At 43.6% G+C, this 72,089-nt stretch overlaps 1 protein-coding gene across 1 annotated transcript; it reads right to left on the bottom strand.

The window, feature by feature from the left end:
* Positions 1-20,824: 20,824 nt before the first annotated feature.
* Positions 20,825-54,372, bottom strand: marchf4 (membrane associated ring-CH-type finger 4). The gene is made up of 4 exons (XM_041868997.2): positions 53,171-54,372; positions 48,470-48,625; positions 45,511-45,703; positions 20,825-21,615 (listed from the first exon to the last, which is right to left on the bottom strand). Exons 1-4 carry the CDS (start codon positions 53,585-53,587, stop codon positions 21,137-21,139), a joined length of 1,245 nt encoding a protein of 414 aa, XP_041724931.1. The 5' UTR covers positions 53,588-54,372; the 3' UTR covers positions 20,825-21,136.
* Positions 54,373-72,089: the final 17,717 nt, after the last annotated feature.

Genomic DNA, 72,089 nt, shown 5'->3' with positions numbered 1-72,089 from the left:
AAAGGCCCAGTGTTACAGACTGCTATATAGGTCCACTAATACAGGACTAGTAAAGGCCCAGTGTTACAGACTGCTATATAGGTCCACTAATACAGGACTAGTAAAGGACCAGTGTTACAGACTGCTATATAGGTCCACTAATACAGGACTAGTAAAGGCCCAGTGTTACAGACTGCTATATAGGTCCACTAATACAGGACTAGTAAAGGCCCAGTGTTACAGACTGCTATATAGGTCCACTAATACAGGACTAGTAAAGGCCCAGTGTTACAGACTGCTATATAGGTCTGTTAATACAGGACTAGTAAAGGACCAGTGTTACAGACTGCTATATAGGTCCACTAATACAGGACTAGTAAAGGCCCAGTGTTACAGACTGCTATATAGGTCCACTAATACAGGACTAGTAAAGGACCAGTGTTACAGACTGCTATATAGGTCTGTTAATACAGGACTAGTAAAGGCCCAGTGTTACAGACTGCTATATAGGTCTGTTAATACAGGACTAGTAAAGGCCCAGTGTTACAGACTGCTATATAGGTCCACTAATACAGGACTAGTAAAGGACCAGTGTTACAGACTGCTATATAGGTCTGTTAATACAGGACTAGTAAAGGCCCAGTGTTACAGACTGCTATATAGGTCCACTAATACAGGACTAGTAAAGGCCCAGTGTTACAGACTGCTATATAGGTCCACTAATACAGGACTAGTAAAGGCCCAGTGTTACAGACTGCTATATAGGTCCACTAATACAGGACTAGTAAAGGCCCAGTGTTACAGACTGCTATATAGGTCTGTTAATACAGGACTAGTAAAGGCCCAGTGTTACAGACTGCTATATAGGTCCACTAATACAGGACTAGTAAAGGACCAGTGTTACAGACTGCTATATAGGTCCACTAATACAGGACTAGTAAAGGACCAGTGTTACAGACTGCTATATAGGTCTGTTAATACAGGACTAGTAAAGGACCAGTGTTACAGACTGCTATTTTTTATTTTTTTATTTATTTCACCTTTATTTAACCAGGTAAGCCAGTTGAGAACAGGTTCTCATTTACAACTGCGACCTGGCCAAGATAAAGCAAAGTAGTGCAATAAAAACAACACAGAGTTACATATGGGGTAAAGAAAAAAAACATAAAGTCAGAAAATACAACAGAAAATATATATACAGTGTGTGCAAATGTAGCAAGTTATGGAGGTAAGGCAATAAATGGGCTATAGTGCAGAATAATTACAATAGTATTAACACTGGAATGCTAGATGTGCAAGAGATTATGTGCAAATAGAGATACTGGGGTGCAAAAGAGCAAATTAAATAACAATATAGGGATGAGGTAGTTGGGTGGGCTAATTTCAGATGGGCTGTGTACAGGTGCAGTGATCGGTAAGGTGCTCTGACAACTGATGCTTAAAGTTATTGGGGGAGATAAGAGTCTCCAGCTTCAGAGATTTTTGCAATTGCGTTCCAGTCATTGGCAGCAGAGAACTGGAAGGAATGGCGGCCAAAGGAGGTGTTGGCTTTGGGAATGACCAGTGAGATATACCTGCTGGAGCGCAGACTACGGGTGGGTGCTGCTATGGTGACCAATGAGCTAAGATAGGGCGGGGATTTGCCTAGCAGTGATTTATAGATGGCCTGGAGCCAGTGGGTTTGACGACGAACATGTAGTGAGGACCAGCCAACAAGAGCGTACAGGTCACAGTGGTGGGTAGTGTATGGGGCTTTGGAGACAAAACGGATGGCACTGTGATAGACTACATCCAATTTGCTGAGTAGAGTGTTGGAGGCTATTTTGTAAATGACATCGCCGAAGTCAAGGATCGGTAGGATAGTCAGTTTTACGAGGGCATGTTTGGCAGCATGAGTGAAGGAGGCTTTGTTGCGAAATAGGAAGCCGATTCTAGATTTAACTTTGGATTGGAGATTCTTTATGTGAGTCTGGAAGTTGAGTTTACAGTCTAACCAGACACCTAGATATTTGTAGTTGTCCACATACTCTAGGTCAGACCCGTCGAGAGTGGTGATTCTAGTCGGGTGGGCGGGTGCTAGCAGCGTTCGATTGAAAAGCATGCATTTAGTTTTACTAGTGTTTAAGAGCAGTTGAAGGCTACTGAAGGATTGTTGTATGGCATTGAAGCTCGTTTGGAGGTTTGTTAACACAGTGTCCAATGAAGGGCCAGATGTATACAAAATGGTGTCGTCTGCGTAGAGGTGGATCTGAGAGTCACCAGCAGCAAGAGCGACATCATTGATATACACGGAGAAAAGTGTCGGCCCAAGAATTGAACCCTGTGGCACCCCCATAGAGACTGCCATAGGTCCAGACAACCTATATAGGTCCACTAATACAGGACTAGTAAAGGCCCAGTGTTACAGACTGCTATATAGGTCCACTAATACAGGACTAGTAAAGGACCAGTGTTACAGACTGCTATATAGGTCTGTTAATACAGGACTAGTAAAGGACCAGTGTTACAGACTGCTATATGGGTCCACTAATACAGGACTAGTAAAGGCCCAGTGTTACAGACTGCTATATAGGTCTGTTAATACAGGACTAGTAAAGGCCCAGTGTTACAGACTGCTATATAGGTCTGTTAATACAGGACTAGTAAAGGACCAGTGTTACAGACTGCTATATAGGTCCACTAATACAGGACTAGTAAAGGACCAGTGTTACAGACTGCTATATAGGTCTGTTAATACAGGACTAGTAAAGGACCAGTGTTACAGACTGCTATATAGGTCCACTAATACAGGACTAGTAAAGGACCAGTGTTACAGACTGCTATATAGGTCTGTTAATACAGGACTAGTAAAGGACCAGTGTTACAGACTGCTATATAGGTCCACTAATACAGGACTAGTAAAGGACCAGTGTTACAGACTGCTATATAGGTCTGTTAATACAGGACTAGTAAAGGCCCAGTGTTACAGACTGCTATATAGGTCCACTAATACAGGACTAGTAAAGGCCCAGTGTTACAGACTGCTATATAGGTCCACTAATACAGGACTAGTAAAGGACCAGTGTTACAGACTGCTATATAGGTCCACTAATACAGGACTAGTAAAGGCCCAGTGTTACAGACTGCTATATAGGTCTGTTAATACAGGACTAGTAAAGGCCCAGTGTTACAGACTGCTATATAGGTCTGTTAATACAGGACTAGTAAAGGCCCAGTGTTACAGACTGCTATATAGGTCCACTAATACAGGACTAGTAAAGGCCCAGTGTTACAGACTGCTATATAGGTCTGTTAATACAGGACTAGTAAAGGACCAGTGTTACAGACTGCTATATAGGTCTGTTAATACAGGACTAGTAAAGGACCAGTGTTACAGACTGCTATATGGTCCACTAATACAGGACTAGTAAAGGACCAGTGTTACAGACTGCTATATAGGTCTGTTAATACAGGACTAGTAAAGGCCCAGTGTTACAGACTGCTATATAGGTCTGTTAATACAGGACTAGTAAAGGCCCAGTGTTACAGACTGCTATATAGGTCTGTTAATACAGGACTAGTAAAGGACCAGTGTTACAGACTGCTATATAGGTCTGTTAATACAGGACTAGTAAAGGCCCAGTGTTACAGACTGCTATATAGGTCCACTAATACAGGACTAGTAAAGGACCAGTGTTACAGACTGCTATATAGGTCCACTAATACAGGACTAGTAAAGGCCCAGTGTTACAGACTGCTATATAGGTCTGTTAATACAGGACTAGTAAAGGACCAGTGTTACAGACTGCTATATAGGTCTGTTAATACAGGACTAGTAAAGGACCAGTGTTACAGACTGCTATATAGGTCCACTAATACAGGACTAGTAAAGGCCCAGTGTTACAGACTGCTATATAGGTCCACTAATACAGGACTAGTAAAGGACCAGTGTTACAGACTGCTATATAGGTCCACTAATACAGGACTAGTAAAGGACCAGTGTTACAGACTGCTATATAGGTCTGTTAATACAGGACTAGTAAAGGCCCAGTGTTACAGACTGCTATATAGGTCTGTTAATACAGGACTAGTAAAGGACCAGTGTTACAGACTGCTATATAGGTCCACTAATACAGGACTAGTAAACGACCAGTGTTACAGACTGCTATATAGGTCCACTAATACAGGACTAGTAAAGGACCAGTGTTACAGACTGCTATATAGGTCCACTAATACAGGACTAGTAAAGGCCCAGTGTTACAGACTGCTATATAGGTCTGTTAATACAGGACTAGTAAAGGCCCAGTGTTACAGACTGCTATATAGGTCTGTTAATACAGGACTAGTAAAGGACCAGTGTTACAGACTGCTATATAGGTCCACTAATACAGGACTAGTAAAGGCCCAGTGTTACAGACTGCTATATAGGTCTGTTAATACAGGACTAGTAAAGGACCAGTGTTACAGACTGCTATATAGGTCCACTAATACAGGACTAGTAAAGGCCCAGTGTTACAGACTGCTATATAGGTCCACTAATACAGGACTAGTAAAGGACCAGTGTTACAGACTGCTATATAGGTCCACTAATACAGGACTAGTAAAGGACCAGTGTTACAGACTGCTATATAGGTCTGTTAATACAGGACTAGTAAAGGCCCAGTGTTACAGACTGCTATATAGGTCTGTTAATACAGGACTAGTAAAGGCCCAGTGTTACAGACTGCTATATAGGTCTGTTAATACAGGACTAGTAAAGGCCCAGTGTTACAGACTGCTATATAGGTCCACTAATACAGGGCTAGTAAAGGCCCAGTGTTACAGACTGCTATATAGGTCCACTAATACAGGACTAGTAAAGGCCCAGTGTTACAGACTGCTATATAGGTCTGTTAATACAGGACTAGTAAAGGACCAGTGTTACAGACTGCTATATAGGTCTGTTAATACAGGACTAGTAAAGGACCAGTGTTACAGACTGCTATATAGGTCCACTAATACAGGACTAGTAAAGGCCCAGTGTTACAGACTGCTATATAGGTCCACTAATACAGGACTAGTAAAGGACCAGTGTTACAGACTGCTATATAGGTCCACTAATACAGGACTAGTAAAGGACCAGTGTTACAGACTGCTATATAGGTCTGTTAATACAGGACTAGTAAAGGACCAGTGTTACAGACTGCTATATAGGTCCACTAATACAGGACTAGTAAAGGCCCAGTGTTACAGACTGCTATATAGGTCCACTAATACAGGACTAGTAAAGGCCCAGTGTTACAGACTGCTATATAGGTCTGTTAATACAGGACTAGTAAAGGACCAGTGTTACAGACTGCTATATAGGTCTGTTAATACAGGACTAGTAAAGGACCAGTGTTACAGACTGCTATATAGGTCTGTTTATACAGGACTAGTAAAGGCCCAGTGTTACAGACTGCTATATAGGTCCACTAATACAGGACTAGTAAAGGACCAGTGTTACAGACGGCTATATAGGTCCACTAATACAGGACTAGTAAAGGACCAGTGTTACAGACTGCTATATAGGTCTGTTAATACAGGACTAGTAAAGGCCCAGTGTTACAGACTGCTATATAGGTCCACTAATACAGGACTAGTAAAGGACCAGTGTTACAGACTGCTATATAGGTCTGTTAATACAGGACTAGTAAAGGCCCAGTGTTACAGACTGCTATATAGGTCCACTAATACAGGACTAGTAAAGGACCAGTGTTACAGACTGCTATATAGGTCTGTTAATACAGGACTAGTAAAGGCCCAGTGTTACAGACTGCTATATAGGTCTGTTAATACAGGACTAGTAAAGGCCCAGTGTTACAGACTGCTATATAGGTCCACTAATACAGGACTAGTAAAGGCCCAGTGTTACAGACTGCTATATAGGTCCACTAATACAGGACTAGTAAAGGACCAGTGTTACAGACTGCTATATAGGTCCACTAATACAGGACTAGTAAAGGCCCAGTGTTACAGACTGCTATAAGGTCTGTTAATACAGGACTAGTAAAGGCCCAGTGTTACAGACTGCTATATAGGTCCACTAATACAGGACTAGTAAAGGACCAGTGTTACAGACTGCTATATAGGTCTGTTAATACAGGACTAGTAAAGGACCAGTGTTACAGACTGCTATATAGGTCTGTTAATACAGGACTAGTAAAGGCCCAGTGTTACAGACTGCTATATAGGTCTGTTAATACAGGACTAGTAAAGGCCCAGTGTTACAGACTGCTATATAGGTCCACTAATACAGGACTCGTAAAGGACCAGTGTTACAGACTGCTATATAGGTCTGTTAATACAGGACTAGTAAAGGACCAGTGTTACAGACTGCTATATAGGTCTGTTAATACAGGACTAGTAAAGGACCAGTGTTACAGACTGCTATATAGGTCTGTTAATACAGGACTAGTAAAGGACCAGTGTTACAGACTGCTATATAGGTCTGTTAATACAGGACTAGTAAAGGCCCAGTGTTACAGACTGCTATATAGGTCTGTTAATACAGGACTAGTAAAGGACCAGTGTTACAGACTGCTATATAGGTCTGTTAATACAGGACTAGTAAAGGACCAGTGTTACAGACTGCTATATAGGTCTGTTAATACAGGACTAGTAAAGGCCCAGTGTTACAGACTGCTATATAGGTCCACTAATACAGGACTAGTAAAGGACCAGTGTTACAGACTGCTATATAGGTCTGTTAATACAGGACTAGTAAAGGACCAGTGTTACAGACTGCTATATAGGTCTGTTAATACAGGACTAGTAAAGGACCAGTGTTACAGACTGCTATATAGGTCCACTAATACAGGACTAGTAAAGGCCCAGTGTTACAGACTGCTATATAGGTCCACTAATACAGGACTAGTAAAGGACCAGTGTTACAGACTGCTATATAGGTCCACTAATACAGGACTAGTAAAGGACCAGTGTTACAGACTGCTATATAGGTCTGTTAATACAGGACTAGTAAAGGACCAGTGTTACAGACTGCTATATAGGTCCACTAATACAGGACTAGTAAAGGCCCAGTGTTACAGACTGCTATATAGGTCCACTAATACAGGACTAGTAAAGGCCCAGTGTTACAGACTGCTATATAGGTCTGTTAATACAGGACTAGTAAAGGACCAATCAATCAATCAATTTTATTTTATATAGCCCTTCTTACATCAGCTAATATCTCGAAGTGCTGTACAGAAACCCAGCCTAAAACCCCAAACAGCTAGTAATGCAGGTGTAGAAGCACGGTGGCTAGGAAAAACTCCCTAGAAAGGCAAAACCTAGGAAGAAACCTAGAGAGGAACCAGGCTATGAGGGTGGCCAGTCCTCTTCTGGCTGTGCCGGGTGGAGATTATAACAGAACCATGCCAAGATGTTCAAAAATGTTCATAAGTGACAAGCATGGTCAAATAATAATCAGGAATAAATCTCAGTTGGCTTTTTCATAGCCGATCATTAGAGTTTAAAACAGCAGGTCTGGGACAGGTAGGGGTTCCATAACCGCAGGCAGAACAGTTTAAACTGGAATAGCAGCAAGGCCAGGCGGACTGGGGACAGCAAGGAGTCACCACGGCCGGTAGTCCCGACGTATGGTCCTAGGGCTCAGGTCTCTCAGTTGGCTTTTCATAGCCGATCATTTAGAGTTGAAAACAGCAGGTCTGGGACAGGTAGGGGTTTCGTAGCCGCAGGCAGAACAGTTGAAACTGGAATAGCAGCAAGGCCAGGCGGACTGGGGACAGCAAGGTGTCATCATGCCCGGTAGTCCTGACGTATGGTCCTAGGGCTCAGGTTCTCAGAGAGAAAGAGAACGAGAGAATTAGAGAGAGCATACTTAAATTCACACAGGACACTGGATAAGACAGGAGAAGTACTCCAGGTATAACCAACTAACCCCAGCCCCCGACACATAAACTACTGCAGCATAAATACTGGAGGCTGAGACAGGAGCGGTCCGGGAGACACTGTGGCCCCATCCGAAGAAACCCCGGACAGGGCCAAACAGGAAGGATATAACCCCACCCACTCCGCCAAAGCACAGCCCCCGCACCACTAGAGGGATATCCCCAACCACCAACTTACAATCCTGAGACAAGGCCGAGTATAGCCCACAGAGGTCTCCACCACAGCACAAACCAAGGGGGGGCGCCAACCCAGACAGGAAGATCACGTCAGTAACTCAACCCACTCAAGTGACGCACCCCTCCCAGGGACGGCATGAAAGAGCACCAGCAAGCCAGTGACTCAGCCCCTGCAACAGGGTTAGAGGCAGAGAACCCCAGTGGAGAGGGGAACCGGCCTGGCAGAGACAGCAAGGGCTGTTCGTTGCTCCAGCCTTTCCGTTCACCTTCACACTCCTGGGCCAGACTACACTCAATCATATGACCTACTGAAGAGATAAGTCTTCAGTAAAGACTTAAAGGTTGAGACCGAGTCTGCGTCTCTCACATGGGTAGGCAGACTGTTCCATAAAAATGGAGATCTATAGGAGAAAGCCCTGCCTCCCGCTGTTTGCTTAGAAATTCTAGGGACAATTAGGAGGCCTGCGTCTTGTGACCGTAGCGTACGTATTGGTATGTACGGCAGGACCAACTCGGAAAGATAGGTAGGAGCAAGCCCATGTAACGCTTTATAGGTTAACAGTAAAACCTTGAAATCAGCCCTTGCCTTAACAGGGAAGCCAGTGTAGGGAAGCTAGCACTGGAGTAATATGATCAAATTTCTTGGTTCTAGTCAGGATTCTAGCAGCCGTATTTAGCACTAACTGAAGTTTATTTAGTGCTTTATCCGGGTAGCCGGAAAATAGAGCATTGCAGTAGTCCAATCTAGAAGTAACAAATGCATGGATCAATTTTTCTGCATCATTTTGGACAGAAAATTTCTGATTTTTGCAATGTTACGTAGATGGAAAAAAGCTGTCCTTGAAACAGTCTTGATATGTTCGTCAAAAGAGAGAACAGGGTCAAGAGTAACGCCTAGGTCCTTCACAGTTTTATTTGAGACGACCAGTGTTACAGACTGCTATATAGGTCTGTTAATACAGGACTAGTAAAGGACCAGTGTTACAGACTGCTATATAGGTCTGTTTATACAGGACTAGTAAAGGCCCAGTGTTACAGACTGCTATATAGGTCCACTAATACAGGACTAGTAAAGGACCAGTGTTACAGACGGCTATATAGGTCCACTAATACAGGACTAGTAAAGGACCAGTGTTACAGACTGCTATATAGGTCTGTTAATACAGGACTAGTAAAGGCCCAGTGTTACAGACTGCTATATAGGTCCACTAATACAGGACTAGTAAAGGACCAGTGTTACAGACTGCTATATAGGTCTGTTAATACAGGACTAGTAAAGGCCCAGTGTTACAGACTGCTATATAGGTCCACTAATACAGGACTAGTAAAGGACCAGTGTTACAGACTGCTATATAGGTCTGTTAATACAGGACTAGTAAAGGCCCAGTGTTACAGACTGCTATATAGGTCTGTTAATACAGGACTAGTAAAGGCCCAGTGTTACAGACTGCTATATAGGTCCACTAATACAGGACTAGTAAAGGCCCAGTGTTACAGACTGCTATATAGGTCCACTAATACAGGACTAGTAAAGGACCAGTGTTACAGACTGCTATATAGGTCCACTAATACAGGACTAGTAAAGGCCCAGTGTTACAGACTGCTATATAGGTCTGTTAATACAGGACTAGTAAAGGCCCAGTGTTACAGACTGCTATATAGGTCCACTAATACAGGACTAGTAAAGGACCAGTGTTACAGACTGCTATATAGGTCTGTTAATACAGGACTAGTAAAGGACCAGTGTTACAGACTGCTATATAGGTCTGTTAATACAGGACTAGTAAAGGCCCAGTGTTACAGACTGCTATATAGGTCTGTTAATACAGGACTAGTAAAGGCCCAGTGTTACAGACTGCTATATAGGTCCACTAATACAGGACTCGTAAAGGACCAGTGTTACAGACTGCTATATAGGTCTGTTAATACAGGACTAGTAAAGGACCAGTGTTACAGACTGCTATATAGGTCTGTTAATACAGGACTAGTAAAGGACCAGTGTTACAGACTGCTATATAGGTCTGTTAATACAGGACTAGTAAAGGACCAGTGTTACAGACTGCTATATAGGTCTGTTAATACAGGACTAGTAAAGGCCCAGTGTTACAGACTGCTATATAGGTCTGTTAATACAGGACTAGTAAAGGACCAGTGTTACAGACTGCTATATAGGTCTGTTAATACAGGACTAGTAAAGGACCAGTGTTACAGACTGCTATATAGGTCTGTTAATACAGGACTAGTAAAGGCCCAGTGTTACAGACTGCTATATAGGTCCACTAATACAGGACTAGTAAAGGACCAGTGTTACAGACTGCTATATAGGTCCACTAATACAGGACTAGTAAAGGCCCAGTGTTACAGACTGCTATATAGGTCTGTTAATACAGGACTAGTAAAGGCCCAGTGTTACAGACTGCTATATAGGTCCACTAATACAGGACTAGTAAAGGCCCAGTGTTACAGACTGCTATATAGGTCTGTTAATACAGGACTAGTAAAGGACCAGTGTTACAGACTGCTATATAGGTCTGTTAATACAGGACTAGTAAAGGCCCAGTGTTACAGACTGCTATATAGGTCCACTAATACAGGACTAGTAAAGGCCCAGTGTTACAGACTGCTATATAGGTCTGTTAATACAGGACTAGTAAAGGCCCAGTGTTACAGACTGCTATATAGGTCTGTTAATACAGGACTAGTAAAGGACCAGTGTTACAGACTGCTATATAGGTATGTTAATACAGGACTAGTAAAGGCCCAGTGTTACAGACTGCTATATAGGTCCACTAATACAGGACTAGTAAAGGCCCAGTGTTACAGACTGCTATATAGGTCCACTAATACAGGACTAGTAAAGGACCAGTGTTACAGACTGCTATATAGGTCCATTAATACAGGACTAGTAAAGGCCCAGTGTTACAGACTGCTATATAGGTCCACTAATACAGGACTAGTAAAGGCCCAGTGTTACAGACTGCTATATAGGTCCACTAATACAGGACTAGTAAAGGCCCAGTGTTACAGACTGCTATATAGGTCTGTTAATACAGGACTAGTAAAGGCCCAGTGTTACAGACTGCTATATAGGTCCACTAATACAGGACTAGTAAAGGCCCAGTGTTACAGACTGCTATATAGGTCTGTTAATACAGGACTAGTAAAGGCCCAGTGTTACAGACTGCTATATAGGTCCACTAATACAGGACTAGTAAAGGCCCAGTGTTACAGACTGCTATATAGGTCTGTTAATACAGGACTAGTAAAGGCCCAGTGTTACAGACTGCTATATAGGTCTGTTAATACAGGACTAGTAAAGGCCCAGTGTTACAGACTGCTATATAGGTCCACTAATACAGGACAAGTAAAGGACCAGTGTTACAGACTGCTATATAGGTCTGTTAATACAGGACTAGTAAAGGCCCAGTGTTACAGACTGCTATATAGGTCCACTAATACAGGACTAGTAAAGGCCCAGTGTTACAGACTGCTATATAGGTCTGTTAATACAGGACTAGTAAAGGCCCAGTGATACAGACGTCTATATAGGTCCACTAATACAGGACTAGTAAAGGCCCAGTGTTACAGACTGCTATATAGGTCCACTAATACAGGACTAGTAAAGGCCCAGTGTTACAGACTGCTATATAGGTCTGTTAATACAGGACTAGTAAAGGCCCAGTGTTACAGACTGCTATATAGGTCTGTTAATACAGGACTAGTAAAGGCCCAGTGTTACAGACTGCTATATAGGTCTGTTAATACAGGACTAGTAAAGGACCAGTGTTACAGACTGCTATATAGGTCTGTTAATACAGGACTAGTAAAGGCCCAGTGTTACAGACTGCTATATAGGTCTGTTAATACAGGACTAGTAAAGGCCCAGTGTTACAGACTGCTATATAGGTCTGTTAATACAGGACTAGTAAAGGACCAGTGTTACAGACTGCTATATAGGTCTGTTAATACAGGACTAGTAAAGGCCCAGTGTTACAGACTGCTATATAGGTCCACTAATACAGGACTAGTAAAGGCCCAGTGTTACAGACTGCTATATAGGTCCACTAATACAGGACTAGTAAAGGCCCAGTGTTACAGACTGCTATATAGGTCCACTAATACAGGACTAGTAAAGGCCCAGTGTTACAGACTGCTATATAGGTCCACTAATACAGGACTAGTAAAGGACCAGTGTTACAGACTGCTATATAGGTCTGTTAATACAGGACTAGTAAATGACCAGTGTTACAGACTGCTATATAGGTCCACTAATACAGGACTAGTAAAGGACCAGTGTTACAGACTGCTATATAGGTCCACTAATACAGGACTAGTAAAGGACCAGTGTTACAGACTGCTATATAGGTCCACTAATACAGGACTAGTAAAGGACCAGTGTTACAGACTGCTATATAGGTCTGTTAATACAGGACTAGTAAAGGACCAGTGTTACAGACTGCTATATAGGTCCACTAATACAGGACTAGTAAAGGACCAGTGTTACAGACTGCTATATAGGTCCACTAATACAGGACTAGTAAAGGCCCAGTGTTACAGACTGCTATATAGGTCTGTTAATATAGGACTAGTAAAGGACCAGTGTTACAGACTGCTATATAGGTCCACTAATACAGGACTAGTAAAGGACCAGTGTTACAGACTGCTATATAGGTCTGTTAATACAGGACTAGTAAAGGCCCAGTGTTACAGACTGCTATATAGGTCCACTAATACAGGACTAGTAAAGGCCCAGTGTTACAGACTGCTATATAGGTCCACTAATACAGGACTAGTAAAGGACCAGTGTTACAGACTGCTATATAGGTCCACTAATACAGGACTAGTAAAGGACCAGTGTTACAGACTGCTATATAGGTCCACTAATACAGGACTAGTAAAGGACCAGTGTTACAGACTGCTATATAGGTCCACTAATACAGGACTAGTAAAGGACCAGTGTTACAGACTGCTATATAGGTCTGTTAATACAGGACTAGTAAAGGCCCAGTGTTACAGACTGCTATATAGGTCCACTAATACAGGACTAGTAAAGGACCAGTGTTACAGACTGCTATATAGGTCTGTTTATACAGGACTAGTAAAGGACCAGTGTTACAGACTGCTATATAGGTCCACTAATACAGGACTAGTAAAGGCCCAGTGTTACAGACTGCTATATAGGTCCACTAATACAGGCCTAGTAAAGGACCAGTGTTACAGACTGCTATATAGGTCCACTAATACAGGACTAGTAAAGGCCCAGTGTTACAGACTGCTATATAGGTCCACTAATACAGGACTAGTAAAGGACCAGTGTTACAGACTGCTATATAGGTCTGTTAATACAGGACTAGTAAAGGACCAGTGTTACAGACTGCTATATAGGTCCACTAATACAGGACTAGTAAAGGCCCAGTGTTACAGACTGCTATATAGGTCCACTAATACAGGACTAGTAAAGGACCAGTGTTACAGACTGCTATATAGGTCCACTAATACAGGACTAGTAAAGGCCCAGTGTTACAGACTGCTATATAGGTCCACTAATACAGGACTAGTAAAGGACCAGTGTTACAGACTGCTATATAGGTCCACTAATACAGGACTAGTAAAGGCCCAGTGTTACAGACTGCTATATAGGTCTGTTAATACAGGACTAGTAAAGGACCAGTGTTACAGACTGCTATATAGGTCTGTTAATACAGGACTAGTAAAGGACCAGTGTTACAGACTGCTATATAGGTCTGTTAATACAGGACTAGTAAAGGACCAGTGTTACAGACTGCTATATAGGTCCACTAATACAGGACTAGTAAATGCCCAGTGTTACAGACTGCTATATAGGTCCACTAATACAGGACTAGTAAAGGACCAGTGTTACAGACTGCTATATAGGTCTGTTAATACAGGACTAGTAAAGGACCAGTGTTACAGACTGCTATATAGGTCCACTAATACAGGACTAGTAAAGGCCCAGTGTTACAGACTGCTATATAGGTCCACTAATACAGGACTAGTAAAGGACCAGTGTTACAGACTGCTATATAGGTCTGTTAATACAGGACTAGTAAAGGACCAGTGTTACAGACTGCTATATAGGTCTGTTAATACAGGACTAGTAAAGGACCAGTGTTACAGACTGCTATATAGGTCTGTTAATACAGGACTAGTAAAGGACCAGTGTTACAGACTGCTATATAGGTCTGTTAATACAGGACTAGTAAAGGCCCAGTGTTACAGACTGCTATATAGGTCCACTAATACAGGACTAGTAAAGGACCAGTGTTACAGACTGCTATATAGGTCCACTAATACAGGACTAGTAAAGGCCCAGTGTTACAGACTGCTATATAGGTCTGTTAATACAGGACTAGTAAAGGACCAGTGTTACAGACTGCTATATAGGTCCACTAATACAGGACTAGTAAAGGACCAGTGTTACAGACTGCTATATAGGTCCACTAATACAGGACTAGTAAAGGACCAGTGTTACAGACTGCTATATAGGTCCACTAATACAGGACTAGTAAAGGACCAGTGTTACAGACTGCTATATATGTCTGTTAATACAGGACTAGTAAAGGCCCAGTGTTACAGACTGCTATATAGGTCTGTTAATACAGGACTAGTAAAGGACCAGTGTTACAGACTGCTATATAGGTCTGTTAATACAGGACTAGTAAAGGACCAGTGTTACAGACTGCTATATAGGTCCACTAATACAGGACTAGTAAAGGCCCAGTGTTACAGACTGCTATATAGGTCCACTAATACAGGACTAGTAAAGGACCAGTGTTACAGACTGCTATATAGGTCTGTTAATACAGGACTAGTAAAGGACCAGTGTTACAGACTGCTATATAGGTCCACTAATACAGGACTAGTAAAGGCCCAGTGTTACAGACTGCTATATAGGTCTGTTAATACAGGACTAGTAAAGGCCCAGTGTTACAGACTGCTATATAGGTCCACTAATACAGGACTAGTAAAGGACCAGTGTTACAGACTGCTATATAGGTCCACTAATACAGGACTAGTAAAGGCCCAGTGTTACAGACTGCTATATAGGTCTGTTAATACAGGACTAGTAAAGGACCAGTGTTACAGACTGCTATATAGGTCCACTAATACAGGACTAGTAAAGGACCAGTGTTACAGACTGCTATATAGGTCCACTAATACAGGACTAGTAAAGGACCAGTGTTACAGACTGCTATATAGGTCCACTAATACAGGACTAGTAAAGGACCAGTGTTACAGACTGCTATATAGGTCTGTTAATACAGGACTAGTAAAGGCCCAGTGTTACAGACTGCTATATAGGTCTGTTAATACAGGACTAGTAAAGGACCAGTGTTACAGACTGCTATATAGGTCTGTTAATACAGGACTAGTAAAGGCCCAGTGTTACAGACTGCTATATAGGTCTGTTAATACAGGACTAGTAAAGGCCCAGTGTTACAGACTGCTATATAGGTCTGTTAATACAGGACTAGTAAAGGCCCAGTGTTACAGACTGCTATATAGGTCCACTAATACAGGACTAGTAAAGGACCAGTGTTACAGACTGCTATATAGGTCTGTTAATACAGGACTAGTAAAGGCCCAGTGTTACAGACTGCTATATAGGTCCACTAATACAGGACTAGTAAAGGCCCAGTGTTACAGACTGCTATATAGGTCCACTAATACAGGACTAGTAAAGGACCAGTGTTACAGACTGCTATATAGGTCCACTAATACAGGACTAGTAAAGGACCAGTGTTACAGACTGCTATATAGGTCCACTAATACAGGACTAGTAAAGGACCAGTGTTACAGACTGCTATATAGGTCCACTAATACAGGACTAGTAAAGGACCAGTGTTACAGACTGCTATATAGGTCCACTAATACAGGACTAGTAAAGGACCAGTGTTACAGACTGCTATATAGGTCCACTAATACAGGACTAGTAAAGGACCAGTGTTACAGACTGCTATATAGGTCCACTAATACAGGACTAGTAAAGGACCAGTGTTACAGACTGCTATATAGGTCTGTTAATACAGGACTAGTAAAGGACCAGTGTTACAGACTGCTATATAGGTCTGTTAATACAGGACTAGTAAAGGCCCAGTGTTACAGACTGCTATATAGGTCCACTAATACAGGACTAGTAAAGGACCAGTGTTACAGACTGCTATATAGGTCTGTTAATACAGGACTAGTAAAGGACCAGTGTTACAGACTGCTATATAGGTCTGTTAATACAGGACTAGTAAAGGACCAGTGTTACAGACTGCTATATACAGTTGGGGAAAATAAGTATTTAGTCAGCCACCAATTGTGCAAGTTCTCCCACTTAAAAAGATGAGAGAGGCCTGTAATTTTCATCATAGGGACACGTCAACTATGACAGACAAAATGAGGAAAAAAAATCCAGAAAATTACATTGTAAGGTTTTTTAATGAATTTATTTGCAAATTATGGTGGAAAATAAGTATTTGGTCAATAACAAAAGTTTCTCAATACTTTGTTATATACCCTTTGTTGGCAATGACACAGGTCAAACGTTTTCTGTAAGTCTTCACAAGGTTTTCACACACTGTTGCTGGTATTTTGGCCCATTCCTCCATGCAGATCTCCTCTAGAGCAGTGATGTTTTGGTGCTGTCGCTGGGCAACACAGACTTTCAACTCCCTCCAAAGATTTTCTATGTGGTTGAGATCTATAGACTGGCTAGGCCACTCCAGGACCTTGAAATGCTTCTTACGAAGCCACTCCTTCGTTGCCCGGGCGGTGTGTTTGGGATCATTGTCATGCTGAAAGACCCAGCCACGTTTCATCTTCAATGCCCATGATCTCACGATACATGGCCCCATTCATTCTTTTCAGTCGTCCTGGTCCCTTTGCAGAAAAACAGCCCCAAAGCATGATGTTTCCACCCCCATGCTTCACAGTAGGTATGGTGTTCTTTGGATGCAACTCAGCATTCTTTGTCCTCCAAACACGACGAGTTGAGTTTTTACCAAAAAATTCTATTTTGGTTTCATCTGAACATATGACATTCTCCCAATCCTCTTCTGGATCATCCAAATGCACTCTAGCAAACTTCAGACGGGCCTGGACATGCACTGGCTTAAGCAGGGGGACACGTCTGCACTGCAGGATTTGAGTCCATGGCGGCGTAGTGTGTTACTGATGGTAGGCTTTGTTACTTTGGTCCCAGCTCTCTGCAGGTCATTCACTAGGTCCCCCCTTGTGGTTCTGATTTTTGCTCACCGTTCTTAAAATCATTTTGACCCCACGGGGTGAGATCTTGCGTGGAGCCCCAGATCGAGTGAGATTATCATTCGTCTTGTATGTCTTCCATTTCCTAATAATTGCTCCCACAGTTGATTTCTTCAAACCAAGCTGCTTACCTATTGCAGATTCAGTCTTCCCAGCCTGGTGCAGGTCTACAATTTTGTTTCTGGTGTCCTTTGACAGCTCTTTGGTCTTGGCCATAGTGGAGTTTGGAGTGTGACTGTTTGAGGTTGTGGAAAGGTGTCTTTTATACTGATAACAAGTTCAAACAGGTGCCATTAATACAGGTAACGAGTGGAGGACAGAGGAGCCTCTTAAAGAAGAAGTTACAGGTCTGTGAGAGCCAGAAATCTTGCTTGTTTGTATGTGACCAAATACTTATTTTCCACCATAATTTGCAAGTAAATTCATTAAAAATCCTACAATGTGATTTTCTGGATTTTTTTTCCTCAATTTGTCTGTCATAGTTGACGTGTACCTATGATGAAAATTACAGGCCTCTCTCATCTTTTTAAGTGTGAGAACTTGCACAATCGGTGGCTGACTAAATACTTTTTTCCCCACTGTGTATATCTCAAAATATTCTGTAATGTCAAAGTGGAAGCAAAATTATAAAACACTAATATATCTTGATTAGAGAAGTATTCAACCCCCTGAGTCAATACATGTTAGAATCACCTTTCTGGTTAAGTCTCTAAGAGCTTTGCACACCTGAATTGTACAATAGTTGCACATTATTTTATTTTTTTAATTCTTCAAGCTCTGTCTTGTTGGTTGTTGATCATTGCTAGACAGCCATTTTCGAGTCTTGCCATAGATTGTCAAGCCGATTTAAGTCAAAACTGTAACTATGCCACTCAGGAACATTAAATGTCATCTTGGTAAGCAACTCCAGTGTAGATTTGGCCTTGTGTTTTAGGTTATTGTCCTGCTGAAAGGTGTATTTGTCTCCAAGTGTCTGTTGGAAAGCAGACTGAACCAGATTTTTCTCGGATTTTGCCTGTGCTTGGCTCTATTCCATTTCTTTTTATCCTAAAAAAACTCCCTGGTCCTTGCCGATGACAAGCATCCCCATAACATGATGCAGCCACCACCATGCTTGAAAATATGAAGAGTGGTACTCAGTGATGTGTTGTGTTGGATTTGCCGCCAAATGTAACGCTTTGTATTCAGGACATACAGTTTATTTCTTTGCCACATTTCTTGGAGGCAAATCCAACATGTTTTGGAATATTTGTATTCTGTACAGGCTTCCTTCTTTTCACTCTGTCCTTTAGGCTAGTATTGTGGAGTAACTACAATGTTGCTGATCCATCCTCAGTTTTCTCCTATCACAGCCATTAAACTCTGTAAGGTTTTAAAGTCACCATTGGCCTCATGGTGAAATTGCTGAGCGGTTTCTTTCCTCTCCGGCAACTGAGTTAGGAAGGACGCCTGTATCTTTGTAGTGACTGGGTGTATTGATACACCATCCAAAACGTAATTAATAACTTCACCATACTTAAAGGGATATTCAATGTCTGCTTTAAAAAAAAAAAAAATCTACCAATAGGTGCCCTTCTTTGCGAGCCATTGGAAAACCTCCCTAGTCTTTGTGGTTGAAACTGTGTTTGAAATCCACTTTTTGACTGAGGGACCTTATAGATAACTGTACGTGTGGTGTACAGAGATGAGGTAGTCATTCAGAAATCATGTTAAACACTATTATTGCACACAGAGTGAGTCCATGCAACTTATTATGTGACTTGTTAAGCAAAAAAACTTTTTTGCGTCATCACGCAATAGAAAAAAATGAGTAGGCCTAACATTTTATAAAGTAATTATCAGTGCTTTATTAAAACATGTAATCGACTACTGAGATATTATTGAAGAAATAAGTTGTTTCATCTTGTCATGTTGTGATTCAGCCTAATGATTGTCATGCTGCTGTTATCAGTTACAATAGGGCTCCCGAATGTTCAGCTTTACTCTTGGTCAACAGAGATGAATTTACCTTTATGTGCTCCAATATCATAGTCTGATTCACCACCTGAGCGGAAACTCAAAACACATCACTAACTCTAAACTCCCCCAGGAAAGGAGAGACAGAGAGTGGCTCACAGTGGAACAGGGGCACAGGGGAACCGGGGAACAGGGGATCAGGGGATCAGGGGATCAGGGGAACAGGGGAACAGGGGATCAGGGGAACAGGAGAACAGGGGCACAGGGGACCAGGGGAACAGGGGAACAGGGGAACAGGGGAACAGGGGAACAGGGGAACAGGGGATCAGGGGAACAGGGGAACAGGGGAACAGGGGAACAGGAGAACAGGGGCACAGGGGAACAGGAGAACAGGGGATCAGGGGAACAGGGGATCAGGGGAACAGGGGATCAGGGGAACAGGGGAACAGGAGTACAGGGGATCAGGGGAACAGGGGAACAGGAGTACAGGGGATCAGGGGAACAGGGGAACAGGGGAACAGGGGAACAAGGGATCAGGGGAACAGGGGAACAGGAGAACAGGGGATCAGGGGAACAGGGGAACAGGGGCACAGGGGAACAGGGGATCAGGGGAACAGGAGAACAGGGGATCAGGGGAACAGGGGAACAGGGCACAGGGGAACAGGGGCAGGCAAACACTTTCATTACATGAGGATAATGTGCTTTACTGTTTGACCAAATCATGGTTTTAGACCAATAGGCCCCCAATTTAATTTCCGCACAGCCAAGTCAACTGGTCGCAAAATGCAACTAAATGGTCACAGGATTTTCAATATAGTCCTACTCTCAAACTTTAGTTTTACTTCAATTAAAAAAGCCTCCATCTTCACAATCAACAGTAGCCTTTGCCCTGGCTCGCCTCAGCAGCCCCGGACAATTTGGCCAGACTACAATTTTATTTATCAGCTTTTTAAATAATTTTATTGGCCAAAAGCTGGCAATTACCGGCTGACCGAAACGCTGCTCCCTAGACTAGCCTCAGTCAGAGTCTCAGACTGTCGTGACTCTCATGACCTCCCTAGACTAGCCTACACCACATTGCAATGCATTCTGTTTCAATGCATTCTGTTTCAATGCATTCTGTTTCAATGCATTTTGTTTCAATGCATTTTGTTTCAATGCATTCTGTTTCAATGCATTTTGTTTCAATGCATTTTGTTTCAATGCATTTAGTTTCAATGCATTTTGTTTCAATGCATTCTGTTTTCAAGTGAGTTCAATCCTACTCTAGACTGTAAACTGCAGTGAAAATGTCATTTGAATAACACTTCAATATAGCCTAAATATTTGTCATTTCACTTTTTAAATGTTTTACCATTTATATGTGGCATGAACACAAAACATGCAACAATTTCAAAGATTTTACTGAGTTACAGTTCATATAAGGAAATCAGTCAATTTAAATAAATGTATTAGGCCCTAATCTATGGATTTCACATGACTGGGCAGGGGCACAGCCATGGGTGGGCCTGGGAGGGAATAGGCCCACCCACTTGGGAGCCACGCCCAGCCAATCAGAATGAGTTTTTCCCCACAAAAGGGCTTTATTACAGACAGAGACCCCCCACCTCCCACAGACGTTCCCGCAGGGGGGGTCATGAGAAGAAAAAAATATGTTGGAGAGAGGGGGGCATTTTTATGACACCTTGAGTTGGACCAGCCCCTACCCCCAGTACATTTCAAACTGTCTTTAAGGTCATCAAAGGTGCATTTGAAACAAACAAGAGCATTGTTGGTCCTTTTAGACCAAGGCCTTCCATGTCAATGTCAAGTCTCTCCCTGACAAGGCCTCAGTCGGAGCCTCAGACTGTAGTGACTCTCATGACCAGCTCCCGGGTGCTGTGGCTGGGGTGGCCGTGGGCCTCTGGCTGCCTCAGGTGGCTGAGGAGCTGGAGGATATTGTAGGCAGCGCAGTGTTGGTCTGGTCCAGCTGTCTCACTGGCCTGCTCAGTGGAACCGTGTGGAACCAGCCCTATCCCTGGGGCTGGTGATGCTGTATATAGGTCCGGTGCTGTGGTGGCGGCAGCCAGAGGGGAGGTGGAAGAGGACCGTCCCAGTTCCCTCCCAGGCTGGTTCCTCTGGCCAGACCGAGGCTGAGATTCTGTCCCAGGCTGGTTCCTCTGGCCAGACCGAGGCTGAGAGAGGGTCCGCACTGTGGCTGCTCTCTTCAGGTCCTCCCTGTCAGTGGTCTTGTCGTAGTTGAGAACCTTCCACTGCTGGTTGACAGCCTGCCACCGGTTAAAGATACGGAACACTGAAGGTCCTTCATGGATGATTAGAGCTGCAGGGGAAGATAAGAGATATGATCATTAGTCCGATAATCCTGCATTAAACAATCAGAAGCACAGAGTGGCGTCTTACTACATAAAGAAATCTAGACACACATAAATACATCTTTATTTTAACAGGGAAAAAACAGACTGAGACCTGGATCTCTTTTACGGCTGTGCCCTGTGTAAACATGTTGACATGTACTGTTTTAGACATACAGACAAGAACATTTCAAACATACAAAACAAAAAACACAATTCAACAGAAACAGTCACAGACAACATCATATTGATCCTCCATAACATTTTCAAAATGGGCAAGGGACACCAGAGTGTCTAACTTAAGTTGGATCTGCAGTTTGTTCCATGAATAAGGTGCAAAGGAACTGAAGGCAGTCCTACCCAACTATGTGGAGACCACAGGAGTCTCTAATGTCATCCACATCTGTGATCTGGTTTTAAAATTAGTATATCTAGTGGAAATTAATGATGATATATATGGAGGTAGTTTTAAAAGAAGTGCTTTATAAATAAACAGGAGGGCATGTTGCTCTCGCCTCACAGATAGAGAGGCCCAACCCACATGTTGATATAGGAAACAGTGATGAGTTTTGTAACTATCACCCCGTGATAAACCTGAGTGCACAACGGTAAATAGCATCCAGTGGTTTTAATGTGTTTGCCGATGCATGCATATAGATAATATCATATGAAGGAAATGGCTCTGATATGATCCATACACATTCCCATAAGAACTTATAAATATGATACTATACGCTGTTTGTGACACGCAAACATGTATGTTCTGGGATTTCCACAGGTGAAATATTTCGTACAGAGGGTTTCCCAATAATATCTCATCACAGTTTTTTAAAAATTGCTTATTGATCCACCCTCAGAATGTTGGAGCATTGGTTGTTGATGGGGCGGCAGGTAGCTTAGTGGTTAAGAGTGATTGTGCCAGTTACCGAAAGGTCGCTGGTTCTAATCCCCGAGCCGACTAGGTGAAAAATCTGTCGATGTGCCCTTGAGCAAGGCACTTAACCCTAATTGCTCCTGTAAGTCGCTCTGGATAAGAGCGTCTGCTAAATGACTAAAATGTAATGTAAATGATGCATGGGGAGTAGCTCTGTCTGTACCAACGAAACTGTGGATGTATGTAGAAACCAGACAAAGTTGAAATCAAGCCTCAACTTGATAAATCAACATATCCTCACGCAACTGGGAGAGTGTGTGATTAGTTTTGTACAACAGCGACCCAATCAGTTTGTAAAACAGCGCAGAGAAAATAATCCAACAAGCCATGGGCTTCCCCAAAGAAAAAGACAAGGAGCAACTTGGAGTGGAGTAATGAACAATTATAATGCTATCCAGGAAACACAGCTAATACCCTCAACGCTCACCACAACAAACTACTACAATCTGTTGTTAAAAAAGTAGATTCGCTCTAAAATAAAGGAGAGTCTATCGCCTAAGTCACGCACAACAAGGTGAATGAACAAGACAACAAAATGAGCATTTAGGAAACAAAGTTGCAAACTTTAGAAGATTAATTGGACCAGCAAGAAAACAGAATGAGACGAAACATGAGAATAGTCCTTACCGGAAGACGCAACTTGGTCTCAGAGCATTTCGTGTTATTCTGTACGTAAATCGTCGCACACATCATTTAGTATGATATGTTACGTTTCGTATGGTATGTATTAATTTGTTGATGTCCATCATCCATTTCATATATGTTACAAATTACAATTCGTATGATATTACAATTTTTACTATATGTTATGGATCAGCAAAATGTACAATATGTTACAAATTCCAATTTGTTGTTGCTAACGTTAGTTAGATGGCTAGGTGGCTAACGCTAACGTTAGCTAGCTCTAGGGGTTAGGGGTTAAGGTTAAAGGGTTAAGGTGTGATGCGTGATTTGAAGGAGTCAGGCGCAGGAGCGTAAATCACAGAATACAGAGTTTATTCCGTAATACAGCGTTACCCAGAATAGCGTCAACCAGTCCAGTGTGCAAAACAGGCGCACTGGAACAAAACAGGCACACGGGGAAAATATACCCCGGCAATACAAAATACACTGAGCTCAACTACTCAGCTACTCTCTCCTCACATTAAACAATCACCCACAAGGACAAGGGGGGCAGAGGGAACACTTATACAGGTACTGATGAGGGGATATGAACCAGGTGTGTGTAATAAACAAGACAAAACAAATGGAATGATGAGATGAGGAGCGGCAGTGGCTAGAAGGCCGGTGATGACGAACGCCGAAGCCTGAACCAGGAGAGGAGGCAGCTTCGGAGGAAGTCATGACATAAGGTTAAGAAGGGTTAGCTAACAGGGTTAATGTTGGGGTTAGGGGAAGGGTTAGCTAACAGGGTTAAGGTTGGGGTTAGGGGAAGGGTTAGCTAACATGCTAAGGTATAGGGTATATGTATAGGGGAAGGGCTAGCTAACAGGGTTAAGGTTGAGGTAAGGGGAAGGGTTCGCTAACAGGGTTAAGGTTGGGGTTAGGGGAAGGGTTAGCTAACAGGGTTAAGGTTGGGGTTAGGGGAAGGGTTAGCTAACATGCTAAGGTATAGGGTATATGTATAGGGGAAGGGCTAGCTAACAGGGTTCAGGTTGGGGTTAGGGGAAGGGTTAGCTAACAGGGTTAAGGTTGGGGTTAGGGGAAGGGTTAGCTAACATGCTAAGGTATAGGGTATATGTATAGGGGAAGGGTTAGCTAACAGGGTTCAGGTTGGGGTTAGGGGAAGGGTTAGCTAACAGGGTTCAGGTTGGGGTTAGGGGAAGGGTTAGCTAACAGGGTTAAGGTTGGGGTTAGGGGAAGGGTTAGCTAACAGGGTTAAGGTTGGGGTTAGGGGAAGGGTTAGCTAACATGCTAAGGTATAGGGTATATGTATAGGGGAAGGGCTAGCTAACAGGGTTAAGGTTGGGGTTAGGGGAAGGGTTAGCTAACAGGGTTAAGGTTGGGGTTAGGGGAAGGGTTAGCTAACAGGGTTAAGGTTGGGGTTAGGGGAAGGGTTAGCTAACAGGGTTAAGGTTGGGGTTAGGGGAAGGGTTAGCTAACATGCTAAGGTATAGGGTATATGTATAGGGGAAGGGCTAGCTAACAGGGTTAAGGTTGGGGTTAGGGGAAGGGTTAGCTAACAGGGTTCAGGTTGGGGTTAGGGGAAGGGTTAGCTAACAGGGTTAAGGTTGTGGTTAGGGGAAGGTTTAGCTAACAGGGTTCAGGTTGGGGTTAGGGGAAGGGTTAGCTAACAGGGTTAAGGTTGGGGTTAGGGGAAGGGTTAGCTAACATGGTTAAGGTATAGGGTATATGTATAGGGGAAGGGTTAGCTAACATGCTAAGGTATAGGGTATATGTATAGGGGAAGGGTTAGCTAACATGCTAAGTAGTTGTAAAGTAGCTAAAAAGTAGTTACAAAGTTGCTAATTATCTAAAATGCTAAAGTTGTCCGTGAGGCGATTCAAACATGCAACCTTTACGTTGCTAGACGTTTGCGTTATACGCTCTCCCATCCACCTCAACCAACCACCCGTTATACGCTCTCCCATCCACCTCAACCAACCACCCGTTATACGCTCTCCCATCCACCTCAACCAACCACCCGTTATACGCTCTCCCATCCACCTCAACCAACCACCCGTTATACGCTCTCCCATCCACCTCAACCAACCACCCGTTATACGCTCTCCCATCCACCTCAACCAACCACCCATTATACGCTCTCCCATCCACCCCGACCAACCACCCGTTATACGCTCTCCCATCCACCCCGACCAACCACCCGACTTTCGCTTTTGCCTTAAGTAACCTTCAGTCTTATGTAACCATACCAAACGTAACATATCACACTAATTTGAGTGTCCCAGATATACAGTTGGAGTCGGAAGTTTCCATACACCTTAGCCAAATACATTTAAACTCAGTTTTTCACAATTCCTGACATTTAATCCTTGTAAAAATTCCCTGTCTTAGGTCAGTTAGGATCACCACTTTATTTTAAGAATGTGAAATGTCAGAATAATAGTAGAGAGAATGATTTCTTTCAGCTTTTATTTCTTTCATCACATTCCCAGTGGGTCAGAAGTTTACATACACTCTATTAGTATTTGGTAGCATTGCCTTTAAATTGTTTAACTTGGGTCAAACGTTTCGGGTAGCCTTCCACAAGCTTCCCACAATAAGTTGGGTGAATTTTGTCCCATTCCTCCTGACAGAGCTGGTGTAACTGAGTCAGGTTTGTAGGCCTCCTTGCCTGCACACGTTTTTTCAGTTCTGCCCACACATTTCCTATAGGATTGAGGTCAGGGCTTTGTGATGGCCACTCCAATACCTTGACTTTGTTGTCCTTAAGCCATTTTGCCACAACTTTGGAAGTATGTTTGGGGTCATTGTCCATTTGGAAGACATTTACATTTACTTCCAGAGCGACTTACAGTTAGTTAGTGCATACATTATTTATTTTTTCATACCCCCTGTGGGAATCGAACCGACAACCCTGGCGTTGCAAACGCCATGCTCTATCAACTGAGCTACATCCTTGCCGGCCATTCCCTCCCCTACCCTGGACAACGCTGGGCCAATTGCGCGCCGCCCCAAGACCCCATTTGCGACCAAGTTTTAACTTCCTGACTGATGTCTTGAGATATTGCTTCAATATATCCACATAATTTTCCTTCCTCAAAAAAAAAAAGTCCCTCCTGCAGCAAAGTACCCCCACAGCATGATGCTGCTACCCCCGTGCTTCACGGTTGGGATGGTGTTCTTCGGCTTGCAAGCAATCCCCTTTTTCCTCCAAACATAATGGCCAAACAGTTCTATTTTTATGCCAGTTTTGGAGTAGTGGCTTCTTCCTTGCTGAGCGGCCTTTCAGGTTATGTCGATATAGGATTTGTTTTACTGTGGATATAGATACTTTTGTACCTGTTTCCTCCAGCATCTTCACAAGGTCCTTTGCTGTTGTTCTGGGATTGATTTTCACTTTTCGCACCAAAGTATGTTCATCTCTAGGAGACAGAACACGTCTCCTTCCTGAGCGGTATGACTGCTGCGTGGTCCCATGGTGTTTATACTTGCGTACTATTGTTTGTACAGATGAACGTGGTACCTTCAGGCGTTTGGAAATTGCTCCCAAGGATGAACCAGACTTGTGGAGGTCTACGATTTTTTTTCTGAGGTCTTGGCTGATTTCTTTTGATTTTCCAATGATGTCAAGCAAAGAGGCACTGAGTTTGAAGGTAGGCCTTGAAATACATCCACACGTACACCTCCAATTGACTCAAATGATGTCAATTAGCCTATCAGAAGCCAATGTAACCTGACCCACTGGAATTGTGATACAGTGAAGTATAAGTGAAATAATCTGTCTTTAAACAATTGTTGGAAAAATTACTTGTGTCATGCACAAAGTAGATGTCCTAACCGACTTGCCAAAACTATAGTTTGTTAACAAGACATTTGTGGAGTGGTTAAAAAACGAGTTTTAATGACTCCAACCTAAGTGTACGTAAACTTCTGACTTCAACTGTACATTTACTTTGTTTCGTCTAGTCTATGAGGATGGAAAAAGGAGACCTTTTCAACTACTTGGTCGAAGTGATAGAGGAACTTGATGTGGGTTTATCACCAGAAGATCTGGAACGATGCCACAGGATCGGCGTGAAACAGAAGAACGCTAAATACCCACGCATTGTAACCTTCAAACTATGGAACTATCAAACCAAAGTGAACATTCTGAAGGCACAAGGGGGAAAGGAGATCAAAATCCAAGGCCAGACCATTCGAGTCGTCCAGGACCTGTCTGCTAAGCTGAGAAAAAGAAGCAAAGAATACCTTCCAATCAGATGAAGAGGGGATTAAATCTCAGCTCCGCTTCCTGGCATTGCTATGTATGGAAGGGGAACGCAGTGGATGGAATTCACAAGCATCAATGAAGCCCTAACCAAGCTGCAAGAAACTTTTCCAGTCAAAGGCCTACAAACACTACTCGGAAGGGAGACCTACGCGTACAGTCATGTGTGCATACATTTTTACGTATGGGCGGTCCCGGGGATCGAACCCACTACCCTGGCGTTACAAGCGCCATGCTCTACCAATTGAGCTACAGAGGACCACTGGGTATATGTTGTGTGTGGAGGTATAGGGTATATGATGTGTGGAGGTATATGTTGTGTGTGGAGGTATAGGGTATATGTTGTGTGGAGGTATAGGGTATATGTTGTGTGTGGAGGTATAGGGTATATGTTGTGTGGAGGTATAGGGTATATGTTGTGTGGAGGTATAGGGTATATGTTGTGTGTGGAGGTATAGGGTATATGTTGTGTGTGGAGGTATAGGGTATATGTTGTGTGGAGGTATAGGGTATATGTTGTGTGGAGGTATAGGGTATATGTTGTGTGTGGAGGTATAGGGTATATGTTGTGTGTGGAGGTATAGGGTATATGTTGTGTGTGGAGGTATAGGGTATATGTTGTGGAGGTATAGGGTATATGTTGTGTGGAGGTATAGGGTATATGTTGTGGAGGTATAGGGTATATGTTGTGTGGAGGTATAGGGTATATGTTGTGTGTGGAGGTATAGGGTATATGTTGTGTCTGGAGGTATAGGGTATATGTTGTGTGGGGGTATAGGGTATATGTTGTGTCTGGGGGTATAGGGTATATGTTGTGTGTGGAGGTATAGGGTAAATGTTGTGTGTGGAGGTATAGGGTATATGTTGTGTGTGGAGGTATAGGGTATATGTTGTGTGGAGGTATAGGGTATATGTTGTGTGGAGGTATAGGGTATATGTTGTGGAGGTATAGGGTATATGTTGTGTCTGGAGGTATAGGGTATATGTTGTGTGGAGGTATAGGGTATATGTTGTGTGTGGAGGTATAGGGTATATGTTGTGTGGGGGTATAGGGTATATGTTGTGGAGGTATAGGGTATATGTTGTGTCTGGAGGTATAGGGTATATGTTGTGTGGAGGTATAGGGTATATGTTGTGTGGAGGTATAGGGTATATGTTGTGTGGAGGTATAGGGTATATGTTGTGTGTGGGGGTATAGGGTATATGTTGTGTGGGGGTATAGGGTATATGTTGTGTGGGGGTATAGGGTATATGTTGTCTGGAGGTATAGGGTATATGTTGTGGAGGTATAGGGTATATGTTGTGTGTGGAGGTATAGGGTATATGTTGTGTGGAGGTATAGGGTATATGTTGTGTGGGGGTATAGGGTATATGTTGTCTGGAGGTATAGGGTATATGTTGTGGAGGTATAGGGTATATGTTGTGTGTGGAGGTATAGGGTATATGTTGTGTGGAGGTATAGGGTATATGTTGTGTGGAGGTATAGTGTATATGTTGTGTCTGGAGGTATAGGGTATATGTTGTGTGGAGGTATAGGGTATATGTTGTGTGTGGAGGTATAGGGTATATGTTGTCTGGAGGTATAGGGTATATGTTGTGGAGGTATAGGGTATATGTTGTGTGGAGGTATAGGGTATATGTTGTGTGGAGGTATAGGGTATATGTTGTGTGGGGGTATAGGGTATATGTTGTGTCTGGAGGTATAGGGTATATGTTGTGTGGGGGTATAGGGTATATGTTGTGTGTGGAGGTATAGGGTATATGTTGTGTGTGGGGGTATAGGGTATATGTTGTGTGGGGGTATAGGGTATATGTTGTGTGGGGGTATAGGGTATATGTTGTCTGGAGGTATAGGGTATATGTAGTGGAGGTATAGGGTATATGTTGTGTGTGAAGGTATAGGGTATATGTTGTGTGGAGGTATAGGGTATATGTTGTGTGGGGGTATAGGGTATATGTTGTCTGGAGGTATAGGGTATATGTTGTGGAGGTATAGGGTATATGTTGTGTGTGGAGGTATAGGGTATATGTTGTGTGGAGGTATAGGGTATATGTTGTGTGGAGGTATAGGGTATATGTTGTGTGTGGAGGTATAGGGTATATGTTGTGTGGAGGAATAGGGTATATGTTGTGTGTGGAGGTATAGGGTATATGTTGTGTGGAGGTATAGGGTATATGTTGTGTGGAGGTATAGGGTATATGTTGTGTGGAGGTATAGGGTATATGTTGTGTGTGGGGGTATAGGGTATATGTTGTGTGGGGGTATAGGGTATATGTTGTGTGGGGGTATAGGGTATATGTTGTCTGGAGGTATAGGGTATATGTTGTGGAGGTATAGGGTATATGTTGTGTGGAGGTATAGGGTATATGTTGTGTGGGGGTATAGGGTATATGTTGTGTCTGGAGGTATAGGGTATATGTTGTGTGGGGGTATAGGGTATATGTTGTGTGGGGGTATAGGGTATATGTTGTGTCTGGAGGTATAGGGTATATGTTGTGTGGGGTATAGGGTATATGTTGTGTGGAGGTATAGGGTATATGTTGTGTCTGGAGGTATAGGGTATATGTTGTGTGTGGAGGTATAGGGTATATGATGTGTGGGGGTATAGGGTATATGATGTGTGGAGGTATAGGGTATATGTTGTGGAGGTATAGGGTATATGTTGTGTCTGGAGGTATAGGGTATATGTTGTGTCTGGAGGTATAGGGTATATGTTGTGTGGAGGTATAGGGTATATGTTGTGTGGAGGTATAGGTTATATGTTGTGTGGGGGTATAGGGTATATGTTGTGTGTGAGGTATAGGGTATATGTTGTGTGGAGGTATAGGGTATATGTTGTGTGGAGGTATAGGGTATATGTTGTGTGTGGAGGTATACGGTATATGTTGTTTGGGGGTATAGGGTATATGTTGTGTGGAGGTAGAGGGTATATGTTGTGTGGGGTATAGGGTATATGTTGTGTGTGGAGGTATAGGGTATATATGTTGTTTGGGGGTATAGGGTATATGTTGTGTGGAGGTATAGGGTATATGTTGTGTGGGGGTATAGGGTATATGATGTGTGGAGGTATAGGGTATATGTTGTGGAGGTATAGGGTATATGTTGTGTCTGGAGGTATAGGGTATATGTTTTGGAGGTATAGGGTATATGTTGTGTGGAGGTATAGGGTATATGTTGTGTGGGGTATAGGGTATATGATGTGTGGAGGTATAGGGTATATGTTGTGGAGGTATAGGGTATATGTTGTGTGGTGGTATAGGGTATATGTTGTGTGTGGAGGTATAGGGTATATGTTGTGTGGGGGTATAGGGTATATGTTGTGTGGAGGTATAGGGTATATGTTGTGTGGCGGTATAGGGTATAGGTTGTGTGTGGAGGTATAGGGTATATGTTGTGTCTGGAGGTATAGGGTATATGTTGTGTGGAGGTATAGGGTATATGTTGTGTGGAGGTATAGGGTATATGTTGTGTGTGGAGGTATAGGGTATATGTTGTTTGGGGGTATAGGGTATATGTTGTGTGGAGGTAGAGGGTATATGTTGTGTGGGGTATAGGGTATATGTTGTGTGTGGAGGTATAGGGTATATGTTGTTTGGGGGTATAGGGTATATGTTGTCTGGAGGTATAGGGTATATGTTGTGGAGGTATAGGGTATATGTTGTGTGTGGAGGTATAGGGTATATGTTGTGTGGAGGTATAGGGTATATGTTGTGTGGAGGTATAGGGTATATGTTGTGTGTGGAGGTATAGGGTATATGTTGTGTGGAGGAATAGGGTATATGTTGTGTGTGGAGGTATAGGGTATATGTTGTGTGGAGGTATAGGGTATATGTTGTGTGGAGGTATAGGGTATATGTTGTGTGGAGGTATAGGGTATATGTTGTGTGTGGGGGTATAGGGTATATGTTGTGTGGGGGTATAGGGTATATGTTGTGTGGGGGTATAGGGTATATGTTGTCTGGAGGTATAGGGTATATGTTGTGGAGGTATAGGGTATATGTTGTGTGGAGGTTATAGGGTATATGTTGTGTGGGGGGTATAGGGTATATGTTGTGTCTGGAGGTATAGGGTATATGTTGTGTGGGGGTATAGGGTATATGTTGTGTGGGGGATAGGGTATATGTTGTGTCTGGAGGTATAGGGTATATGTTGTGTGGGGGTATAGGGTATATGTTGTGTGGAGGTATAGGGTATATGTTGTGTCTGGAGGTATAGGGTATATGTTGTGTGTGGAGGTATAGGGTATATGATGTGTGGGGGTATAGGGTATATGATGTGTGGAGGTATAGGGTATATGTTGTGGAGGTATAGGGTATATGTTGTGTCTGGAGGTATAGGGTATATGTTGTGTCTGGAGGTATAGGGTATATGTTGTGTGGAGGTATAGGGTATATGTTGTGTGGAGGTATAGGTTATATGTTGTGTGGAGGTATAGGGTATATGTTGTGTGTGGAGGTATAGGGTATATGTTGTGTGGAGGTATAGGGTATATGTTGTGTGGAGGTATAGGGTATATGTTGTGTGTGGAGGTATACGGTATATGTTGTTTGGGGGTATAGGGTATATGTTGTGTGGAGGTAGAGGGTATATGTTGTGTGGGGGTATAGGGTATATGTTGTGTGTGGAGGTATAGGGTATATGTTGTTTGGGGGTATAGGGTATATGTTGTGTGGAGGTATAGGGTATATGTTGTGTGGGGGTATAGGGTATATGATGTGTGGAGGTATAGGGTATATGTTGTGGAGGTATAGGGTATATGTTGTGTCTGGAGGTATAGGGTATATGTTTTGGAGGTATAGGGTATATGTTGTGTGGAGGTATAGGGTATATGTTGTGTGGGGGTATAGGGTATATGATGTGTGGAGGTATAGGGTATATGTTGTGGAGGTATAGGGTATATGTTGTGTCTGGAGGTATAGGGTATATGTTGTGTGTGGAGGTATAGGGTATATGTTGTGTGGGGGTATAGGGTATATGTTGTGTGGAGGTATAGGGTATATGTTGTGGAGGTATAGGGTATATGTTGTGTGTGGAAGTATAGGGTATATGTTGTGTGTGGAGGTATAGGGTATATGTTGTGTGTGGAGGTATAGGGTATATGTTGTTTGGAGGTATAGGGTATATGTTGTGTGGAGGTATAGGGTATATGTTGTGTGTGGAGGTATAGGGTATATGTTGTTTGGGGGTATAGGGTATATGTTGTGTGGAGGTAGAGGGTATATGTTGTGTGGGGGTATAGGGTATATGTTGTGTGTGGAGGTATAGGGTATATGTTGTTTGGGGGTATAGGGTATATGTTGTGTGGAGGTATAGGGTATATGTTGTGTGGGGGTATAGGGTATATGATGTGTGGAGGTATAGGGTATATGTTGTGGAGGTATAGGGTATATGTTCTGTCTGGAGGTATAGGGTATATGTTCTGTCTGGAGGTATAGGGTATATGTTGTGGAGGTATAGGGTATATGTTGTGTGTGGAGGTATAGGGTATATGTTGTGTGTGGAGGTATAGGGTATATGTTGTGTGTGGAGGTATAGGGTATATGATGTGTGGAGGTATTTACATTTACATTTTAGTCATTTAGCAGACGCTCTTATCCAGAGCGACTTACAGTTAGTGAGTGCATACATTATTTTATTTTTTATACTGGCCCCCCGTGGGAATCGAATCAAATGAGCTACATCCCTGCTGGCTTTTGGTAGGCCGTCATTGTAAATAAGAATTTGTTCTTAACTGACTTGCCTAGTTAAATAAAGGTTACATAAAAAATGTTGGCTTGGGAGAGAGTGAAGGAAGGATTGATCTATACTATTTTTTATTTATTTTTTTATTTAACCTTTATTTAACCAGGTAAGCCAGTTGAGAACAGGTTCTCATTTACAACTGCGACCTGGCCAAGATAAAGCAAAGCAGTGCGATAAAAACAACAACACAGAGTTACATATGGGGTAAACAAAACATAAAGTCAAAAATACAACAGAAAATATATATACAGTGTGTGCAAATGTAGCAAGTTATGGAGGTAAGGCAATAAATAGGCTATAGTGCAAAATAATTACAATAGTATTAACACTGGAATGCTAGATGTGCAAGAGATTATGTGCAACTAGAGATACTGGGGTGCAAAAGAGCAAAATAAATAACAATATGGGGATGAGGTAGTTGGGTGGGCTAATTTCAGATGGGCTGTGTACAGGTGCAGTGATCGGTAAGGTGCTCTGACAACTGATGCTTAAAGTTATTGAGGGAGATAAGAGTCTCCAGCTTCAGAGATTTTTGCAATTCGTTCCAGTCATTGGCAGCAGAGAACTGGAAGGAATGGCGGCCAAAGGAGGTGTTGGCTTTGGGAATGACCAGTGAGATATACCTGCTGGAGCGCAGACTACGGGTGGGTGCTGCTATGGTGACCAATGAGCTAAGATAAGGCGGGGATTTGCCTAGCAGTGATTTATAGATGGCCTGGAGCCAGTGGGTTTGACGACGAACATGTAGTGAGGACCAGCCAACAAGAGCGTACAGGTCACAGTGGTGGGTACAATGTCATTGTATTTATTTTTGTGACTACAAACCTGCTGTAAAATGAATAAGAGTCCAGATTAGGAGAGGATGTCATTAGTATTACTTGTTTGCCATTACAGTTAAGATCCAATCATCTTGCCTCCAATCATCTTGCCTCCAATCATCTTGCCTCCAATCATCTTACTTCGGTCTTTCGGTGGATCCAATCTCCCCAAGTAGAGCCCCACCAGCCACTATGCTTTAATTCACAAGGTTTTACAAACTGACCACAGTACTTAAGTGGCAGTCCTTCTCCAATGTATTTACAATGACATCATCCACAGACTTTTGGTACATTAGGAGAGGACCTTTATGTTTTTTGTGTCTCTGTTAAATGTCTGCTCAGCCTACACGTTCACACGTTTTATAAACGTAATGTATACAATAACTATGTATTCATACTATGGATCTCCCATATCCATGGGATGTCCACCGCCTTCATATGACATGTCTGCTAAAATGTTTTATCTGGTTCTTCAATGATAGATGGAATGGAATAGGTTAACTTTGATTCTATACAAGTAAAGACCAACAAAATCCAACTTATCACATGGAATATACATGGGCTCCATGACGGCCAGAAAAAAGGCAGAAGGTTCTTACACATTTAAAGATATTCTCAGCAGATGTGGTTTTCCTGCAGGAGTTGCATTTCAAAAAGGAGAAATGTAATATTTAAAGATGAGCTGGGTTGGAGGGGCCTATGCTGCCACCTAGTGTAGAAACAGCAGAGGTGCTTCTACATCTGCATTGCTTTATGTTTGTGGTTTTAGGCTGGGTTTCTGTATAAGCACTTCGAGACATCTGCTGATGTAAAAGGGGCTTTATAAATACATTTTATTTTATTTTGATTTGAGGTGTAGGCATCCTGATTAACAAGAATACCCCCTTTTCCCAGCACACGGACCAAGAAGGCTGTTTTCAAATTTAGAATTCAAATCGAATCAAATCACATTTTATTGGTCACATATTTAGCAGATGTTATTGTGGGTGTAGCGAAATGCTTGTGTTCCTAGCTCCAATAGTGCAGCAGTATCTAATAATTCACAACAATACACACACATCTACAAAGTAAAAGAATGGAATTAAGAAAAATATAAATATTAGGACGAGCAATATTGGAGTGACATTGACTAAAATACAGTAGAATAGAACACAGTATATACATATGAGATGAGTAAAGCAGTATGTAAACATGATTAAGGTGACTAGTGTTCCATTATTAAAGTGACCAGTGATTCCATGTCTATGTACATAGGGCAGCAGCCTCTAAGGTGCAGGGTTGAGTAACCGGGTGGTAGCCGGCTATTTAACAGTATTTTTACATTTTCAGTCATTTAGCAGACGCTCTTATCCAGAGCGACTTACAGTTAGTGAGTGCATACATTATTTATTTTTTACCAATTGTGCGCCGCACCATGCGTCTCCCGGTCACAGCTGGCTACGACAGAGCCTGGATTTGAACCAGGATCTCTAGTGGCACAGCTAGCACTGCGATGCAGTGCCTTAGACCACTGCACCACTCAGCAGTATGATTGCAGGGTTGAGTAACCGGGTGGTAGACGGCTAGTGATGGATATTTAGCCATAACACATATGTTTTTCCAGCAGCAGACTAAGATCGATAATGTCAAAAGCCGCACTGAAGTCTAACAAAACAGCCCCCACAATCTTTTTATCATCAATTTCTCTCAGCCAATCATCAGTAATTTGTGTAAGTGTTGTGCTTGTTGAATGTTCTTCCCTATAAGCGTGCTGAAAGTCTGTTGCCAATTTGTTTACAGTAAAATATCATTGTATTTGGTCAAACACAATTTTTGCCAAAAGTTTACTTGGTAACAGGTCGGCTATTTGAGCCAGTAAAGGGGGCTTTACTATACTTGGGTAGCGGAATGACTATTCCTTTTTTTCTCAAAGTAAGAAAAGCTATTCAAGAATTGACTACAAAAATGCACACAACAATATACTGGGTTCAAAAATCCATGATATTGTAATATCGGATCATTCTTCTGTATCATGCTTAATTACACCAACAGGGGAAAAAAACGAATGATCTACAGCCATCCTTTAAGACAATATTAAATACATAGGATGCTTAACAAGTGATAATATATAAAGATAACTTTATTCCATTACTCAACAATATGAAAGCAGATCTAATGAAATGAAACAATCTTCCCCATAAATCTTACAGGTAGAATAAACCTCTTTAGAATGGCATGGCTCCCAGAGTTTTAATATTTATTTTCGGTAGTACCAATTACCCCACCAAAGACATTCTCTAAAAAAGTATACTCGGCCATAACAGACTTTATATGGCCAGATAAAACTCAAATAAATAGGAGTCTGAGAGGGTGGTTTTAACCTGTATCAACTTGCCACCGGCTTTTACTTGCGACATATTGTTAAATGCACTAAAGAGGACAATGGGTATATATTGAAGATGTGCTGGGTACATATTGAAGATGCGCACGCTCACCCCCAGAAATCTATTAATGTGTCTGTTTTCAAAGGATATGGAGCTAAGAACAACTTCATAGCTAAGAACACGCTAACAATATGCAAGACAATAAAACAGACTCTACAAGAACCAATATCACTCCCTAAAAACACACATCTACAGTGCCTTGCAAAAGTATTCATCCCCCTTGGCGTTTTTCCTATTTTGTTGCATTACAACCTGTAATTGAAATTGATTCGTATTTGTATTTCATGTAATGGACGTACACAAAATAGTCCAAATTGGTGAAGTAAAAAATAAAAATAAAGATGGTTTCAAAAAATTCTACAAAATAAATGATGGAAAAATGGTGTGTGCATATGTATTCACACCCTTCGCTATGAAGCCCCTAAATAAGATCTGGTGCAACCAATTACCTTCAGAAGTCACATAATTAGTTAAATAAAGTCCACCTGTGTGCAATCTAAGTGTCACATGATCTCAGTATATATACACCTGTTCTGAAAGGCCCCAGAGTCTGCAACACCACTAAGCAAGGGGCACCACCAAGCAAGCGGCACCATGAAGACCAAGGAGCTCTCCAAACAGGTCAGGGACAAAGTTGTGGAGAAGTACAGATCAGGGTTGGGTTATAAAAAAATATCAGAAACTTTGAACATCCCACGGAGCACCATTAAATTGATTATTAAAAAATGGAAAGAATATGGCACCACAACAAACCTGCCAAGAGAGGGCCGCCCACCAAAACTCATGGACCAGGCAAGGAGGGCATTAATCAGAGAGGCAACAAAGAGACCAAAGATAACCCTGAAGGAGCTGCAAAGCTCCACAGCGGAGATTGGAGTATCTGTCCATTGGACCACTTTAAGCCGTACACTCCACAGAGCTGGGCTTTATGGAAGAGTGGCCAGAAAAAAGCCATTGCTTAAAGAAAAAAATAAGCAAACACGTTCTGTGTTTTTCATCGGCAGGGACTGGGAAACTGGTCAGAACTGATGGAATGATGGGTGGCACTAAATACAGGGAAATTCTTGAGGGAAACCTGTTTCAGTCTTCCAGAGATTTGAGACTGGGACGGACGTTCACCTTCCAGCAGGACAATGACCCTAAGCATACTGCTAAAGCAACACTCAAGTGTTTTAAGGGGAAACATTTAAATATCTTGGAATGGCCTAGTCAAAGCCCAGACCTCAATCCAATTGAGAATCTGTGGTATGACTTGAAGATTGCTGTACACCAGTGGAACCCATTCAAATTGAAGGAGCTGGAGCAGTTTTGCCTTGAAGAATGGGCAAAAATCCCAGTGGCTAAATGTGCCAAGCTTATAGAGACATACCCCAAGAGACTTGCAGCTGTAATTGCTGCAAAAGGGTGGCTCTACAAAGTATTGACTTTGGGGGGTGAATAGTTATGCACGCTCAAGTTTTCTTTTTTTTTGTCTTATTTCTTGTTTGTTTCACAAGAAAAAATATTTAGCATCTTCAAAGTGGTAGGTATGTTGTGTAAATCAAATGATACAAACCCCCAGAAAATCAATTTTAATTCCAGGTTGTAAGGCAACAAAATAGGAAAAATGCCAAGGGGATGAATACTTTCGCAAGCCACTGTATGTAACAATCCTTGGTTTGTTTTTCAGAATTCACAGATAAATTGGTCCACATGGAAAACTAAAGGCATAGATACCATAAATGACTTGGTAACAGGAAATACAATTATTTCCATGACAGAATTAAAAAGCAATTTTGGACTGACCAATGAAGACATTTTCAAATACATGCAACTTAAAAGTTTTATATCACGAAATTTCGATCTGAAATCTTTTGGACATCAGAGGAATGTTGAGGATGTTCATATGATAGGGAAGATATACAAAAGCTTGCAAAAAAATAAAAAAATATTGGAACCAAGATTTTAAAAGAACTGATGTTGCACAAGACGGAGGGAAAGTTGGAGCATAATGAAATTACAGTTAACCAAAATGTTAAAACTTAATCCAGTATAAACTAATGTATAGAATGTATTATGTAAGAGACAAAATTCACAAATTCTACAGTACAAAGGCAGAGTCATGTCTTAAGCGTAAAACTAACAATGACTCAATAATTCATACCTTCTGGAAGCGCTATAAAGTCCAAAAGTCATGGGTGGAGTTACAGAGTCAGAAGTTTGAAAATATAAATGTACTTTTAATCCGTCTATCTGCATATTTCCAGACATGGCATATGGGGGTGCGGTGAGAGACCCAATGGGTTGGACCGTACTTTCTTCATCAATCATTTTGAAAAAACTTTCACTTAAAAACTGGAAATCAAATGATCCTCCATCATTAAGACAGTGGATGAGAAAATGTGGGATACAGAGAGTAACAAAACAGTACAATTTGAAGCGATATAAAGTATTACAAGCAAGGGTTGGAACGGTTCCAGGAACAGAAATGAAAATTGGAAAATAACTCAATTATTAAAGGAACAGAACCCGAACTGAAATCAAAAGTGATCTATACTGTTCTGGAACAGAACCGTTATTCTAAAAGCATGGCAACCTGTTAATAACCTTATTTTTTACATTATGGGCATTTTTTTCCAGTTCCACAAAAATTGCAACAAAGCGCCTATGCAAACCCTCACTCTGTCACTCAGAAACTTATTCCAGCGTCTGCCTGCCAGCGTCTGCCTGCCAGCGTCTGCCTGCCAGCGTCTGCCTGCCAGCGTCTGCCTGCCAGTGGATGTGTGCTACCTGCCCCTCCTCTCTGAAGCATAGGTTACTGTAGCCTACTGACGACGTTACAAGAGTAATTCTGAAAATTAAGGAGAGATGTTTAATTAGAGAAGAATGGATTTACTTTTTCAATGCTAGTTAAGGATACTATAGTTCTCACATTTCACATTGGATTTATTAACTACAAAAATGTAAGACGTGTTTTTAATTCTAGTGCTGCTCTGCACACAAAACTCGGAAGTTCAAAGACATTTAAAGTTCCTCCATAGAAGCCGCTCCCCTGTAGGTATAATTCTGTGGGCCTAATTCAGATAATGCATGTCATAACAAGATGCCCAGAGCTTCAGGGCAAGCTTCCTCCATACTCTCTCGCTCTCTCCTCACCCTCGAAATGTCAGCTGCATTTTGCGCCCAACACTGTGACTGGCAGCACAGTGTGTTTGTCTTTCATTATGATTAAACCATGCTGTTACGGCAAAATACAATTTCCTATACAGATTAACTCGCTTACCCGCTCCGCAGCAAGCTGCTTTATCCGCACTGATTGGTGAAGTCAATTTAATGTCGAGCTAAATGTAAAAAATATATATATTTCAGCGGTTTAAAAAGGAACAGAAAGGAACGATATAAAGCAGTATTTATTTAAATATAAAGTGTTACTGTTTTGTTGGTTGGAACCGGTTCAGAACTTTATTTTGGTGGTCGGAACAGTGGAACGGAATGAAACGATTGGAAAATATTTTTGGTTCCAACCCCTGACTACTAGAAATATCCAAAGGATGAAACATTTGAAAAAAATTTGAAGAGACAAACAGTATGGGGATGGATGCGATGGGAACATGATATCATGAACGTTTGTTGAAATGTCTGTACGTCAGAGGTGGTGTTGTCCTTATTTATCGTGTTTCTTTATGCCGAAGGTCGGGCCAGACAACGCTATGTCGTTTAGAGGATCTATGGTTGTGAAATGTTAAGTTATCTATTGTCTTTGTCTATGTTTGTATAGTCTAAAAACCCAAATAAATAAAATCTTACCCCCCCAAAGATAAGAATGTTGGAGCATTGTAATCCATCCAAAACACTGAGAGCCCGTGATTGTACTGTCTGTTTTTGCCATGCTGGGTCATTGCTGTGGGAAATGCTGCTGTGATGAACCTGAACAGTATTTGATAGGACGCTATTATGTTTTTAGTCAACTTGTCTTTACCTGCCTACAGATTTTACATTTAACAGGGGCCTCCCGAGTGGCAAAGTGGTCTAAGGCACTGCATCGCAGTGCTAGCTGTGCCACTAGAGATCCTGGTTCGAGTCTGCAGAATAACCATAATGCTAGGCTACTTGTTTGTGTCTCAGTGATAATACAAGAGAGAGATAGAATATGAGTTAGCAGCATGGCAGGTGAGGTGATAAATGGTTTGTGTAGCTAGTGATGAGCGGTCCATTATTTACTGTGCCGTACGTCTGCTGATAAACTGCAGTCAGCTCTGTGTTCTTCCTGATGTCTGCAGTCTGCCAGGGGACAGTATAGGTCGATAGCTAAAGAGAGCAGAGTTAATGACTCCACAGTTTCCTGGCACAGGTACAGGACATCTACTATACAGACTCACACTCTCCAGCCCTAACAGGTACAGGACATCTACTATACAGACTCACACTCTCCAGCCCTAACAGGTACAGGACATCTACTATACAGACTCACACTCTCCAGCCCTAACAGGTACAGGACATCTACTATACAGACTCACACTCTCCAGCCCTAACAAGGACTCTATTCAGTGTATATAAAACCCAGCAGAGGATGAATTTATCTGCAGAAGGGAATAAGTTACAGTATGTTTAAAACGAAAGACTCTACAGAGTACATCAGGGGTAGATAACCCTGGTCCTGGAGGGCCACAGGCACTGTCTACATCAGGGGTAGACAACCCTGGTCCTGGAGGACCACAGGTACTGTCTACATCAGGGGTAGATAACCCTGGTCCTGGAGGGCAACAGGTACTGTCTACATCAGGGGTAGATAACCCTGGTCCTGGAGGGCAACAGGTACTGTCTACATCAGGGGTAGATAACCCTGGTCCTGGAGGGCAACAGGTACTGTCTACATCAGGGGTAGATAACCCTGGTCCTGGAGGGCAACAGGTACTGTCTACATCATCAGGGGTAGATAACCCTGGTCCTGGAGGACAACAGGTACTGTCTACATCAGGGGTAGATAACCCTGGTCCTGGAGGGCCACAGGCACTGTCTACATCATCAGGGGTAGATAACCCTGGTCCTGGAGGGCCACAGGTACTGTCTACATCATCAGGGGTAGATAACCCTGGTCCTGGAGGACAACAGGTACTGTCTACATCATCAGGGGTAGATAACCCTGGTCCTGGAGGGCCACAGGTACTGTCTACATCAGGGGTAGATAACCCTGGTCCTGGAGGGCAACAGGTACTGTCTACATCATCAGGGGTAGATAACCCTGGTCCTGGAGGGCCACAGGTACTGTCTACATCATCAGGGGTAGATAACCCTGGTCCTGGAGGGCCACAGGTACTGTCTACATCATCAGGGGTAGATAACCCTGGTCCTGGAGGGCCACATGCACTGTCTACATCATCAGGGGTAGATAACCCTGGTCCTGGAGGACAACAGGTACTGTCTACATCATCAGGGGTAGATAACCCTGGTCCTGGAGGGCCACAGGTACTGTCTACATCATCAGGGGTAGATAACCCTGGTCCTGGAGGGCAACAGGTACTGTCTACATCAGGGGTAGATAACCCTGGTCCTGGAGGGCCACAGGTACTGTCTACATCATCAGGGGTAGATAACCCTGGTCCTGGAGGGCCACAGGTACTGTCTACATCAGGGGTAGATAACCCTGGTCCTGGAGGGCCACAGGTACTGTCTACATCATCAGGGGTAGATAACCCTGGTCCTGGAGGACCACAGGTACTGTCTACATCAGGGGTAGATAACCCTGGTCCTGGAGGGCCACAGGTACTGTCTACATCATCAGGGGTAGATAACCCTGGTCCTGGAGGACCACAGGTACTGTCTACATCAGGGGTAGATAACCCTGGTCCTGGAGGGCAACAGGTACTGTCTACATCAGGGGTAGATAACCCTGGTCCTGGAGGGCCACAGGTACTGTCTACATCAGGGGTAGACAACCCTGGTCCTGGAGGGCCACAGGCACTGTCTACATCAGGGGTAGATAACCCTGGTCCTGGAGGGCAACAGGTACTGTCTACATCAGGGGTAGATAACCCTGGTCCTGGAGGGCCACAGGTACTGTCTACATCAGGGGTAGATAAACCTGGTCCTGGAGGGCAACAGGTACTGTCTACATCAGGGGTAGATAACCCTGGTCCTGGAGGGCCACAGGTACTGTCTACATCAGGGGTAGATAACCCTGGTCCTGGAGGGCCACATGCACTGTCTACATCATCAGGGGTAGATAACCCTGGTCCTGGAGGACAACAGGTACTGTCTACATCAGGGGTACATAACCCTGGTCCTGGAGGGCCACAGGTACTGTCTACATCATCAGGGGTAGATAACCCTGGTCCTGGAGGGCCACAGGTACTGTCTACATCAGGGGTAGATAACCCTGGTCCTGGAGGACCACAGGTACTGTCTACATCATCAGGGGTAGATAACCCTGGTCCTGGAGGACCACAGGTACTGTCTACATCAGGGGTAGATAACCCTGGTCCTGGAGGGCCACAGGCACTGTCTACATCATCAGGGGTAGATAACCCTGGTCCTGGAGGGCAACAGGTACTGTCTACATCATCAGGGGTAGATAACCCTGGTCCTGGAGGGCAACAGGTACTGTCTACATCATCAGGGGTAGATAACCCTGGTCCTAGAGGGCCACAGGCACTGTCTACATCATCAGGGGTAGATAACCCTGGTCCTGGAGGGCAACAGGTACTGTCTACATCAGGGGTAGATAACCCTGGTCCTGGAGGGCCACAGGCACTGTCTACATCAGGGGTAGATAACCCTGGTCCTGGAGGGCCACAGGTACTGTCTACATCATCAGGGGTAGACAACCCTGGTCCTGGAGGGCCACAGGCACTGTCTACATCAGGGGTAGATAACCCTGGTCCTGGAGGGCCACAGGTACTGTCTACATCAGGGGTAGATAACCCTGGTCCTGGAGGGCCACAGGTACTGTCTACATCAGGGGTAGATAACCCTGGTCCTGGAGGGCCACATGCACTGTCTACATCATCAGGGGTAGATAACCCTGGTCCTGGAGGACAACAGGTACTGTCTACATCATCAGGGGTAGATAACCCTGGTCCTGGAGGGCCACAGGTACTGTCTACATCATCAGGGGTAGATAACCCTGGTCCTGGAGGGCCACAGGTACTGTCTACATCAGGGGTAGATAACCCTGGTCCTGGAGGACAACAGGTACTGTCTACATCATCAGGGGTAGATAACCCTGGTCCTGGAGGGCCACAGGTACTGTCTACATCATCAGGGGTAGATAACCCTGGTCCTGGAGGGCCACAGGTACTGTCTACATCAGGGGTAGATAACCCTGGTCCTGGAGGACAACAGGTACTGTCTACATCAGGGGTAGATAACCCTGGTCCTGGAGGGCCACAGGCACTGTCTACATCAGGGGTAGATAACCCTGGTCCTGGAGGGCCACAGGTACTGTCTACATCAGGGGTAGATAACCCTGGTCCTGGAGGGCCACAGGTACTGTCTACATCAGGGGTAGATAACCCTGGTCCTGGAGGGCCACATGCACTGTCTACATCATCAGGGGTAGATAACCCTGGTCCTGGAGGGCAACAGGTACTGTCTACATCATCAGGGGTAGATAACCCTGGTCCTGGAGGGCCACAGGTACTGTCTACATCAGGGGTAGATAACCCTGGTCCTGGAGGGCCACAGGTACTGTCTACATCATCAGGGGTAGATAACCCTGGTCCTGGAGGACCACAGGTACTGTCTACATCAGGGGTAGATAACCCTGGTCCTGGAGGGCCACATGCACTGTCTACATCAGGGGTAGATAACCCTGGTCCTGGAGGACCACAGGTACTGTCTACATCAGGGGTAGATAACCCTGGTCCTGGAGGACAACAGGTACTGTCTACATCATCAGGGGTAGATAACCCTGGTCCTGGAGGGCCACAGGTACTGTCTACATCATCAGGGGTAGATAACCCTGGTCCTGGAGGACAACAGGTACTGTCTACATCATCAGGGGTAGATAACCCTGGTCCTGGAGGGCCACAGGTACTGTCTACATCAGGGGTAGATAACCCTGGTCCTGGAGGGCCACATGCACTGTCTACATCATCAGGGGTAGATAACCCTGGTCCTGGAGGACAACAGGTACTGTCTACATCATCAGGGGTAGATAACCCTGGTCCTGGAGGGCCACAGGTACTGTCTACATCATCAGGGGTAGATAACCCTGGTCCTGGAGGGCCACAGGTACTGTCTACATCAGGGGTAGATAACCCTGGTCCTGGAGGACAACAGGTACTGTCTACATCATCAGGGGTAGATAACCCTGGTCCTGGAGGGCCACAGGTACTGTCTACATCATCAGGGGTAGATAACCCTGGTCCTGGAGGGCCACAGGTACTGTCTACATCAGGGGTAGATAACCCTGGTCCTGGAGGACAACAGGTACTGTCTACATCAGGGGTAGATAACCCTGGTCCTGGAGGGCCACAGGCACTGTCTACATCATCAGGGGTAGATAACCCTGGTCCTGGAGGGCCACAGGTACTGTCTACATCAGGGGTAGATAACCCTGGTCCTGGAGGGCCACAGGTACTGTCTACATCAGGGGTAGATAACCCTGGTCCTGGAGGACAACAGGCACTTCATGTTTGTGATTGAACTGACCTGGAAGACCAGGGGTGTTGAATTTAGTAAATCACTGAACTGATCAATCAGCTCAGTTGTTCTAGTGGGGACAACATCCTGCCGTTCCTGAGGCGTCTGAGTTGCCTTCCTCTGGAGTAATGGATTAAAGGCTAGAGACTCTACGACAGATTAACTAAATGTATATTTAATGATAAAGTATTCTCACATTAGACCTGCAGGCGAAACTATACAGACTTATCAAATTATAATGAATCATTTCTGTCATTCATTCTCTCAGTGTCTTTGGCATTCCCCTCACATACAGTAAGGGGATTTCGGAGTGAGAAAATCTGAAGAGCATTCACTATAATGTGTTGTAGGAGTCCGGCATCACTATAAGCAATATACTATTATTCACTGTCAGTGAGCCACGGTTGTAAACTAGAATGGGGCTCAGCCTCACCGAAGCAGACGATGTCCATGAATCCATACATGCCGTAGCAGATCTGGAAGAGCAGGTCATGTCTCTGCCAGCGTGCCGAGGGGCTGAAGGAGGACCAGACCAGCCAGGACAGACTGGCCACCAGGAACATAGAACCCAGAACCGCTGCAGCTATCTGAACCTTCTCTATCCCCGTCAGGGAGATGGACTGCCACTGAGGGAGGGAGGGAGATACTGTAAACACAAATGCACCATTGGGTTTATTATGGATCCCCATTAGTTCCTGCCAAGGCAGCAGCTACTCTTCTTGGGGTTTATTATGGATCCCCATTAGTTCCTGCCAAGGCAGCAGCTACTCTTCCTGGGGTTTATTATGGATCCCCATTAGTTCCTGCCAAGGCAGCAGCTAATCTTCCTGGGGTTTATTATGGATCCCCATTAGTTCCTGCCAAGGCAGCAGCTACTCTTCCTGGGGTTTATTATGGATCCCCATTAGTTCCTGCCAAGGCAGCAGCTACTCTTCCTGGGGTTTATTATGGATCCCCATTAGTTCCTGCCAAGGCAGCAGCTACTCTTCCTGGGGTTTAATATGGATCCCCATTAGTTCCTGCCAAGGCAGCAGCTACTCTTCCTGGGGTTTATTATGGATCCCCATTAGTTCCTGCCAAGGCAGCAGCTACTCTTCCTGGGGTTTATTATGGATCCCCATTAGTTCCTGCCAAGGCAGCAGCTACTCTTCTTGGGGTTTATTATGGATCCCCATTAGTTCCTGCCAAGGCAGCAGCTACTCTCCCTGGGGTTTATTATGGATCCCCATTAGTTCCTGCCAAGGCAGCAGCTACTCTCCCTGGGGTTTATTATGGATCCCCATTAGTTCCTGCCAAGGCAGCAGCTACTCTCCCTGGGGTTTATTATGGATCCCCATTAGTTCCTGCCAAGGCAGCAGCTACTCTTCTTGGGGTTTATTATGGATCCCCATTAGTTCCTGCCAAGGCAGCAGCTACTCTCCCTGGGGTTTATTATGGATCCCCATTAGTTCCTGCCAAGGCATCAGCTACTCTCCTGGGGTTTATTATGGATCCCCATTAGTTCCTGCCAAGGCAGCAGCTACTCTTCCTGGGGTTTATTATGGATCCCCATTAGTTCCTGCCAAGGCAGCAGCTACTCTTCCTGGGGTTTATTATGGATCCCCATTAGTTCCTGCCAAGGCAGCAGCTACTCTTCCTGGGGTTTATTATGGATCCCCATTAGTTCCTGCCAAGGCAGCAGCTACTCTTCCTGGGGTTTATTATGGATCTCCATTAGTTCCTGCCAAGGCAGCAGCTACTCTCCCTGGGGTTTATTATGGATCCCCATTAGTTCCTGCCAAGGCAGCAGCTACTCTTCCTGGGGTTTATTATGGATCCCCATTAGTTCCTGCCAAGGCAGCAGCTACTCTTCCTGGGGTTTATTATGGATCCCCATTAGTTCCTGCCAAGGCAGCAGCTACTCTTCCTGGGGTTTATTATGGATCCCCATTAGTTCCTGCCAAGGCATCAGCTACTCTCCTGGGGTTTATTATGGATCCCCATTAGTTCCTGCCAAGGCAGCAGCTACTCTCCCTGGGGTTTATTATGGATCCCCATTAGTTCCTGCCAAGGCATCAGCTACTCTCCCTGGGGTTTATTATGGATCCCCATTAGTTCCTGCCAAGGCAGCAGCTACTCTCCCTGGGGTTTATTATGGATCCCCATTAGTTCCTGCCAAGGCAGCAGATACTCTTCCTGGAGTTTATTATGGATCCCCATTAGTTCCTGCCAAGGCAGCAGCTACTCTTCCTGGGGTTTATTATGGATCCCCATTAGTTCCTGCCAAGGCAGCAGCTACTCTTCCTGGGGTTTATTATGGATCCCCATTAGTTCCTGCCAAGGCAGCAGCTACTCTTCCTGGGGTTTATTATGGATCCCCATTAGTTCCTGCCAAGGCAGCAGCTACTCTTCCTGGGGTTTATTATGGATCCCCATTAGTTCCTGCCAAGGCAGCAGCTACTCTTCCTGGGGTTTATTATGGATCCCCATTAGTTCCTGCCAAGGCATCAGCTACTCTCCCTGGGGTTTATTATGGATCCCCATTAGTTCCTGCCAAGGCAGCAGCTACTCTCCCTGGGGTTTATTATGGATCCCCATTAGTTCCTGCCAAGGCATCAGCTACTCTCCCTGGGGTTTATTATGGATCCCCATTAGTTCCTGCCAAGGCAGCAGCTACTCTCCCTGGGGTTTATTATGGATCCCCATTAGTTCCTGCCAAGGCAGCAGATACTCTTCCTGGAGTTTATTATGGATCCCCATTAGTTCCTGCCAAGGCAGCAGCTACTCTTCCTGGGGTTTATTATGGATCCCCATTAGTTCCTGCCAAGGTAGCAGCTACTCTTCCTGGGGTTTATTATGGATCCCCATTAGTTCCTGCCAAGGCAGCAGCTACTCTTCCTGGGGTTTATTATGGATCTCCATTAGTTCCTGCCAAGGCAGCAGCTACTCTCCCTGGGGTTTATTATGGATCCCCATTAGTTCCTGCCAAGGCAGCAGCTACTCTTCCTGGGGTTTATTATGGATCCCCATTAGTTCCTGCCAAGGCAGAAGCTACTCTTCCTGGGGTTTATTATGGATCCCCATTAGTTCCTGCCAAGGCAGCAGCTACTCTTCCTGGGGTGCAGCAAAATTAAGGCAGTTATATACAATTTTAAAAACATTACAATACATTCACAACAGATTTCACAACACATTAAGTATGTTCCCTCAGACCACCACTCTACTACCACATATCTACAGAATCCATGTGTACATGTGTATAGGGTGTATGTTATCATTTGTGTGTGTGTGTGTGTGTGTGTGTGTGTGTGTGTCTGTACCTGTGTGTGTGTCTCTTCACAGTCCCGCTGTTCTATAAGGTGTATTTTGATCCGTTTTTTAAATTAGATTTTACTGCTTGCATGGTAGCTGACCTGTAGTGGGTTATTGGTGCTGATGGTGATGACCTGGTACTTGTAATAGCAGAGCTCACAGGCCCAGGATCCTCTCTCACTGATCCACTTGATGAGGCAGGGCTGGTGGGTACAGCGGACCGACCCACTGCAGCGACACGGGCTCAGGAGCTCCCCCTGTGCGACAGAATACATTACAAAGCAGTTGAAATCAAAGGCCCATAGCATCTCAGTCACAGAGTAGAGAGGAAATACAGATAATAATGTGGAGGCAGGACAGATGCTGCTGAGAGGAGAACGGTTCATAATATAATGTGGAGGAAGGACAGGAGGCTGCTGAGAGGTGAACGGTTCATTATAATGTCCGGAACTGAGCAAATGGATTGGCATCAAACACATGAAAACCATGTGTTTTATGTATATGATACCATTCCAGTGATTCCGCTCCAGTTATTACCACGAGCCTGTCCTCCCCAATGAAGGTGCCACCAATCTCCTGTGGTAGGCAGGATTTTATAGGTTACATATGTTGGCGTGGGTGACCTGACTTGGCAGGAGTGCGTGTATGTGTAGGGTATGAGTGAGTTAGCAGGAATGTGTAGGGTAGGAATGTGTTGGCAGGGCGGGTGTGAGTTGGCAGGGCGGGTGTGAGTTGGCAGGGCGGGTGTGAGTTGGCAGGGCGGGTGTGAGTTGGCAGGGCGGGTGTGAGTTGGCAGGGCGGGTGTGAGTTGGCAGGGCGGGTGTGAGTTGGCAGGGCGGGTGTGAGTTGGCAGGGCGGGTGGTAGTTGGCAGGGCGGGTGGTAGTTGGCAGGGTGGGTGGTTGTTGGCAGGGCGGGTGTGAGTTGGCAGGGCGGGTGGTAGTTGGCAGGGTTGTGTAGTGTAGGAGTGTTTACAGTAGGAGCAGAGCTCTGGCCTCTCCAGAAGGGCTCTGACTGCCTGTTGTGACACACATCACAGCCAATATAGCTACCCAATCAGATCTAAGACCTGGAGCCAGTCAACACATCCAACCCAGTCAACACATCACATCCCAGTCATCAAATCACTCCCAGTCATCACATCCCAGTCATCACATCCCTCCCAGTCATCACATCATATTTCCCAGTCATCACATCACATCCCCGTCAGCTCAGTAAGGATGGGGAAACATATAGAAAAATAATACTATGGTGAAACCTCTACCCTCTAAACCTCTAACCTTCTAAACCTTTCTACCTCTAAACTTTTAAACCTTTAAAACTCTAACCTCTAATTCTCTAAAACGTTAAACCTCTAAATCTTTAAACTTCTAAACCTTTAAAACTCTAAACCTCTAAATCTCTAAGCGTTTAAACCTCTAAACCTCTAAAGCTTTAAACTTCTAAGCCTCTAAGCATTTAAACCTCTAAATCTTTAAACCATCATGGAAACATTGAGTTGCTTTATAAAGTGCCTTCAGGTACACCAACAGCCCCAAACATGGACACCTTCAGTTGAATTATAAAGGGCCTTCAGGTACACCAACAGCCCCAAACATGGACACCTTCAGTTGAATTATAAAGGGCCTTCAGGTACACCAACAGCCCCAAACATGGAAACCTTCAGTTGAATTATAAAACAGAAGCATACTTCATAGTCACAAGATATTGACTGCAGGAGGAAGAAGAAAACAATGAGCAACAAGAGGACAATCTGATAACTAAAGACAACTGGCTGAGTTAAGAGGACAATCTGATAACTAAAGACAACTGGCTGAGTTAAGAGGACAATCTGATAACTAAAGACAACTGGCTGAGTTAAGAGGACAATCTGATAACTAAAAACAACTGGCTGAGTTAAGAGGACAATCTGATAACAAAAGACAACTGGCTGAGTTAAGAGGACAATCTGATAACTAAAAACAACTGGCTGAGTTAAGAGGACAATCTGATAACAAAAGACAACTGGCTGAGTTAAGAGGACAATCTGATAACTATAGACAACTGGCTGAGTTAAGAGGACAATCTGATAACTAAAGACAACTGGCTGAGTTAAGAGGACAATCTGATAACTAAAGACAACTGGCAGAGTTAAGAGGACAATCTGATAACTAAAGACAACTGGCTGAGTTAAGAGGACAATCTGATAACTAAAGACAACTGGCTGAGTTAAGAGGACAATCTGATAACTAAAAACAACTGGCAGAGTTAAGAGGACAATCTGATAACTAAAGACAACTGGCTGAGTTAAGAGGACAATCTGATAACTAAAGACAACTGGCTGAGTTAAGAGGACAATCTGATAACTAAAGACAACTGGCAGAGTTAAGAGGACAATCTGATAACTAAAGACAACTGGCTGAGTTAAGAGGACAATCTGATAACTAAAAACAACTGGCTGAGTTAAGAGGACAATCTGATAACAAAAGACAACTGGCTGAGTTAAGAGGACAATCTGATAACTAAAAACAACTGGCTGAGTTAAGAGGACAATCTGATAACTAAAGACAACTGGCTGAGTTAAGAGGACAATCTGATAACTATAGACAACTGGCTGAGTTAAGAGGACAATCTGATAACTAAAGACAACTGGCTGAGTTAAGAGGACAATCTGATAACTAAAGACAACTGGCAGAGTTAAGAGGACAATCTGATAACTAAAGACAACTGGCTGAGTTAAGAGGACAATCTGATAACTAAAGACAACTGGCTGAGTTAAGAGGACAATCTGATAACTAAAGACAACTGGCAGAGTTAAGAGGACAATCTGATAACTAAAGACAACTGGCTGAGTTAAGAGGACAATCTGATAACTAAAGACAACTGGCTGAGTTAAGAGGACAATCTGATAACTATAGACAACTGGCTGAGTTAAGAGGACAATCTGATAACTAAAGACAACTGGCAGAGTTAAGAGGACAATCTGATAACTAAAGACAACTGGCAGAGTTAAGAGGACAATCTGATAACTATAGACAACTGGCTGAGTTAAGAGGACAATCTGATAACTAAAGACAACTGGCAGAGTTAAGAGGACAATCTGATAACTAAAAACAACTGGCTGAGTTAAGAGGACAATCTGATAACTAAAGACAACTGGCTGAGTTAAGAGGACAATCTGATAACTATAGACAACTGGCTGAGTTAAGAGGACAATCTGATAACTAAAGACAACTGGCTGAGTTAAGAGGACAATCTGATAACTAAAAACAACTGGCTGAGTTAAGAGGACAATCTGATAACTAAAAACAAGAATGGAAGTCCTTTCAAATGGAAGTTATTGGAGATCTTGTGAAAAACAAGGGAGCCAGTTTGCATTACATGATGAGTTTGAGGCAATGTGGCTTCTGCGCTCTCTTAATCTTCATTATCTTCTCTCATGTTCCTCCTGAATAGTGTAGAGACCGTCTCAAAGACTGGTCAGACAAGAGCATGCCTAATGATGGGAAAGTATAGGCTACAGTACATCTTCACAGTGTTCTGTACGGTTTCAGGCAGTGTGTGAATGAGTGGGAAACAGAGTGAAAAGCATTATTAGATTTCTCATGCATGTAATTGCGTCTATGTTTTGTGTTCACAATCAACGTAACGTAGTCTGTTTTGGGAGTCCTGTTTGTCTCCTATTAATCAACCAGAGGGACAGAGGGTTTATCTACCCAGAGACCACTGACGTAGTGACCCCTGTCTACCCAGAGACCACTGACATAGTGACCCCTGTCTACCCAGAGACCACTGACGTGGTGACCCCTGTCTACCCAGAGACCACTGACGTGGTGACCCCTGTCTACCCAGAGACCACTGACGTGGTGACCCCTGTCTACCCAGAGACCACTGACGTGGTGACCCCTGTCTACCCAGAGACCACTGACGTAGCTCCTGAGTGGCGCAGTGGTCTAAGGCACTGCATCGCAGTGCTAACTGTGCTACTAGAGATCCTGGTTCGAATCCAGGCTCTGTCGCAGCCGGCCGCGACCGGGAGACTCATGGGGCGGCGCACAATTGGCCCAGCGTCGTCCAGGGTAGGGGAGGGAATGGCCGGCAGGGATGTAGCTCAGTTGATAGAGCATGGCGTTTGCAACGCCAGGGTTGTGGGTTCGTTTCCCATGGGGGCCAGTATAAAAAAAAAAAAAAAAAAAAAAAAAAATTTTTTTAAATGTATTCACTAACTGTAAGTCGCTCTGGATAAGAGCGTCTGCTAAATGACTAAAAATGTAAATGTAATGTAAAAATGTGACCCCTGTCTACCCAGAGACCACTGACGTGGTGACCCCTGTCTACCCAGAGACCACTGATATAGTGACCCCTGTCTACCCAGAGACCACTGACGTGGTGACCCCTGTCTACCCAGAGACCACTGACGTGGTGACCCCTGTCTACCCAGAGACCACTGACATAGTGACCCCTGTCTACCCAGAGGCCACTGACGTGGTGACCCCTGTCTACCCAGAGACCACTGCACCCACTGATGTAGGGCTCTCTCCATGCATGCCCTACAGATGGAGGCGGGCTGCAGGTGAGCCATTCTGAGGGTCCTGGAGCAGTGGAGGATTATTACCCAAAGGAAGTCTAAGGGCCATTTATTCTGATGTCATACCTTCTAGAATAAGTAGCCTTTACTGAGATTAAAAGCTCCTCAGCCACATGATTCTGACACCAACCCTACCCTGGCTTTTGGGCGACGCCACCTGAGTACTCGGATCATAACAGCAAAACAAAGCCACATCCCCCTAACAGTGTTGGGTTAAGGCTCTTTATTCAATATCACCGTTTCAGGTCCCTGGAAGCAGATCCTGCAGACAGGTGACCGGATTCCGCCGCTGTCACCATAACTGCACAAGGAGAACCTCTGTTCCAGCCTGTCCTTAGAGGAGCTGCTGCAGTGTAATATCCCCGACGGCTCTGCCGCTGTGGCATCCACCCAGCCTGGTCTGTCTCTCTCCAGCCCGCTGGCGCCCCCCGGTGCCGGGGCAGTCCATTTGTCCCCCGGCCCCTGATGAGCCCTTAACGTGTCGTTGTCCGGTATACTGACGTCTGAAGGGACCCCGGTCTCACGGCTGTCCGGTATGTGTCCGGTCATGGGGATCGGTATCGTTACCGGAGCTGGTGGCCGGAGTAACAGCACCTTCAGGTCACCGAATAGGACGCAACAGCGGTTCTTCAGCATGTCCAGACCACGCAGCATCACTGAGGAATTCACAGCACCATGCGATGACACTGACGCTAAAAAGCTCCTCTACAATTCCTCAAATAAAACGTGTTGTCTACTTAGGGGGAAGTGTTACCCCCAAAAGTCCAAACTGCCTCGGCACCTTTCCCATTAATACCACATTCCATTGGTGCAAACAAGTATCTGAAGCCATTGGATATGTGGGTTGTTTCGGCTATAACATCAACGAATAGTTAAAACAAGCTTTCAGAATTTCGTCCCCAAAGATTCGTCTATTCCCACAGTATCTTCCAGAGTGGTCCTAGAGACAGGCATCATCCCATTGGTTCATTGTTGATGTCAGGTGGATAACCATTGAGAATGTCTCATTGATGTGCCATTCATCACAAATGTATCAAAAATCTGTCCGGATAATCCAATTTCTGTTCATAGACAAAGTTAGACAAAGCAAAACCCTGTCTGTCGTTGGAATGCTGTTCCAAGCTTCCAGTAGCCTAGCTGTCGTTGGAATGCTGTCCCAAGCTTCCAGTAGCCTAGCTGTCGTTGGAATGCTGTCCCAAGCTTCCAGTAGCCTAGCTGTCGTTGGAATGCTGTCCCAAGCTTCCAGTAGCCTGTCTGTCGATGGAATGCTGTCCCAAGCTTCCAGTAGCCTGTCTGTCGATGGAATGCTGTCCCAAGCTTCCAGTAGCCTGTCTGTCGATGGAATGCTGTCCCAAGCTTCCAGTAGCCTGGCTGTCGATGGAATGCTGTCCCAAGCTTCCAGTAGCCTAGCTGTCGTTGGAATGCTGTCCCAAGCTTCCAGTAGCCTGGCTGTCGATGGAATGCTGTCCCAAGCTTCCAGTAGCCTCTGTCGTTGGAATGCTGTCCCAAGCTTCCAGTAGCCTAGCTGTCGTTGGAATGCTGTCCCAAGCTTCCAGTAGCCTAGCTGTCGTTGGAATGCTGTCCCAAGCTTCCAGTAGCCTAGCTGTCGTTGGAATGCTGTCCCAAGCTTCCAGTAGCCTAGCTGTCGTTGGAATGCTGTCCCAAGCTTCCAGTAGCCTGGCTGTCGATGGAATGCTGTCCCAAGCTTCCAGTAGCCTAGCTGTCGTTGGAATGCTGTCCCAAGCTTCCAGTAGCCTAGCTGTCGATGGAATGCTGTCCCAAGCTTCCAGTAGCCTAGCTGTCGTTGGAATGCTGTCCCAAGCTTCCAGTAGCCTAGCTGTCGATGGAATGCTGTCCCAAGCTTCCAGTAGCCTGGCTGTCGTTCCTTTTCAATCCATCACCATCGCTTTAGTGACCACCGAATGTTCAAAGAACAAAAATGGTGTGTGTGTGAGTATCCATAAATTACACTTCATCCCAGTTTTCGGACTGTCCTAATGTTAGGTGCATGCATTCCTTGTAGGTGTCTGTCTGTGTGATCATTGGCTGCTGATTTGTGCTCGCACTGCAGTTTCAGCACCATGATTCCTGGGACGGCTGCCGAGCACAGCACGTCACCACAGCACCGAGTGATGTAGAGCGGGAGAACCATCTGCTCAGAATCATAACAGGAGGAAGCTAGCCATCGTCATTCCTGTCCATGTAGTGTCCGCATGTCCAGAATAGCCTACAAATAAGAGAACATACGCTACAATATTATAATTAAGTGTGCTTGATGAAGGCAAAGCACAACTCTAGATTTATTTGATCAACTATCACAAAATAACTTTGCATAAATTAGCATAAAATAACCCACCAACAGTAACTCTTTAACCATTCAAGTTGGACACCAAACCAACATGTTCAAGTAGAGACACCAAACCAACATGTTCAAGTAGAGACACCAAACCAACATGTTCAGGTAGAGACACCAAACCAACATGTTGAAGTTAGAGACACCAAACCAACATGTTCAGGTAGAGACACCAAACCAACATGTTCAGGTAGAGACACCAAACCAACATGTTCAGGTAGAGACACCAAACCAACATGTTCAGGTAGAGACACCAAACCAACATGTTCAAGTTAGAGACACCAAACCAACATGTTCAGGTTAGAGACACCAAACCAACATGTTCAGGTTACAGACACCAAACCAACATGTTCAGGTTAGAGACACCAAACCAGCATGTTCAGGTTAGAGACACCAAACCAACATGTTCAGGTTACAGACACCAAACCAACATGTTCAGGTAGAGACACCAAACCAACATGTTCAGGTAGAGACACCAAACCAACATGTTCATGTAGAGACACCAAACCAACATGTTCAGGTTAGAGACACCAAACCAACATGTTCAGGTTACAGACACCAAACCAACATGTTCAGGTAGAGACACCAAACCAACATGTTCAGGTAGAGACACCAAACCAACATGTTCAGGTAGAGACACCAAACCAACATGTTCAGGTAGAGACACCAAACCAACATGTTCAAGTTAGAGACACCAAACCAACATGTTCAAGTTTGAGACACCAAACCAACATGTTCAGGTTGGAGACACCAAACCAACATGTTCAGGTAGAGACACCAAACCAACATGTTCAGGTAGAGACACCAAACCAACATGTTCAGGTAGAGAAACCAAACCAACATGTTCAGGTAGAGACACCAAACCAACATGTTCAAGTTAGAGACACCAAACCAACATGTTCAGGTTACAGACACCAAACCAACATGTTCAGGTAGAGACACCAAACCAACATGTTCAGGTAGAGACACCAAACCAACATGTTCAGGTAGAGACACCAAACCAACATGTTCAGGTTAGAGACACCAAACCAACATATTCAGGTTAGAGACACCAAACCAACATGTTCAGGTAGAGACACCAAACCAACATGTTCAGGTAGAGACACCAAACCAACATGTTCAAGCTAGAGACACCAAACCAACATGTTCAGGTAGAGACACCAAACCAACATGTTCAGGTAGAGACACCAAACCAACATGTTCAGGTTAGAAACACCAAACCAACATGTTCAAGTTAGAGACACCAAACCAACATGTTCAGGTAGAGACACCAAACCAACATGTTCAGGTAGAGACACCAAACCAACATGTTCAAGTAGAGACACCAAACCAACATGTTCAGGTAGAGACACCAAACCAACATGTTCAGGTAGAGACACCAAACCAACATGTTCAGGTAGAGACACCAAACCAACATGTTCAGGTTACAGACACCAAACCAACATGTTCAGGTAGAGACACCAAACCAACATGTTCAGGTAGAGACACCAAACAAACATGTTCAGGTTAGAGACACCAAACCAACATGTTCAGGTAGAGACACCAAACCAACATGTTCAAGTTAGAGACACCAAACCAACATGTTCAGGTAGAGACACCAAACCAACATGTTCAGGTAGAGACACCAAACCAACATGTTCAGGTTAGAGACACCAAACCAACATGTTCAAGTTAGAGACACCAAACCAACATGTTCAGGTAGAGACACCAAACCAACATGTTCAAGTTAGAGACACCAAACCAACATGTTCAGGTAGAGACACCAAACCAACATGTTCAGGTAGAGACACCAAACCAACATGTTCAGGTAGAGACACCAAACCAACATGTTCAGGTAGAGACACCAAACCAACATGTTCAAGTTAGAGACACTAAACCAACATGTTCAGGTAGAGACACCAAACCAACATGTTCAAGTTAGAGACACCAAATCAACATGTTCAGGTAGAGACACCAAACCAACATGTTCAGGTAGAGACACCAAACCAACATGTTCAGGTTAGAGACACCAAACCAACATGTTCAAGTTAGAGACACCAAACCAACATGTTCAGGTAGAGACACCAAACCAACATGTTCAGGTAGAGACACCAAACCAACATGTTCAAGTTAGAGACACCAAACCAACATGTTCAAGTAGAGACACCAAACCAACATGTTCAGGTAGAGACACCAAACCAACATGTTGAAGTTAGAGACACCAAACCAACATGTTCAGGTAGAGACACCAAACCAACATGTTCAGGTAGAGACACCAAACCAACATGTTCAGGTAGAGACACCAAACCAACATGTTCAGGTAGAGACACCAAACCAACATGTTCAAGTTAGAGACACCAAACCAACATGTTCAGGTTAGAGACACCAAACCAACATGTTCAGGTTACAGACACCAAACCAACATGTTCAAGTTAGAGACACCAAACCAGCATGTTCAGGTTAGAGACACCAAACCAACATGTTCAGGTTACAGACACCAAACCAACATGTTCAGGTAGAGACACCAAACCAACATGTTCAGGTAGAGACACCAAACCAACATGTTCATGTAGAGACACCAAACCAACATGTTCAGGTTAGAGACACCAAACCAACATGTTCAGGTTACAGACACCAAACCAACATGTTCAGGTAGAGACACCAAACCAACATGTTCAGGTAAAGACACCAAACCAACATGTTCAGGTAGAGACACCAAACCAACATGTTCAGGTAGAGACACCAAACCAACATGTTCAAGTTAGAGACACCAAACCAACATGTTCAAGTTTGAGACACCAAACCAACATGTTCAGGTTGGAGACACCAAACCAACATGTTCAGGTAGAGACACCAAACCAACATGTTCAGGTAGAGACACCAAACCAACATGTTCAGGTAGAGAAACCAAACCAACATGTTCAGGTAGAGACACCAAACCAACATGTTCAAGTTAGAGACACCAAACCAACATGTTCAGGTTACAGACACCAAACCAACATGTTCAGGTAGAGACACCAAACCAACATGTTCAGGTAGAGACACCAAACCAACATGTTCAGGTAGAGACACCAAACCAACATGTTCAGGTTAGAGACACCAAACCAACATATTCAGGTTAGAGACACCAAACCAACATGTTCAGGTAGAGACACCAAACCAACATGTTCAGGTAGAGACACCAAACCAACATGTTCAAGCTAGAGACACCAAACCAACATGTTCAGGTAGAGACACCAAACCAACATGTTCAGGTAGAGACACCAAACCAACATGTTCAGGTAGAGACACCAAACCAACATGTTCAGGTTAGAAACACCAAACCAACATGTTCAAGTTAGAGACACCAAACCAACATGTTCAGGTAGAGACACCAAACCAACATGTTCAGGTAGAGACACCAAACCAACATGTTCAAGTAGAGACACCAAACCAACATGTTCAGGTAGAGACACCAAACCAACATGTTCAGGTAGAGACACCAAACCAACATGTTCAGGTAGAGACACCAAACCAACATGTTCAGGTTACAGACACCAAACCAACATGTTCAGGTAGAGACACCAAACCAACATGTTCAGGTAGAGACACCAAACAAACATGTTCAGGTTAGAGACACCAAACCAACATGTTCAGGTAGAGACACCAAACCAACATGTTCAAGTTAGAGACACCAAACCAACATGTTCAGGTAGAGACACCAAACCAACATGTTCAGGTAGAGACACCAAACCAACATGTTCAGGTTAGAGACACCAAACCAACATGTTCAAGTTAGAGACACCAAACCAACATGTTCAGGTAGAGACACCAAACCAACATGTTCAGGTAGAGACACCAAACCAACATGTTCAAGTTAGAGACACCAAACCAACATGTTCAAGTTAGAGACACCAAACCAACATGTTCAGGTAGAGACACCAAACCAACATGTTCAGGTAGAGACACCAAACCAACATGTTCAGGTTAGAGACACCAAACCAACATGATCAAGTTGGAGACACCAAACCAACATGTTCAGGTAGAGACACCAAACCAACATGTTCAAGTAGAGACACCAAACCAACATGTTCAGGTAGAGACACCAAACCAACATGTTCAGGTAGAGACACCAAACCAACATGTTCAAGTAGAGACACCAAACCAACATGTTCAGGTTAGAGACACCAAACTAACATGTTCAGGTAGAGACACCAAACCAACATGTTCAAGTAGAGACACCAAACCAACATGTTCAGGTAGAGACACCAAACCAACATGTTCAGGTAGAGACACCAAACCAACATGTTCAAGTTAGAGACACCAAACCAACATGTTCAGGTTACAGACACCAAACCAACATGTTCAGGTAGAGACACCAAACCAACATGTTCAGGTAGAGACACCAAACCAACATGTTCAGGTTACAGACACCAAACCAACATGTTCAGGTAGAGACACCAAACCAACATGTTCAAGCTAGAGACACCAAACCAACATGTTCAGGTAGAGACACCAAACCAACATGTTCAAGTTAGAGACACCAAACCAACATGTTCAAGTTAGAGACACCAAACCAACATGTTCAGGTAGAGACACCAAACCAACATGTTCAGGTAGAGACACCAAACCAACATGTTCAGGTTAGAGACACAAAACCAACATGATCAAGTTGGAGACACCAAACCAACATGTTCAGGTTACAGACACCAAACCAACATGTTCAGGTAGAGACACCAAACCAACATGTTCAGGTAGAGACACCAAACCAACATGTTCAGGTTAGAGACACCAAACCAACATGTTCAGGTAGAGACACCAAACCAACATGTTCAGGTAGAGACACCAACAACTAAAACCACCAACATGTTCAGGTTACAGACACCAAACCAACATGTTCAGGTAGAGACACCAAACCAACATGTTCAGGTAGAGACACCAAACCAACATGTTCAGGTAGAGACACCAAACCAACATGTTCAGGTAGAGACACCAAACCAACATGTTCAGGTAGAGACACCAAACCAACATGTTCAAGTTAGAGACACCAAACCAACATGTTCAGGTTAGAGACACCAAACCAACATGTTCAGGTTACAGACACCAAACCAACATGTTCAGGTTAGAGACACCAAACCAGCATGTTCAGGTTAGAGACACCAAACCAACATGTTCAGGTTAGAGACACCAAACCAACATGTTCAGGTTAGAGACACCAAACCAACATGTTCAGGTAGAGACACCAAACCAACATGTTCAGGTAGAGACACCAAACCAACATGTTCAGGTTAGAGACACCAAACCAACATGTTCAGGTTAGAGACACCAAACCAACATGTTCAGGTAGAGACACCAAACCAACATGTTCAGGTAGAGACACCAAACCAACATGTTCAGGTAGAGACACCAAACCAACATGTTCAGGTAGAGACACCAAACCAACATGTTCAGGTAGAGACACCAAACCAACATGTTCAGGTAGAGACACCAAACCAACATGTTCAGGTTAGAGACACCAAACCAACATGTTCAGGTAGAGACACCAAACCAACATGTTCAGGTAGAGACACCAAACCAACATGTTCAGGTAGAGACACCAAACCAACATGTTCAGGTTAGAGACACCAAACCAACATGTTCAGGTAGAGACACCAAACCAACATGTTCAGGTAGAGACACCAAACCAACATGTTCAGGTTAGAGACACCAAACCAACATGTTCAGGTAGAGACACCAAACCAACATGTTCAGGTTAGAGACACCAAACCAACATGTTCAGGTAGAGACACCAAACCAACATGTTCAGGTAGAGACACCAAACCAACATGTTCAGGTAGAGACACCAAACCAACATGTTCAGGTAGAGACACCAAACCAACATGTTCAGGTTAGAGACACCAAACCAACATGTTCAGGTTAGAGACACCAAACCAACATGTTCAGGTAGAGACACCAAACCAACATGTTCAGGTAGAGACACCAAACCAACATGTTCAGGTTAGAGACACCAAACCAACATGTTCAGGTAGAGACACCAAACCAACATGTTCAGGTAGAGACACCAAACCAACATGTTCAGGTAGAGACACCAAACCAACATGTTCAGGTAGAGACACCAAACCAACATGTTCAGGTAGAGACACCAAACCAACATGTTCAGGTAGAGACACCAAACCAACATGTTCAGGTTAGAGACACCAAACCAACATGTTCAGGTTACAGACACCAAACCAACATGTTCAGGTAGAGACACCAAACCAACATGTTCAGGTAGAGACACCAAACCAACATGTTCAGGTTAGAGACACCAAACCAACATGTTCAGGTTAGAGACACCAAACCAACATGTTCAGGTAGAGACACCAAACCAACATGTTCAAGTTAGAGACACCAAACCAACATGTTCAGGTAGAGACACCAAACCAACATGTTCAGGTAGAGACACCAAACCAACATGTTCAGGTTAGAGACACCAAACCAACATGTTCAGGTTAGAGACACCAAACCAACATGTTCAGGTAGAGACACCAAACCAACATGTTCAGGTAGAGACACCAAACCAACATGTTCAGGTTAGAGACACCAAACCAACATGTTCAGGTAGAGACACCAAACCAACATGTTCAGGTAGAGACACCAAACCAACATGTTCAGGTTAGAGACACCAAACCAACATGTTCAGGTTAGAGACACCAAACCAACATGTTCAGGTAGAGACACCAAACCAACATGTTCAGGTAGAGACACCAAACCAACATGTTCAGGTAGAGACACCAAACCAACATGTTCAGGCTAGAGACACCAAACCAACATGTTCAGGTTAGAGACACCAAACCAACATGTTCAGGTTAGAGACACCAAACCAACATGTTCAAGTTAGAGACACCAAACCAACATGTTCAGGTAGAGACACCAAACCAACATGTTCAGGTAGAGACACCAAACCAACATGTTCAGGTTAGAGACACCAAACCAACATGTTCAGGTTAGAGACACCAAACCAACATGTTCAGGTTAGAGACACCAAACCAACATGTTCAGGTAGAGACACCAAACCAACATGTTCAGGTAGAGACACCAAACCAACATGTTCAGGTAGAGACACCAAACCAACATGTTCAGGTAGAGACACCAAACCAACATGTTCAGGTAGAGACACCAAACCAACATGTTCAGGTAGAGACACCAAACAAACATGTTCAGGTTAGAGACACCAAACCAACATGTTCAGGTAGAGACACCAAACCAACATGTTCAGGTAGAGACATCAAACCAACATGTTCAGGTAGAGACACCAAACCAACATGTTCAGGTTAGAGACACCAAACCAACATGTTCAAGTTAGAGACACCAAACCAACATGTTCAGGTAGAGACACCAAACCAACATGTTCAGGTTAGAGACACCAAACCAACATGTTCAGGTTAGAGACACCAAACCAACATGTTCAGGTAGAGACACCAAACCAACATGTTCAGGTAGAGACACCAAACCAACATGTTCAGGTAGAGACACCAAACCAACATGTTCAGGTTAGAGACACCAAACCAACATGTTCAGGTAGAGACACCAAACCAACATGTTCAGGTAGAGACACCAAACCAACATGTTCAGGTAGAGACACCAAACCAACATGTTCAGGTTAGAGACACCAAACCAACATGTTCAGGTTAGAGACACCAAACCAACATGTTCAGGTAGAGACACCAAACCAACATGTTCAGGTAGAGACACCAAACCAACATGTTCAGGTAGAGACACCAAACCAACATGTTCAGGTAGAGACACCAAACCAACATGTTCAGGTTAGAGACACCAAACCAACATGTTCAGGTAGAGACACCAAACCAACATGTTCAGGTAGAGACACCAAACCAACATGTTCAGGTAGAGACACCAAACCAACATGTTCAGGTTAGAGACACCAAACCAACATGTTCAGGTTAGAGACACCAAACCAACATGTTCAGGTAGAGACACCAAACCAACATGTTCAGGTTAGAGACACCAAACCAACATGTTCAGGTAGAGACACCAAACCAACATGTTCAGGTAGAGACACCAAACCAACATGTTCAGGTAGAGACACCAAACCAACATGTTCAGGTTAGAGACACCAAACCAACATGTTCAGGTTAGAGACACCAAACCAACATGTTCAGGTAGAGACACCAAACCAACATGTTCAGGTAGAGACACCAAACCAACATGTTCAGGTTAGAGACACCAAACCAACATGTTCAGGTTAGAGACACCAAACCAACATGTTCAGGTTAGAGACACCAAACCAACATGTTCAGGTTAGAGACACCAAACCAACATGTTCAGGTAGAGACACCAAACCAACATGTTCAGGTAGAGACACCAAACCAACATGTTCAGGTTATAGACACCAAACCAACATGTTCAAGTTAGAGACACCAAACCAACATGTTCAGGTAGAGACACCAAACCAACATGTTCAAGTAGAGACACCAAACCAACATGTTCAGGTAGAGACACCAAACCAACATGTTCAGGTAGAGACACCAAACCAACATGTTCAAGTTAGAGACACCAAACCAACATGTTCAGGTTAGAGACACCAAACCAACATGTTCAGGTTACAGACACCAAACCAACATGTTCAGGTAGAGACACCAAACCAACATGTTCAGGTAGAGACACCAAACCAACATGTTCAGGTTAGAGACACCAAACCAACATGTTCAGGTAGAGACACCAAACCAACATGTTCAGGTAGAGACACCAAACCAACATGTTCAGGTAGAGACACCAAACCAACATGTTCAGGTAGAGACACCAAACCAACATGTTCAAGCTAGAGACACCAAACCAACATGTTCAGGTAGAGACACCAAACCAACATGTTCAGGTTAGAGACACCAAACCAACATGTTCAAGTTAGAGACACCAAACCAACATGTTCAGGTAGAGACACCAAACCAACATGTTCAGGTAGAGACACCAAACCAACATGTTCAGGTTAGAGACACCAAACCAACATGTTCAGGTTAGAGACACCAAACCAACATGTTCAGGTAGAGACACCAAACCAACATGTTCAGGTAGAGACACCAAACCAACATGTTCAGGTTACAGACACCAAACCAACATGTTCAGGTAGAGACACCAAACCAACATGTTCAGGTAGAGACACCAAACCAACATGTTCAGGTTACAGACACCAAACCAACATGTTCAGGTAGAGACACCAAACCAACATGTTCAGGTTATAGACACCAAACCAACATGTTCAGGTAGAGACACCAAACCAACATGTTCAGGTAGAGACACCAAACCAACATGTTCAGGTAGAGACACCAAACCAACATGTTCAGGTTAGAGACACCAAACCAACATGTTCAGGTTAGAGACACCAAACCAACATGTTCAGGTAGAGACACCAAACCAACATGTTCAGGTAGAGACACCAAACCAACATGTTCAGGTTAGAGACACCAAAACCAACATGATCAAGTTGGAGACACCAAACCAACATGTTCAGGTAGAGACACCAAACCAACATGTTCAGGTAGAGACACCAAACCAACATGTTCAGGTAGAGACACCAAACCAACATGTTCAGGTAGAGACACCAAACCAACATGTTCAGGTAGAGACACCAAACCAACATGTTCAGGTAGAGACACCAAACCAACATGTTCAGGTAGAGACACCAAACCAACATGTTCAGGTTAGAGACACCAAACCAACATGTTCAGGTAGAGACACCAAACCAACATGTTCAGGTAGAGACACCAAACCAACATGTTCAGGTAGAGACACCAAACCAACATTTTCAAGCTAGAGACACCAAACCAACATGTTCAGGTTACAGACACCAAACCAACATGTTCAGGTAGAGACACCAAACCAACATGTTCAGGTTAGAGACACCAAACCAACATGTTCAGGTTAGAGACACCAAACCAACATGTTCAGGTAGAGACACCAAACCAACATGTTCAGGTAGAGACACCAAACCAACATGTTCAGGTAGAGACACCAAACCAACATGTTCAGGTTAGAGACACCAAACCAACATGTTCAGGTAGAGACACCAAACCAACATGTTCAGGTAGAGACACCAAACCAACATGTTCAGGTAGAGACACCAAACCAACATGTTCAGGTTAGAGACACCAAACCAACATGTTCAGGTTAGAGACACCAAACCAACATGTTCAGGTAGAGACACCAAACCAACATGTTCAGGTAGAGACACCAAACCAACATGTTCAGGTAGAGACACCAAACCAACATGTTCAGGTAGAGACACCAAACCAACATGTTCAGGTTAGAGACACCAAACCAACATGTTCAGGTTAGAGACACCAAACCAACATGTTCAAGTAGAGACACCAAACCAACATGTTCAGGTAGAGACACCAAACCAACATGTTCAGGTAGAGACACCAAACCAACATGTTCAAGCTAGAGACACCAAACCAACATGTTCAGGTAGAGACACCAAACCAACATGTTCAAGTTAGAGACACCAAACCAACATGTTCAGGTAGAGACACCAAACCAACATGTTCAGGTAGAGACACCAAACCAACATGTTCAGGTAGAGACACCAAACCAACATGTTCAGGTTAGAGACACCAAACCAACATGTTCAAGTTAGAGACACCAAACCAACATGTTCAGGTAGAGACACCAAACCAACATGTTCAGGTAGAGACACCAAACCAACATGTTCAGGTTAGAGACACCAAACCAACATGATCAAGTTGGAGACACCAAACCAACATGTTCAGGTAGAGACACCAAACCAACATGTTCAAGTAGAGACACCAAACCAACATGTTCAGGTAGAGACACCAAACCAACATGTTCAGGTTAGAGACACCAAACCAACATGTTCAGGTAGAGACACCAAACCAACATGTTCAGGTTAGAGACACCAAACAATCATGTTCAGGTAGAGACACCAAACCAACATGTTCAGGTAGAGACACCAAACCAACATGTTCAGGTAGAGACACCAAACCAACATGTTCAGGTAGAGACACCAAACCAACATGTTCAGGTTAGAGACACCAAACCAACATGTTCAAGCTAGAGACACCAAACCAACATGTTCAGGTAGAGACACCAAACCAACATGTTCAGGTAGAGACACCAAACCAACATGTTCAGGTTAGAGACACCAAACCAACATGTTCAGGTTGAGACACCAAACCAACATGTTCAGGTTAGAGACACCAAACCAACATGTTCAGGTAGAGACACCAAACCAACATGTTCAGGTAGAGACACCAAACCAACATGTTCAGGTTAGAGACACCAAACCAACATGTTCAAGTACGAGACACCAAACCAACATGTTCAGGTAGAGACACCAAACCAACATGTTCAGGTAGAGACACCAAACCAACATGTTCAGGTTAGAGACACCAAACCAACATGTTCAAGTTGAGACACCAAACCAACATGTTCAGGCTAGAGACACCAAACCAACATGTTCAGGTAGAGACACCAAACCAACATGTTCAAGTTAGAGACACCAAACCAACATGTTCAAGTTAGAGACACCAAACCAACATGTTCAGGTAGAGACACCAAACCAACATGTTCAGGTAGAGACACCAAACCAACATGTTCAGGTTAGAGACACCAAACCAACATGTTCAAGTAGAGACACCAAACCAACATGTTCAGGTTACAGACACCAAACCAACATGTTCAGGTAGAGACACCAAACCAACATGTTCAGGTAGAGACACCAAACCAACATGTTCAGGTTAGAGACACCAAACCAACATGTTCAGGTAGAGACACCAAACCAACATGTTCAGGTAGAGACACCAAACCAACATGTTCACGTAGAGACACCAAACCAACATGTTCAGGTTACAGACACCAAACCAACATGTTCAGGTAGAGACACCAAACCAACATGTTCAGGTAGAGACACCAAACCAACATGTTCAGGTAGAGACACCAAACCAACATGTTCAAGCTAGAGACACCAAACCAACATGTTCAGGTTACAGACACCAAACCAACATGTTCAGGTAGAGACACCAAACCAACATGTTCAGGTTATAGACACCAAACCAACATGTTCAAGTTAGAGACACCAAACCAACATGTTCAGGTAGAGACACCAAAACAACATGTTCAAGTAGAGACACCAAACCAACATGTTCAGGTAGAGACACCAAACCAACATGTTCAAGTTAGAGACACCAAACCAACATGTTCAGGTAGAGACACCAAACCAACATGTTCAGGTAGAGACACCAAACCAACATGTTCAGGTAGAGACACCAAACCAACATGTTCAGGTAGAGACACCAAACCAACATGTTCAAGTTAGAGACACCAAACAATCATGTTCAGGTAGAGACACCAAACCAACATGTTCAGGTAGAGACACCAAACCAACATGTTCAGGTAGAGACACCAAACCAACATGTTCAGGTAGAGACACCAAACCAACATGTTCAGGTTAGAGACACCAAACCAACATGTTCAAGCTAGAGACACCAAACCAACATGTTCAGGTAGAGACACCAAACCAACATGTTCAGGTAGAGACACCAAACCAAAATGTGCAGATTAGAGACACCAAACCAACATGTTCAAGTTGGAGACACCAAACCAACATGTTCAGGTAGAGACACCAAACCAACATGTTCAAGTAGAGACACCAAACCAACATGTTCAGGTAGAGACACCAAACCAACATATTCAGGTAGAGACACCAAACCAACATGTTCAGGTAGAGACACCAAACCAACATGTTCAGGTTAGAGACACCAAACCAACATGTTCAAGTTAGAGACACCAAACCAACATGTTCAGGTAGAGACACCAAACCAACATGTTCAGGTAGAGACACCAAACCAACATGTTCAGGTTAGAGACACCAAACCAACATGATCAAGTTGGAGACACCAAACCAACATGTTCAGGTAGAGACACCAAACCAACATGTTCAAGTAGAGACACCAAACCAACATGTTCAGGTAGAGACACCAAACCAACATGTTCAGGTAGAGACACCAAACCAACATGTTCAGGTAGAGACACCAAACCAACATGTTCAGGTTAGAGACACCAAACTAACATGTTCAGGTAGAGACACCAAACCAACATGTTCAAGTAGAGACACCAAACCAACATGTTCAGGTAGAGACACCAAACCAACATGTTCAGGTAGAGACACCAAACCAACATGTTCAGGTTAGAGACACCAAACCAACATGTTCAAGTTAGAGACACCAAACCAACATGTTCAGGTAGAGACACCAAACCAACATGTTCAGGTAGAGACACCAAACCAACATGTTCAAGTTAGAGACACCAAACCAACATGTTCAGGTAGAGACACCAAACCAACATGTTCAGGTAGAGACACCAAACCAACATGTTCAGGTAGAGACACCAAACCAACATGTTCAGGTAGAGACACCAAACCAACATGTTCAGGTTAGAGACACCAAACCAACATGTTCAAGTTCGAGACACCAAACCAACATGTTCAGGTAGAGACACCAAACCAACATGTTCAGGTAGAGACACCAAACCAAAATGTGCAGGTTAGAGACACCAAACCAACATGTTCAAGTTGGAGACACCAAACCAACATGTTCAGGTAGAGACACCAAACCAACATGTTCAAGTAGAGACACCAAACCAACATGTTCAGGTAGATACACCAAACCAACATGTTCAGGTAGAGACACCAAACCAACATGTTCAGGTAGAGACACCAAACCAACATGTTCAGGTTAGAGACACCAAACTAACATGTTCAGGTAGAGACACCAAACCAACATGTTCAAGTAGAGACACCAAACCAACATGTTCAGGTAGAGACACCAAACCAACATGTTCAGGTAGAGACACCAAACCAACATGTTCTGGTTACAGACACCAAACCAACATGTTCAGATAGAGACACCAAACCAACATGTTCAGGTTAGAGACACCAAACCAACATGTTCAGGTTAGAGACACCAAACCAACATGTTCAGGTAGAGTGTGTTGACTCTTAAACCAGTCACTACCATTACTACTGTAGACACTACCACTACTATAACTATAACCAGTCACTACCACTACTATAACTATAACCAGTCACTACCACTACTATAACTATAACCAGTCACTACCATTACTACTGTAGACACTACCATTACTATAACCAGTCACTACCACTACTATAACTATAACCAGTCACTACCATTACTATAACTATAACCAGTCACTACCACTACTATAACTATAACAAGTCACTACCATTACTACTGTAGACACTACCACTATTTTAATTATAACCAGTCACTACCACTACTATAACTATAACCAGTCACTACCATTACTACTGTAGACACTACCACTACTATAACTATAACCAGTCACTACCACTACTATAACTATAACCAGTCACTGCCATTACTATAACTATAACCAGTCACTACCACTACTATAACTATAACCAGACACTACCACTACTATAACTATAACCAGTCACTACCATTACTACTGCAGACACTACCACTACTATAACTATAACCAGTCACTACCACTACTATAACTATAACCAGTCACTACCACTACTATAACTATAACCAGACACTACCACTACTATAACTATAACCAGTCACTACCATTACTACTGCAGACACTACCACTATTATAACTATAACCAGTAACTACCATTACTATAACTATAACCAGTCACTACCACTACTATAACTATAACCAGTCACTACCACTACTATAACTATAACCAGTCACTACCATTACTACTGTAGACACTACCACTATTATAACTATAACCAGTCACTATGTCACGGTTTCGGCCGAGGCGGCCCCTCCTCCTTGTTCGGGCAGGCTTCGGCGGTCGTCGTCTCCGGAGTACTAGCTGCCACCGTTTGATGTTTCATGTTTGATTGGTTTTGTCTGTTTGTCACACCTGTTTAGTGTTTAGTCTCATTAGGCACCCTATTTAGTTCCTTGTGTTAGTTTAGATGTTGTGTGTAATTGTTTGACTGTCGTGTGGTAGTTTTGGTCCGCTGTATTTTGTTCTCTCTTTATTTTCGTGTTGATTTAGAGAGTCCTGCACTTTGTGCACACTTACTTTGTTCAGTTTAGTGTGCGTTTATTTCGCCTGTGGCCTGTGGCCGTTGTTGGCGTGTTTCTACGGACTTCACTAAAGACCTTTGGATTTATATCTCTGTGTCCTGCGTGTGATTCCACATCCCACTACACTCCACTCTTGACACACTACCACTACTATAACTATAACCAGTCACTACCATTACTACTGTAGACACTACCACTATTATAACTATAACCAGTCACTACCACTACTATAACTATAACCAGTCACTACCACTACTATAACTATAACCAGTCACTACCATTACTACTGCAGACACTACCACTACTATAACTATAACCAGTCACTACCACTACTATAACTATAACCAGTCACTACCATTACTACTGTAGACACTACCACTATTATAACTATAACCAGTCACTACCACTACTATAACTATAACCAGTCACTACCACTACTATAAATATAACCAGTCACTACCATTACTACTGCAGACACTACCATTACTATAACTATAACCAGTCACTACCACTACTATAACTATAACCAGTCACTACCACTACTATAACTATAACCAGTCACTACCACTACTATATCTATAACCAGTCACTACCATTACTACTGTAGACACTACCACTATTATAACTATAACCAGTCACTACCACTACTATAACTATAACCAGTCACTACCACTACTATAACCAGTCACTACCACTACTATAACTATAACCAGTCACTACCACTACTATAACTATAACCAGACACTACCACTACTATAACTATAACCAGTCACTACCACTACTATAACTATAACCAGTCACTACCACTACTATAACTATAACCAGTCACTACCACTACTATAACCAGTCACTACCACTACTATAATTATAACCAGACACTACCACTACTATAACTATAACCAGTCACTACCACTACTATAACTATAACCAGTCACTACCACTACTATAACTATAACCAGTCACTACCATTACTACTGTAGACACTACCACTATTATAACTATAACCAGTCACTACCACTACTATAACTATAACCAGTCACTACCACTACTATAACTATAACCAGTCACTACCACTACTATAACTATAACCAGTCACTACCACTACTATAACTATAACCAGTCACTACCACTATTATAACTATAACCAGTCAATACCATTACTACTGTAGTCACTACCACTACTATAACCAGTCACTACCATTACTATAACTATAACCAGACACTACCACTAATATAACTATAACCAGTCACTACCACTATTATAACTATAACCAGTCAATACCATTACTACTGTAGACACTACAACTACTATAACTATAACCAGTCACTACCATTACTACTGTAGACACTACCACTACTATAACTATAACCAGTCACTACCACTAATATAACTATAACCAGTCACTACCACTACTATAACTATAACCAGTCACTACCACTACTATAACCAGTCACTACCATTACTATAACTATAACCAGACACTACCACTAGTATAACTATAACCAGTCACTACCACTACTATAACTATAACCAGTCACTACCACTACTATAACTATAACCAGTCACTACCACTACTATAACTATAACCAGTCACTACCATTACTACTGTAGACACTACCACTATTATAACTATAACCAGTCACTACCACTACTATAACTATAACCAGTCACTACCACTACTATAAATATAACCAGTCACTACCATTACTACTGCAGACACTACCATTACTATAACT

Source organism: Coregonus clupeaformis, unplaced genomic scaffold (assembly GCF_020615455.1).
Source record: "Coregonus clupeaformis isolate EN_2021a unplaced genomic scaffold, ASM2061545v1 scaf0495, whole genome shotgun sequence".
Lineage (NCBI taxonomy): Eukaryota > Metazoa > Chordata > Actinopteri > Salmoniformes > Salmonidae > Coregonus > Coregonus clupeaformis.
Note: the sequence above shows the minus strand (reverse complement) of the source record. Positions and strands in the feature narration are given on the sequence as shown.

What these genes read in the sequence shown, in the direction of transcription:
- marchf4 (XM_041868997.2), bottom strand. Translation starts at nt 53,587, where the DNA reads ATGCTGCGTGGTCTGGACATGCTGAAGAACCGCTGTTGCGTCCTATTC. An exon ending in GCACCAATAACCCACTACAG is followed by an intron (nt 45,704 to 48,469) that starts GTCAGCTACCAT and finishes TCCCTCCCTCAG; the next exon opens with TGGCAGTCCATCTCCCTGAC. An exon ending in CATGGACATCGTCTGCTTCG is followed by an intron (nt 21,616 to 45,510) that starts GTGAGGCTGAGC and finishes CTTCCCCTGCAG; the next exon opens with CTCTAATCATCCATGAAGGA.